At 44.5% G+C, this 72,089-nt stretch overlaps 1 protein-coding gene across 4 annotated transcripts; it reads right to left on the reverse strand.

Annotated features, from left to right (window-relative positions):
- Window positions 1-4,390: 4,390 nt before the first annotated feature.
- PARP11 (poly(ADP-ribose) polymerase family member 11) lies at window positions 4,391-37,837 on the reverse strand. Of its 4 annotated transcripts, XM_055568720.1 has the most exons (9): window positions 37,610-37,837; window positions 22,851-23,049; window positions 18,579-18,707; window positions 17,593-17,713; window positions 14,925-15,000; window positions 11,327-11,399; window positions 11,114-11,244; window positions 9,709-9,860; window positions 4,391-7,834 (listed from the first exon to the last, which is right to left on the reverse strand). In XM_055568720.1, exons 2-9 carry the CDS (start codon window positions 23,043-23,045, stop codon window positions 7,518-7,520), a joined length of 1,194 nt encoding a protein of 397 aa, XP_055424695.1. In that variant the 5' UTR covers window positions 23,046-23,049; window positions 37,610-37,837; the 3' UTR covers window positions 4,391-7,517. The 4 variants fall into 4 exon arrangements, with proteins under 4 accessions (XP_055424695.1, XP_055424705.1, XP_055424713.1 ...); XM_055568730.1 differs by lacking the exon at window positions 22,851-23,049; XM_055568738.1 differs by lacking the exon at window positions 37,610-37,837 and having other exon boundaries at window positions 22,572-22,993.
- Between the last annotated feature and the right edge of the window lie 34,252 nt (window positions 37,838-72,089).

Raw genomic sequence — 72,089 nt, forward strand, 5'->3', positions numbered from 1 at the left:
GGGAGAAAAAAATTAGTTCAAATAAATAATTAATGGGTCGAGAGAGAAAAAGAGAGCAGCCTCTGACATTTAGAAAGTGGCCATAAACTTGGAGTGGGGTCGCAACGAGTTGGACACGACTGAGCGACTGAACTGATCAACTTGCAGAATACCAACCTCAGGAGAAGTTATGAGGAGACCCTGGCTAGATGAGACAGAGCAAGGCCACTTCATAGCTCTAGGCATAGACAACGACAAGGTCAGTGAGCCCCCACTGTAGGGGCTGACCCCACTGGTAGGGGTGACCACTACCAAACACCCGCCCCACATCAGAAGGAGCGTCTGCTGCTCCGTGACCAAGTCCAGCTCATCCTCCGGCTCGTCTTCCTGTCCCACAGATAAGACTCATCGAAATGCCCAGTTGCAGACTTGCCTGCTTCTTGGCAGCCTCCAATCTTGGGCACAGCCCCACGTCCTTAGAGGCTCCCCCCAAATCCTCAATAAACTCTTCCTAAGCCCCGCTTGCTGGGACTCCCCATGGCTCCAAGTCTGGACTCTCGCTGGCTACAACCCTGATTGTTTAGCTCCAGGTTTAGCTCCATCTGGGGCTGCTTGGCCAAGTTGAAGTGCTAAGAAGAAAAGAATGCCCAGGACTCTGAGTTCTGTGTGGAACCTGTCGGGCTCCCAAGAGCTCTGGGTCTTAAACGTTAACACCCAATAACCCTTCCTGGGGCATTCTCCTAGGCACCCCACAGTCAGCTCATCACAGGAGGCAGGCACTGTTGTTTAGTCCTCCGTCATGTCCAACTCTCGATCCCCCTAGACTACAGCCCGCCTGGCTCCTCTGCCCATGGGAGTCTTTAGGCAAGAATACTGGAGTGAGAAGCCATTCCCTCCTCCAGGGGATCTTCCCAACCCAGGGATCAAACCCGTGTCTCCTGCACTGGCAAGCGGGTTCTTTACTGCTGAGCCACCAGGGAAGCCTAGGCGCCGTTACTATCCCCATTTACAGACACAGAGGTGCAGCAAGGAGAGGTTAAGTAACCTCTGCCTCTGCGAGGTCAAACAGCTGGCAGGAGATGGAACCAGGGTTCAGCTTGGTTATCTGATCCCAGAGCCCAAGCTGCAGATAGACGGGACTCTGAAGGACTCTGAAAGTAGAAGGAGGAATGTGCATGTGTTTCCGCTGGCAGCGAGAGCAGGGGAGGAAGGCATGAGCAAAGGCCCAGGAACAGGAATGAAAAACTCTGCATAATCAGTATCTGGATTCTAAGTCGAATAAAAATCTGCAACGTCCGCTGATGTCCCGGTCACCACACCCTGCCTCCCTTCCCCACCCCCACCCCCGGTACTGACCCAGCCCTCTGGAGGCCAGACCTCAGGACCAGGTGCAGGCACTGGGGTGACAGATTCTGGTTCTTGAAATGGCTGGGATCCTGCCATCTTCACTTGAATAATAAAGAATGTTCCATTGACCCACACCCACACCTGTTCTCATCTCCTGGAACCTGGAGGCATAGAAGGGTGTGGCCAGGCCCAGAGTCCCCCTAACTAGCACCCGCCCCTCTTTCTGATCTGTGTGTCCAGACGTCACTTCTCAAGGAAGCCTCCTCTGATCCCTTGGGATTGGTTACATCCTTGGTCACAGGCTGCCAAGCAGCCTTAACTTCCCCTTTACTAAACCCTGTGGCAGTGCAGAATGTCCTCTTGCTGGACCATGAGTCCCACGGGGCTGGGGCTATGCTGGACTGGGTTGCTGCCTGGCTCACCCCTGGAACTCAGAGATGTGAACTTGAGGGGGACAGACTGAGTAGCAGGAGATTCGGGGAAAACGAGGTCAATCCCTTTCCTTTCCAGTCCCAAACCCTTGCCTCTTGGCCCTCAGCCAAGTCAGGTGTTCCTAGAGAAATCCAGCCACAGGTTGTTCTTCTACCAAGAGCCCGGTCAGTCTCCAGTAAACTTCACCTTCTGAGAAGTGACGGTTCCCCTCTGGTGAGTTATCCAAGGTCACCCGGAGCCAGCAAATTCAGAAATAAGACTCAGATTAGTGCTCCCAAGATGGTCCTTTTCTTAAATGAATAAAGAGGAGGAACTGGGCCGGACATTGATTCTCTAAGAATTCTCTAAGAATGTTCATCAAACACAGACTGAGAAAATCTACTGATTCTGTATGGGACCTGTGGAGATACTCAAGTGTCATGAGCCCTTCAGGACAAGGTATTTCTTAAAAATGAACAGGAAAACACAAGAAGCACCATGTAGGTTCATGGTTAACACTGCAGAGATGAGCTGAATTCAACTCTGGATTGCGACTCTCCTGGGCGGGCTTAAACAGCAGGGTGGGAGCCGGGATCAGCTTGCTGTGTAGCCTCTCGGTGGAGGGCAAAGCACAGCGGAAAAAGCTGCAGAGAAGCGTCGTTGGCATATCCTGTATGTTCCCTTCTCACGAGGAGCCATTAAAAATAAATAAGACCAGTGCTAATTTCTTAGATCCACAGCCACACAGGGAGAAGGTTCAAATAAAAGCCAAGCTCTTAGCCTGCAGGGCTGAGGAACGAAAGCCAGGCAATTAGAGCTGAGAAAACGCTTTACATAATCTTGCAGCAGGAGGCCGAGCTGAGTCACATTCAGGAAGGAGCCCTCACTCAGGTGTTAGGAAGAAGCAAGATGCCTTCCCACCTGGGATGGGGGGAAACACAGGCCAGCAGGGGTTGGGGGAGAGGCAGGACACACCAAACCAACTCCCCAGCCAGCTCGCAGCCTAGAGTCTGGGAGTGATACTCGCTGAGGAATAGTGGGGGTTGGTGATGAGCTGTCAACATCTTTCCCAGACGTTTGGGACTCACCTCTCCCATGGACATCATTCTCGATGACCAGGCAGCCCCCAAGAGCCGTGTACCTCGTGTTTCTTTGAAACGTTCCTCTTTTCCATCAGCAGTGCCCAAGCATTATGATCCAGTGATCCACGGGAAGTGAAGCAAGGTGGCTTCTTTCGCCAAACCTTTCCCTGCATTTAGGGCAAAGGGGTAAAATGAAGCATAGTCATGTTGCTGAAGCTTCTGATCAAAAACAATTTTTGACAAGGCTTGTGTTTTTCTTTTCCTTGCTATCTTTTTATTACCATCCCTTTTTCACTTTGCAAGTACAGGGATGTATACTTTCATCTAGAAATGGACTATTTTATGCAGAATAGTCCATGTTTATTGAAAAATAAATAAAACATCCTCCCCCCAGGGGCCAGAAGGCAGTCTGGGATGGAAGGGTCACCAGAAACACCCACTGTAAGATGGTTTTTAGCACTGTTCTTGGCAATCTGTGTGTGTGTGTGTACATGTGCGTGTAGTCGATCAGTCGTGTCTGACTCTTTGTGACTCCATGGACTGTAGCCCACCAGGCTCCTCTGTCCATATATTGGAGTGGGTTGCCATGCCCTCCTCCAGGGGATGTTCCTGACCCAGGGATCAAACCCAGGTCTCTTGTGTCTCCTGCTGATCCACTGGGGCAACCTGGGAGGTGACATCAAATAGCTGGATGGCTTAGACACATTTCTGTAAAGATATCACCTTTCTACATCATCCATCAAAACTCAGCAGAATTTTCATCATAATGAGTCCCAATAAAAGTCCAATTTAGACAGACTGGGACCTAGCTTCAGCAAATGGAAAACTTGACTTGTTTCCATGGGTGGGTAGTCTTAGTCATTCTGTTTTGCCTTTCTACCACTCGACAATTAAGGGATATTTTAACACCTCCCTTTTTGACCAACAGAAGCCGAAAGATTAAGTGAAGTGTCTAACTCGCTTCAAAAAGACATACCCGGGAGGGGCTGGAGGCTGGTGGACTCAGGAAGCTCACTCTTTGGGTGAGGGCAGACAGCCTCCTGGATTCTCCTCTGGGCCAGGAGCCACCGAGAGTGAAGGTACCAGGCCCTGGTCTGTTTCGGAATTTTCAATTGCATGGAGTAAATGTTTTCCGCCACGGGTTATGTGTTTAGCTGTTGCTTGTGATGATTCAAACCGAGAACAAGAGATTTCCCACACCTGCAAGTGGGTTATGTAAGAGTTACAGGAAACAAAACAGCTCAAGAGTCCATTAACTCTGAGCTGAGAACTGAGGTTTAAATAATGCAAGGTGGAAATGAGACACAGACATCGCAGAAAGAAATATATAACATACGCAGCCCTCCATGACCCGCTACAGGGAGCACTGATTACTCCATGTAGAAAGAGTGTATTTGTGAGTCCAGAGCAGCTCCCAGGTCTTGACCATCCTCACAGGAACAGTCTAGAAATGAAAGCGACGCTGATACAAAACCTTCTTCTTCGTCACCACAAGATCTAGGAGATTGTTTATCAACACATATTTTTTTTTTTACCCTGAGGCTGATATTACCAAAGTGATAAAAGAACAGTTACTATCAGCTGTTTATTCAGGGCAAAATTTTAAAAATCATTTATTCATGAATCTGGAATGGATTCCCTCTCCCCCAACCCCCACACACATGATGACAGGAAAAGATGGCAAACAGTGGTCTCCAGTCTCATTACACAGTGATGATACGACTCTCAAATCAGTCTACTGATCACAGCAAAGAGGACACTAACACCAATGAACTCGACATGATCACATTTAACAAGTTCATCAAAATCGGGTCTTTCTTATGAAAGAGGATTTGGAGTACGACCTCAGACAAGAATAACAGCACAGTTCTCTCTTACAATGTCTATTTCACAGCACTCTGCCTACAGAGAGGAGCTAGCTAGTGAAGTTCAGAGTTCACCTGGGGGGTTGCCTTGCAAGTTTCAACCTCAGGCTCTTAGTCTCCTGGAGGTCAGATCAGCTAATGTCCAGAAGTTGTGTGTGTGTGTGTGTGTGTGTGTGTGTGTGTGTGTGTGTGCGTGTGCGTGTGCAGTCACTCAGTCCTGATTCTTTGTGACCCCATGGACTGCAGCCCACCAGGCTCCTTTGTCCATGGGATTTTCCAGGCAAGAATACTGGAGTGGGTTGCCATTTCCTTCTCCAGGGGATCTTTCCAACCCAAGGATCGAAACCATGTCTCTTGAGTCTCCTGCCAATGAAAGTGAAAGTCACTCAGTTGTGTCCAACTCTTTGCAACCCCATGGACTGTGTCCGTGGACTTCTCCAGGACAGAATACTGGAGTGGGTGGCCTTTCCTTTCTCCAGGGTATCTTCCCAACCCAGGAATCGAACACAGGTCTCCTGCTTTGCAGGCGCATTCTTTACCAGCTGAGCCACAAGGGAAGCCCAAGAATACTGGAGTGGGTAGCCTATCCCATCTCCCGCAGATCTTCATGACCCAGAAATCGAACCGGGGTCTCCTGCATTGCAGGCAGATTCTTTACCAACTGAGATAAAATCTACAATAGTTATTCCATTCAAGCATTGGGGAGGCCATCAAATTAAACTGGAAGAGATAGCTGTGTTGAATTGGGGACTGTCTGAACATCAGTTTGTATGTGAGTAACAAATAAGTAGAAGAAAAAGATTGTCAGCATCTGCCTTCCTGATGTCTCTGAGGCCGTTTTTGCGAGCAGGTCCGCAGCAGCCTGGTGACTTTCTCTCCTGTATTTCCATGGTGACTTCCACATGTTTATAAAATGTGTCCTTTCTAAAAACACGAACAGCACTTCATCAAAACCAGCTGTTCCTCTGCACATCAGAGTCACGAACTCTCGGCTGTCACTTGGCTTCAGTGTGCTGGACACAGCTTCCTGGGTGCCAGGCGTCAGTGTGTGACCTACTCTCGGCGCAGTCACATGCCCTCAGGGCTGCAGGGAGTCTGGGGGAGGTGGCAGCTGAAGAACTGCCTCACCTAACCTGCTCCCTACGCCTTATTTGTATGATGTCTTTGCAGTTCAAGGGATAGCGCTGAGCATCCCAGGTGTGCACACTTACTGGGTTTTTCTTGAGAAGTTAAATTCCCTTCACTACCTTTCAGCCCAAATTGGGGTGAAGGTAATGGAGATGGAATTTAGTTCCAAAGTGAGTTCGAAAAAGGACTTCCAGGAAAGATACCAGTATTCTGGGGATTTCTCTGGTGGTGCGGTGTTAAGACTCTGCTCTTCTAAGGCAGGGGGGTGTGGCTTCAATCCCTAGTCAGGGAACTAAGATTCCACATGCCCTCGAAGTGCAAACAGAAAATAAATAAATAAATCTAGGAGATGGCAAAACTTCAGCTATAACCACCGAAAATCAAGGCTGGAAAAAGTCTTTAACAATCATATGATCAAATCCACCACCCGACACCTGAACTCCTATGTAACATCTCTGCCAAGTTGCTGTCCTGTCTCTGCTAGAATAGCTTTAGGGGCAGGAAGTTCTTTCAACGTCACCTATTCCTCCTTAAAATAGAACAGCCAGGCATATGGAACAGGTAAACAAACTTCACTGAGCACGATTATGAATCGTACCTAATTTTTCAAGACAGTGAGCAGACTGTCTACTGCTACTCAAAAGAACAAATCAGATTGGTTGCAAGCATCTCAGGCTTTCTGCAATGATTCAAAATGGGGAATTTAGAAGTGTGGGTTTTATAAATCATAAGTGAATAGCTGTGCATTTGGTGGGGGGAGGATCGGATTAAAAATCTCTTAGAAATAATCATTGTAAGAACCCAAAACAAAGGGAAAGTATGTGCTTGGTGCTGGAGAAGACTCTTGAGAGTCCCCTGGACAGCAAGGAGATCAAGACAATCAATCCTAAAGGAAATCAACCCTGAATATTCATTAGAAGGACTGATGCTGAAGCTCTAATACTTTGGACACCTGATGTGAAGAGCCAATTCATTGGAAAAGACCCTGATGCTGAGAGAGATTGAGGGCAGAAGGGGGAAACAGAGAATGAGATGGTTGGATGGCATCATTGATTCAATGGACATGAGTTTGAGCAAATTCTGGGAGACAGTGAAGGACAGGGAAGCCTGGCGTCCTGCAGTTCTTGGGGTCGCAAAGAGTTGGACACATGACTGAACAAGAACATGGGTTGTAAAAAAAATTTCCTTTTGAAGATGCAGTAAGTACCTTGTGTCTGATTTCTCTCAAGTTACTCAGGCTGCTTCAAGGTTTTAAACTGCCTCCCATCCTCCCAAAGACTAACAAAGCAACACATAGATCAGTGGATGATCATTTCAGAATTTGTTTACAAAGGCTCTGTTCCTCTGAAGGGACACTTTTATGTCTACATTTTAATTTTTTGATCATATATAGGACTAAGTCTACTTGAACTGAAAACATTCACCCTAAAGACACACATGTAAACTTTAAGGATGGAGTGACTCAGACGATTCCATTTTGAGCGCCGCCCTTCAACAGCAGTGGTACTGCGCTTTAACAAACTTCAGCGACAAACGGAAACAGAACAACAGACCAACCGTAAAGTCAGTGTGTCTTTTTATAGAGAGGCCTCTTTCTGCTTCAGAGGGATCAGAGCATTAACACTGAGTGGCCAGATGATCGGTGCGCAGACCTCCCTGCAAAAAAGAATACAGCTCCCTCAACCGCGGAGACTTGGATGTTAAATCAGTGAAAGTCTATCAGGTACTCGGGGTAGATCTGGTTGGCGTCGAACACCACAAAGACCCTGGGATTCCAGGTGTCGTCCACGCAGCTGTCATACAAGTTTACATAGCTGCCGTCTTTGGAGGGAGGGCGCATATATTTGGAGTCTCCATTTATGTAGTCTCCAATCAGCACTCGAGCGAGAAACATGGATTTGTGTGTTCGGAACAGATGCCGCTGCGGCAGGCTGACCCCGTGGATCTGGAACGTGTTTCCATGCTTTACGTCATCTTTGCAGAAGCGGCTGGAGTAAGCAGCGTCTCGAGCAAAATAGGTTCCTTAGACAGAAAGGGCGCGGAAAGCCAAGGTTACTCCAAGGAATGTATGGAACACAAGCGAAACTACTGGGGCTAGGGGGACAGACACAGGGAATCGTATAGCCAAGACAGACGTGGAATTCCCTCAACTAAGAAAAGAACAGAAATCTGTCTGCTGTGGACAGCTGCGATGCAGGCGGCCACTGGGGTGTGTGTGTTAGTACAGACCAGTCCCCACCACCCACACCATCCCCATCCCCACCAAAATGCAGCTACTAGACTTGTGTAGTGGTATTCAAAAAGAATATTACACGGACTTCCCTGGCAGTCCAGTGGTTAACAGTCCAAGCATCCAAGGCAGGGGTCCCGGGTTTGATCCCTGGTTGGGGAACTAAAATTCCACATGCCATGTGGTATGGCCAAAAACAAATCTTATAAATAAATCCAATATGTAAGACAGACACAAGTGGCTTCTGTGATTACAAGTGGCAGGACCCACCTCGTAACTGCCGGGACCTCCCTCCCTCTTCTATTTCCTTCCACCCTTTCCCACCTGCTACCCACCCATCTAAGCACCCATCACTGGGGAGCACAGTGAAACCATGGGTCTGCACACATGATTTCAAACCCCAAGAAACCATGTTTCTATTTTACAAGGTGACAGTTCAATAATATTTTTGGAAATGATAGAACCCCACATCCAGGAAAAGATTTCTGGAGAGAATGCAATTCAGCTCACACCTGAACATTCCAGAAGAACAAGCTCACGGGTCCACTGGCTAAACAGGAATCTCCATGAAGCGTCTGACTCTTCCAAACTGGGAAGTCTAGGAGGCTGCCCTCCATAAGGGAATACTTACCCAAAACACTTTGGAAATGAATTGCAAAGTCCCCTATTACTCAAATCCAGTGGGATTTATGTAATACCTTTCTGATCCTCTTACACAGTTAAATAAAGGGGATGGCCTTTTCAGCCGTTATTTTTTAAATTAATGCAGCCCCTCTTGCTGGAGAGAAGGTGCAAAATAAGGACCCAGCATACAGGCAATGCAGCTCACGCACATGCTAAGTCGCTTCAGTCGTGTCCGACTCTTTGCGACCCAGTGGACTATAGCCCGCCAGGCTCCTCTGCCCGTGGGATTCTTCAGGCAAGAATACTGGAGTGGGTAGCCATGCACTCCTCCAGGGGATCTTTCTGACCAGGGATCAAGCCTACGTCTCCTGCAATGCAGGCGGATTCTTTACCACTGAGCCACCAGGGAAGCCCAAGTTAAGGTCCACCTCTTAATGTTAATGTTTATGTTTATGTTAATATTTCCCCTCCCCTCTCTCCTTAACGTGCTTGTCTAGTGAGCAAAGACTAAGGAACTCAGACTTCCACAACATTAGGAAAAAGGGGAGGATTTCCCCCATTATTCTTTAAAGCTCATCAACATTCCAACCTATCATTTTCTAAAAAAAACAAACAAAAAATAGACCTATGTAACCATGTACACATTAACTGATTTATTTTTTAGTGCTCTGTGTACTTGACATAAAACAGTTTGGTGTACAGACTTATCCATGGAAAGGACTCATATGTTGGAAACTAAATGTCATAATGCAAAAATGAGCAAATCTAGACATGATGTCCCATCTGAATGGCTGGGACTTGGGGGCGGCAGTGGGGGGGTGGTTATCTGACCTCGGAGAGATGTGAAAAGTCTTCCTTCCATCTTGCACAAGCAGGAAGTGGCTTTTTGGCAGCTTGGAAACTCTAAGGGTGTGCCAGGAGCCTAGCATTTAACTTTTGCCTCTAACATTTAACTTAAAGCCTCTCGAGCCCCCGAATCTCATTAATCCTCTCTCAAAGAGAAGACTGTCTCCTAGCGCTCCAACTAGGTCCGGATGATTACCTTTTCCAAAGAGGGCACCGTGGAGGCCGTTGATTCTCCAGTCAAAGTTGTGAATGCAAATCGCCTCCACGAACTCACTGCTGGTGCCATGGAACAGCATTTGTTCATTAATCTGAGGCACGCCTCTTTTTTTCTTGAGCTGAGCCTTTTTCCTAAAAACACAATGCACAGACACAAAACACACACAAGTCTACTGTAAGTGGCATCCCTGATTCTTCAAGGAGTGAAGCGCAATAGAAAGGGTGAAACAGAAAACGGTAATTTAACATCTACCGTAAGTGGACATATAATAGCTCTGGAAAAAAGATAATCTCAAATGCTCTTGGGACATCTAAATTCGTTCATCAAAAATTACTAGTTAACAGACAAGGGTAAAAATTATACCCCAAACTACACTATAAATCAACTATACTTCAATTAAATATTTTAATTTTAAAAATTAAAAAAAAAAAAAACCTCTAGATCTCCCAGATGATGCCCCATCACCGTAAAATGACTGATTGCTTAAACCAGTCAAGCTTTACCGATACCTAAAAATGACACTACAGACAATAAATAACTGTTCACAGAGTCTCTAAATAGTGAAATTCCTTGAGCAAGGACTATGCCTTGATCATTTTATCCCCAAAGTGCGACATGTTAGTTGAACTGCACTTTTGAATCTTCAGGCTGGAAGGGACATAAAACCATCCAGTTCAACCCTCTTGTAAGTGGACAAACCTCTTCCAAAACATACAAAGATATTCCACGTAGGACTTACTGTAAAAGCAAAAAAACAAACATACTAAAAATGGCCTAAAATCCTCTCAAGAGAAAAAACTGAACAAATAATTACATATTTAGATATGAAAATTAAAATAATGAAATAGGTATACGTGTATTAACACTGATAACTCTTTTACAGACAACATTATTTTTCAAAAGAATGATGCAGAAAGAGATGTATAACTCAAAATAATAATGTGTATTGTATACAAACGAAGGTAGTAAAAACTATCCAACTGTGGATAAGAACGGCTGTCCCCAGCCTTTCAGGCACCAGGGACCGGTTTGTGGAAGACGATCCTTCCACGGACCAGGGGTGGGAGGATGGTTTCGGGATGACTCAAGGGAACGACATGTATTGTGCACTTTATTTCCATTATTATTGTACCAGCTCCACCTCAGGGGGTCAGGCATTAGATCACAGAGGTTGGGGACCCCTGCTGTACAGGAAGTTGGCAGCTTACAGAGCAGCTCTCCCTGGGGATGAGGAAGAGGCTGGGAAACCAGGTCAAAACACGTGGAGAAGAGCACGGGGTGCCGCTGGCGGTGAACACCATTGAGCGTTTGTGCTTTGCCGTCTCTGAGGCTGCAGAAAGTCTCAGAGGCCAAGGAGCAGGGTTCCGAGTGGAAATGGTCTCACCTGCAGAAGAACTCCCACAAGTCTAGGTTTTGAATTCTCTGAATCCTTTTAATTCTGTTGCGGTCCATTGTTTTCCCAAAGAGACTAGCGACTTCATTGTATTCGTGTGTCTGATTGTGCAATGGAATAAGCTGGAAAGAGAAGTTGGCACTGTGTTACCCGGGTTCTTCCCCACCTCTCCCGCGGCAGGTGGTCGCTGGGTGCTGCCCTCACCTGGTAGGGCAGCTCGGTGTTCACGTTCTCCCAGTGTGGCGGCATGGGGATGGCCTCGTTCTCACAGATGTAACTTGGAGCAGAAAAGACAAAACAACGTTTTAGAAGCCAATTATAATCACGGTCAACGACTCAGACATTTTCTCCCAAGCTGAATTATCATGTGACAAAAGCAGTAAAGTGTCGTCCTTGGTTTCTTTATTTTAAAACATTTACTGAATATTGGCTTGTGTGCAACTTTTTTAGGGGCTGCGTTGAGAAATCTGATGGGAAACTTCAAGAACGATATTATTTCAATCTTGTTTTCCTGAATTTGCCAGAGTTTCTTTTAAATGTAGGAAGACTTTAGGTGAAGAAAAGTAATTTCCAAGAAGAAAATCAACTTCTTGATTAAAATAAAACTCTTTTAACAGATTTAGTGTCTATTAAATACCACCCAGAACCCTCAGCTACATGTTCAATGTCCTTCAAGATCTATTATTAACTCAAATCTAAACCTTTCTCTCTTTATTGTCCACTAGGCCCCTGCACGGTCCTAATTAATTCACCCGAAGCAGAAGCTGGCAAAGTCATCTACCATGTTTAAGCCACTGGATGTGAACACAGAAAAAGACAATGACCTTGGGGAGCTTGATGGCAGAAGGCTATAACTGATACATGAATCCCGTCTGGTGACTGGAAGTTGTAGAAGAAATGTATCAACTTCTAGCCTGTCTTTAATCTAGCCTGTCTTTAATTTATTTTTTATTTTTTTAACTCGTTTTACCTTTGGGGACATCACACAATCATGATTTAAAGATGGGGACAAGAGTTTGAGCAAACTCAGGGAGATAGTGAAGGACAGGAAAGCCTGGCGTGCTGCAGTCCATGGTGTCGCAAAGAATCGGACATGACTCAGCGACTGGACAACAAAGGTGTAAGAGAGTGAGTGGTGGATGGCTTCCCTCCCTCTCCAGTCCCCGGTCTAGTTCTCACCTCTTGCCTCCACGCCGAGTAATCACTGCTTTTAGTCTCTTGGGTATTCTAGAACTTTAGGTTAACACAAACCTATGGGGTTTTTTGTCTGTTTGTTTTGCACACAGGAATGGCAGCATATTCCTGTGTCTTTTGTAGCTGCTCTATTTTTTTCACTACGTTCTCAGAGACCCTTCTGTATCATGGAGAGAACTCCCTAGCACACAGCCTGGCACACGCAGACACTCTGGACACTGGAGGATGAAGGCGTGCATTCTACTGATGCAGGGTACCCCAGTGCATGGACACACCCCCTCCTATTGATCACAGGTTCCCTATGGATGACATTTGGCTGTTTTCAACTCTTGCTGCCATTAAGGATGCTAGAGAACAAGTCTGTCCACTTGTCATTGTACATGGCCACTTGTCAAATTTTAAGAAAACATTTTTGGAATGGCATTTCTGGGTCAAAGAATATATTTATTCCTGACTTTAACAGAAACTTCCCAGAGGCCCTCCTGGAAGGCTACAGTCATTGACATTCCCAGCAGAAATGTCGAGAATGCCTACTTGTCCACAACCTCTCCGAAGAGGCGTGTTATCAGACTCTGGAATTTCTGTCAATCTGATAGTAAGAAATAACCTGGTATAATTTGTATTTCTCTTTTTTATAAGTGAGGCTGCATGAACTGCACAAATTCTTTTCTTATTCTTCTAAGGGGCTATTGGTTTTCTACTTAGAGATTCTTCAAAGTACTTCATATACTCCAGAGATTGTGATACCATGTAACAATACCTTTCCCAGGTTTTCTTTGTTTTTTGTTTGTTTTTTTCACTTTGCCTGAAGTATCTTTTTTGCTTCCCAGGTGGCTCAGTGGTAAAGTATCTGCCTGCAATGCAGGAGGCCTGGTTCGATTCCTGGGTTGGGAAGATCCCCTGGAGAAGGAAAAGGCAGCCCACTGCAATATTCTTGCCTAGAGAATCCCATGGACAGAGGAGCCTGGCAGGCTACAGTCCATGGGACTGCAAACAGTCAGGCACAACTTGGCGACTAAGCAACGACAGAAGTATCCTTCAGCTATGTAAAACGTTTTTGTTTGCTTATTTGTTGAATATTTACAGCCTTGGTTAATTGCAAATTTCTTGCCAACAGGAAATGTGCTATTCACTTTGCATGTCATAAGCGCTCAGTGTATTCCTGCAATAAACAAGCATTTCTGTATCAACACCTCTTGGTCGTCATTGCTCGTCTGTATCCTGCCTAACCATTCTTCCTTTTATTATCCTGCGTCTTGGACTCCGTTCTGGTTATTTCCCCCCCTCTCCTGTCTTTGTGCTATGGCTTCTATGGTCTGTGAGCGAACAAAGTGCCTAGCATTACATGCCTCTACCCACAAAAGGACACCAGATATAGTGACATACAATTACTATAACATTTTTCATTATTATGTCTCATTTTTCTCTCGGATTACATACCCTCTGAAGATAAGCAATTCCTTTCTTAAATTCCTTGTACTTAAGAATGAGGATATGATGAAGCTGGTAAGGAAGTAAAGTTCTCTCCCTTCCTAGAGCATTCATTATACAAGTACTTGCATAACTTATAAATCATGATCCTAAAATATATGCCCAAAGTCCCAAGAAGAGAAACTTCAAAAACTTTTTTCTTTAATCCTTTCAAAACATCTCCTTGGAAGAAGCAAATGGGCATCTCCTACAATTCACATGCTATTAAACAGCATTTTTTGTTTGTTTCATTTTAAATTCTTTGAACAACAGGAATCTCAATACTCAATTGAGGAATCATTCCCAATAATAGGAGACACGCCCTAAAGTTTTTCCCTTCAACTTTACTCATGTGAATAACACCTATTTATTCTCTTGTTTCTCTTGTGACATTTATAGCAGGGCTTCCCTGGTGGCTCAGTGGTAAAGAATCTGCCTGCCAATGCAGGAGATGTGGGTTCGATCCCTGGGTCAGGAAGATCTCCTGAAGGAGGAAATGGCAACCCACTGCAGTATTCTTGCCTGGAGAATCCCCATGGACAGAAGAGCCTTGTGGGGCTACAACCCACGGGGTCTCAGAGTGGGACATGACTTGGTGACTAAACCACAAGGCATTTATAGCTTTTCAGGATAGGACAGCAGGCAGCTGGGCCACCGTCCCATGCGCTCCTGTCTTCCCAGGCCCCCTTAGTCACTGCAGATCTGAAATTACCTCCATGAGTTGCCCTGTGGGGTTCAGTGGAGGTGAGGACAAAGTGGGTAATTACTCAGGATTTACAACCCAAATAATTGGATGGTTCCAGGAGAGTCTTTCCAAGCTAATTTGAACTTACCTCGGTAGGTTATTTTAAGGATTTATAGTAGAGATCATTAGGCATTTTTAAACTACCGCTCAAACTGCTCTAAAGAATTGAAAAATACATCTATCTAAGGGAAATGAAAAGGACGACAGGAAAGGAAATGCCAGTCAAAAATGACAGTACGGCTCATGCATCAACAAATGTGAAATTCAGTAAAGATTAATATTAAGATCATTAAATAACCCACCAAAACATTCTCCGTCTACTTATTCCTCTGCCAAACGTTAAAGAAGAGGAGAGGGACAGCCCACTCTTTGCAGCCCATTCCCCCACAATACCTGAAAGCACTGATGGAAAAGGGGGCTCTTTTTATTAAGCGCTGCTTCCCCGTGGTGAGGTTCATCTGCTTCATTTCTGTGCACGGAGACAAAGAGGTGAGTCACGGGAACACGCTGGGCGACGCGACGTCACGAAGCTCTGCAGCCGCACAATCGACGGTCAAGGACCACGGGCTTCAGGAGCAGCTGCCAGCAGCAGCGTTACTAGGGATGCCTGACCGCACGCCTGGCTGCCAGCTTCCCCGCTGGGTCTAAGCTAACACAGGAGGAGGCCACCCTCACACACGGCTCAGTGTGTAGGGTCTATTCCTTTTCGTACCATGCTTGAGTTAAACATGTGAACAGAGAGGGGTTCTCAACTTTGGAAAATTAAAGGTACTAGGAAGAGAAAGAAAGTACTGACTTTTCTGACTGGCTTCTTTAATGTTTGATTGTTTCAAAAATTTTGGAAATAACAACAAAAACATAAAAGATACATTACCATGATAAAACTTGCACAACTCACAGTTTCAAAAATTTGTACATTCCTTGCGTTCTCTGTAAATTGTACACCTAAACCAAAAAAATAGAAAACCTAGCTAGACTCAGTACAGACTCACACGAGAGATGCTAGTGGTAAGAGGCTAATGAATGACTGACGTATCACTTTCTTCTCTCTTCTCTTGCTCAGCCATGGCGGTATTTGCCAGGTCCACCTCATCATCCCCACCGAGGTCGGTGCTAAGTCTTACCGAGGGGATTCTGGTCAGTTCACCACCTTGTCTAAGTGGATGTCATTCCACTCCAAGACGAGGTGGCCCACCCAGCCGGGCTGACGCTGTGAGAAGTGTGCTCACCCTCCTGGGCTGACGCTGTGAGAAGTGTGCTCACCCCCCTGGACGCCTAGGCTCTGCACACGCTGGCGCAGCCACCATGCGGCGAGAAAGCAGGTCGTCTCAGAAGCTGAGCTGGCTCGTGACAAAATGATGGGGGCTAATTTTGCCAATGTACATGTGAAATGCTAATACCTACACTTTCGAAACAGTGTCATTATATAGAGGGGTGGGAGCTGGTGTTTATGTGACTCTTGTTCTTTGATAGACTTTTCTTTTTTTTTTTAAACAAACTGCACTGTCCAAGAGAAATGCTCCCCCAGATACAGTTCACTAGAAAGTATTCTTTCAAAGACACATGGCTTGCTGGAGCACCGACCAAACGCTTTGACGAGTCCTGCCCTCCACGTGAAGCTTGAGGTCTGCACGTCATGACGTCCCAGTGAGGCTTCAACACTGACAGGTGTGCACCAGCCTCACATGTCCACCAGCACCTTCCGTCTAAGACAAGTGTCGGGCCCCTTAAAGGCAGCCAATTTGCCTAATGTTGTAAAAAATGCTATGTTTAGTCAGCACTGCTGCTGCTGCTGCTGCTGCTAAGTCGCTTCAGTCATGTCCGACTCTGTGCGACCCCACAGACGGCAGCGCACCAGGCTCCCCGGTCCCTGGGATTCTCCAGGCAAGAACACTGGAGTGGGTTGCCATTTCCTTCTCCAGTGCATGAAAGTGAAAAGTGAAAGTGAAGTTGCCCAGTCGTGTCCGACTCCTAGCAACCCCATGGGCTGCAGCCTACCAGGCTTCTCCATCCATGGGATTTGCCAGGCAAGAGTACTGGAGTGGGGTGCCATTGCCTTCTCAGTAGTCAGCACTAACTCTTGATTAAAAACAAACAAACAACTCTGGGGGCACAGCAGTCACTGGAGACTTGGCTGCATCAATGTCTTAGTGGAAAATTTAACCCCCTTCAGCATGTCTGGGCCTTGGCTCCTCTAGGGCAATCTCCTGGGTTTCACCAGCCCCCTACCCCCCACCACAGCCAGCGCTCACTGTTATAAGGACTCCACTCTCAGGAACCAGGAAAGAACACCTGACCTGGATGACAGAGCTGTGTGGCAGCACAAAGGCACTGTTGTTAAGAAAGCCGCCCTCCCTCCAGGTCCTGTTTGCCTCTGAGCAGTAAACAGTTGAGGCTGGCAACTGGAGAAGGCAGTGTGAGTGCAAGAGGTTTGTCAAAGGGTCTCTAAAAGCATGCCCTTGGATTTCATCACAGATGAATGTCCATCCGGGATTAATTTCATCACAGATGAAATCCAAGTGGGGCTGATTTCCAGACTAGCTGGCTGGAAATGAGAGATCCAGAAATCAGAAAGTGGCCAAAGGCAATGTCCACTGAAGAGTGGTTTTCTAGGCAAGACACCAAGAGATGGGTCATTTGGCTGAACTTTGGTCTTAAAACTAGAACCGGCCACCTAGGACTTTGTCACGTAACTGCTCTGGTTGATCCTGAAATCACCTGATGGCTCCTACCTATTTCAAGAGACTTAAAGGATGAGGAGCAACACAATGGCTTAGAGGCGTTTTGTGTTCCTTAGGTGAGAAGCATTATATGAAGTGAAGAGATACGAAACTCTCCATGTACATCACTATCTATAAGCATATGAACACACCTTTATAAAAGGCAAATCCAAAAGATTTTAAATGTTGAATTTTTGTAGAGGCATCTTTATGTGTTACAAAAAGGGTTTACTTTGCCATTTGCAAATATTAATATATCAACTAATCCTGATCTGCAGAACTGTAGATTACACCATATCAACACACTAAGAACACACAACTATTAGGGGAAAAAAACATACCTGCAAAGTCTATCTTGTAGCTGAATTTGGAAGTGGTAAAAGAAATGGAGCCACAAGGGTTTGCTTTGAAGCTTTTTTCGATATCTTCACTGCTAACTGAACACTGAATGTTGGTATCCGGCTTTAAGACAAACCAGAAAGTTCATTTACCAGCTGTTCACAGAAACGGCTTGGCCACAGAGGCAGGTACTGGGGGACAAGACAGAGAATGGAGGGACAGAGGAAACTTGCTGACCTGTCCTAGTTACCAACACATGGGGAGAATCGGCTAAGACAACATGTGGGCAAAAGGCTTAAGGATTTTCAGCACACACACACAAAAAACTTTAATGACTGGTTATAAGGCCTTTTTCCAAAGTATTGCAATATTCTCAGATTATTGCCAAAATGACACATCTTAAGTGGCTCAAATCAAATCTTTTAAGTAGCCTCGTAAGTGAAAAAAGAAAAAGGACCACAAACTTTTGAGTGTGGGCTCACGTCTCAGCTTAACTGTTAATTAACTGTGTGACTTGGGACCAGTTACATTAACTTTCCTGAGTTTCCCAGTCTTTGGCTGTAAGAGAGTGTTAGCATCTGCTTTCGGGCTGCTATGAGGCTGGAGAACACATATCTACACCCTCTGACTTGACACTGGGAGCACAGAGGCGCTTCATGCAGGCTTGGTCTCTTCCCTGACCATTTGTCCACCAAGCCAGGCCTGGCCTTGCGCACACATGCCCAGACCACACACCCCGCAGACACGCTCATCCCGCAGACACGCTCACCCTCTGGACACATAGAAAACATACGCCGTACCTTCTAAGAAAACACTGTGAAAACCTGGGGAAGGGGAGAGGAGCCAAAGAGTTTGACTTTTCTTTTAGTTCCGCTCTCTGACTTCCCTAAGGTTTGGTTTCTGGCGGGTGCAGCTTCTACTGATTTTTCACGCGAGCATGACGATGCTCCGCGTTTAACCCCCGCCGCCCCACCCAGAGGGGCGCTACCTGAAACATGTGCCACTTGCCGCACTCCGCCAAGTAAAACCAGCCCCACTGTGTGTCTGACGTGTCCATCTCATCCACCTCGCTGTCTGTCGTCTTGGATAAGAATTCTTCTGCTTTGTGAAACATCTCCTGAAGTGCCGGAAAGAGAGAGGAAGAGATCGTTTTCTTAGCAACCAGTGCGCTGTTTACACATCACTTTTTTTTTTTTTTTACTTATTTATTTAATGTATTTACTTGGCTGCAGGTCCAGGGGGCCGCTAGCGGTAAATAACCCACCTGCCAATGCATGAGACTTAAGAAACGCCAAGTTTGATCCCTGGGTCGGGAAGACTCCCTGGAGGAGGAAATGGCAATCCACTCCAGTATTCTTGCCTGGAGAACCCCATGGACAGAGGAGCCTAGCAGGCCATGGTCCATAGGGTCACCAAGGGTCGGACATGACTGAAGTGACTTAGCATCCACACCACATCTTGGTTGTGGCATGTGGGATCCCGTTCCCTAACCAAGGATTGAACATCGGCCCCCTGCATTGGGAACACTGAGTCTTAGCCACTGGACACCAGGAAGTTTCTACACATCATTTTTCTTCTCACAAAGACCTGTATGTCCACTGTGATGCTGACAAGCAGCATACTGTCTCGCATATTGGCTCTGAAGATAAACATTTAAAATGATGAATATCACATTTGCACATCGGACATGGAACATAAAGTTCCAGTTTTTAGCAGCAACTGCTGGAGAAACAGTTTGGAGGTTTGGGATTAACTGCTTATAAGAGAAGTTCCCAGAGTGGGCTGTTTAGGGAAAAAAAAAAGGAAAGCCTCAGTGTGTGTGCTCAGTCTCTAAGTCATGTCTGACTGTTTTGCGACCCTAGGACTGGAGCCCGCCAGGCTCCTCTGTTAGATTTCCCAGGAGTGGGTTGCTGTTTCCTTCTCCAGGGAATCTTCCCAAGGGGTCAAACCCAAATCTCTCATGTCTTCCACATTGGCAGGCAGGTTCTTTACCACTGCACCACCTGGGAAGCCTCGATTCAGTCTGGGATTGATTATGAAGTAAACCACAAATTTTAATTTTACACTTAAACTGTCCATGGTCTGTTTAAAAAATCTTGGTGTTTATTTAAAAAAAAAATATTGACTATCATTGCTTAACAAATAAGACAATCAATCAGACACTTGGGTGGATGCATCGATGTCCCTGCCACCACTTAAGCAAGCTGTATCAGCACTGAGAAGCACTCCAGCTTCTCAGTTCAGCGCCGAGAAATATGTCTTATCCTCTGTTCATGTATTTGGCTGAAGGATTCACGCTACCACTACTAGTTACGACCAAATACTGACACATTTGATTTTTGTTTTAAACATTTGTATTTTGGGAACTCGCTGGTGGTCCAGCGGCTGAGACTGAAGAGTTTTCACTGCCAGGGCCCGATTCAATCCCTGGCTAGGGAACTAAGATCCTGCAAGCTGTGTGGCATATCTTTAAAAAAAGCAGTTAATTTTCATATTTCATTTAATGGGATGGAAAGATGTTTGTAATATATAGTATTGAGAGTACAAAAAGGCTATAATAAATGGAAACAGTATGATCCAATTTTAATAAAAATATACATCTATCTTTACCCACATAAATGTGTATATGTCTATATATGCACATGTGTATATGCATACACACAGAAAAGTCCAAATGGATATACATTTAACACGGCTTTTTCTCTGAATGTTAGGATAATAATAGTAATAATAGTAACCCTTATATAACTCTTCAGTTCAGCTCACTTCAGTTCAGTCGCTCAGTCATGTCCGACTCTTTGTGACCCCATGGACTGCAGCACGCCAGGCCTCCCTCTTTAACACCAACTCCCAGAGTCCACCCAAACTCATGTCCATCGAGTCAATGATGCCATCCAACCATCTCATCCTCTGTCGTCCCCTTCTCCTCCTGCCCTCAATCTTTCCCAGCATCAGTCTGTTCAAATGAGTCAGCTCTTCACACCAGGTGGCCAGTGTTGGAGTTTCAGCTTCAGCATCAGTCCTTCCAGTGAACACCCAGGACTGATCTATAGGATGGGCTCTTCCTAGGTGCCAGATGCTGTCCCCAGTACTGCACGAGCAACACTCACTACAGCCCTGTAACATAGGTACTATTACTACCCCACATTTATAAATGAGAAGGTCACACCAGGGAAGCCAGGGTTCAAACCCAGGCAGTGCAGACCCAGGGTCTGTGCACTTCCACACAATGGAACACTGCCTTATATTTCCTTATCAATGATTTTACAATCTTGTCTATATCATGTACATGTTATTATTTTTGAAAGTTTTAAACACTTTTGGGTGGAGAATGTGATGAAGAGGAGGTCACCAGAAAAGAGGGAAAGAGGTGAGTCATGAAGATTCAACTTTACCTAGAACGCAGCTTCCTGTCCTCATTCTCTAAGGGTTTTTAAATTACTAAATTTGCACAGCTAATATATGAATATATTCTCCTTGCAAAAAAGCAGAACATTCAAGATAAAGCTAAAGACTTCTTTGACCATCATTTCCCTTCCTGGTGGCTCTCACCTGCTTTCTCCACGGTTAATCAACACTATTCACTTAACTGTGTATCATTCAGACTTTGTGTGTGTGTGTGTGTATGTGTGTGTGTTTCATCATACACACACACACACAAAGTTAAACGGTTACTGGTGATTTGTCATAACTTTAATTTCCTGTATCTCTGATTTTTCTTTTTTTTTTTTTTTTTGGCAAAGAATATGTACTACTTGGGCAATTTGGAAAATACTTGTTTTAAATTTCATTCTTTCAAGTATCCAGAAGTGGTGTCACCTGGGATAAGCTTCTATGCCCTTGTTGAGAAACCTTCTATGCCCGGTTTCTTCTCACAAACCTGAGATGAGAAGATCCTTCTTCCCTGGCTGCTGGGAGACATGACGCCCAGTCCTGCAGAGTACCACGCACAGTACCTGAGCACAGGGGATGGGGCTTGTTATTTTTTCATTCATTTTTGGAAACTCTCTCCAAGGAACGCTTTGTAATTATGTTCAGGAATTTCCCTTCATGTTTTAAAGTGGATTGGCTGCTAAGAAATGAAAACCAGAACACCCTCAGAGCAAGAGCTGTAGATTTAGGCTCTGCTGTGTGGCTCAGTAGGTAAAGAATCCGCCTGCCAACGCAGGAGACATGGCCTTGAACCCTGGGTTCGGAAGATCCCCTGGAAGAGGAAACGGCAACCCACTCCAGTGTTCTTGCCCGGAAAATCCCATGGACAGAGGTGCCTGGCAGGCTACAGTCCGCGAGGTCGCAGAGTCAGATGTGATTTAGCAGCTGAGCACACAGCACCCGCACTCCACCTTATATATTTTACCAGGAATAAAGGCAGTGATTTAAATTTTAAGACCAGTTGTGTAAGTTATTCACAGCGCCTACTCTTCCTTATTATTTACTCTTCACCTCATTTGCCCATTTTACTGTGAGAGACACAGAAAGCAAGAGTGACCTAAATTTAGTTTTTCTTCCGAAAATAACTTGAAAAATTGGGAAGGATGAATTTCAAGGAAGTAGTTCGGATAAATATTTGGCTTATGAGTTCCATCGAGGAGAAGAGGGATGGGAAGTAGAAAAGCCCCCCGGACACAGCAAACATGCCACCGGTGTGCTGCGGTGCGTCACACTAACCCAGGACCACACCGCGAGCCAGGTCACAAGGGGGCCTGTTCACCACAGTCCTTTCCAGGAGGCCCGTCAAAGGCAGCTGTGTGTGTGTCAACAGGCCAGAGGGGCGCCCAGGACAGACGTGTCTCATCATCCCTGTATAGAGAGGGCCATACCACAGGCCGGTACCACTGCCCTAAGGAGCTTCAGATTTTATAAAATTCCTCGTCAATTTACACTAATTTTTCCCTCCACAATCCAAGGCACAAGAGAAGTCATTATCCTCCAATTAATGTTGGGGGGGAGGGGGGGAACGAAATAGAGGAAAGATAATTACATTGTCTAGAATCACACAGCTGGCAGTTCAAAGAAGATTCTAGAAATATCCGAGGCCTCTGGAGCGTCCGTTCTTCCCTAAGATGCCAGCCCCCTGTCTCTTCTCTCCTCTGGGGCTAAAGGTGAATGTGACCGCTTTGCTTCACAGATGCTATGACTTTCTTTCTATAGACTCAGTTCATAAGACTAACTTGTATGGTTTTCAACAAGTTCACCCTCCAAAAGAATGGCTAGTGTATATAATTAGGCTCAAAGAGGTAAGTCAAGCTTCAGTGAATACCTTTAAAATACTGTAACCACGGAAGTAATGTATCGAGGTTATGATACATTTATAGGCAATGAAAGGAGTGTGTACAAGCTGTCCACCAGAGAGGAGGCAGTCAATAAATGTCAGTGAGATGGGTTCGATCAGCCAGGATTCCATACTCTGCTTGATCTTCTGGTTAACTGGCAGACAATGATACTTCCTGCACATCAGGCTGAGGAGAAAAAAAAAAAGTTAATGTAAAGTGGAAAAAAACGTTTTGTAAATTTTCAAGTGCAATGCGTATGCTGGAGGAGCCTGTCTACAATGCTGGCTTTTCCAAAGGGAATATTTATGGGGCCTGGGAGCAATCAGTTTGGATCATCAAATTGAAAGGCCAGGTGGAAGATAAGTTTAAAGTCAAAATCCTGGCCTGTGAGAGAAAAATGACATTCCAGATGGCTAAAACCCTCTGATAAGTTGATTAAAGTAAGTATCACTTGTTTGGTTAGTATAAACATAACACCTTGAGGAAATAATATTTGGTAATGAAAACCTCCTTGTTTCTTATATGTGTCAAAGCGTGAACTGTTAGTCGATCAGTTGCATCCGACTCTTTGCAACCCCATGGACTGCAGCCTCCTCTGTCCATGGGATTATCCAAGTAAGAATACTAGAGTGGGTTGCCATTTCCTGCTCCAAGAAATCTTCCCAACCCAACGATCAAACCTGGGTCTCCTGCACTGCAGGCAGATTCTTCACCATCTGAGCCACCAGGAAAGCCCCCCTTATTATAGGAAGAAGGTCCAAAACTAAGTATCAAAAGCTTAGAAACAGGGTGGAACTTTTGGAATGACAAAACTGCATTTTAACTGGTGGACATTATTTTAAAGAACAACAACATTTAGTCTCTGGAAACTATCCTAAGAGCATAAAGCAAAAGTATTTGCTCAAGAAAATCTACGAAGTCTCAGAGCAGGCAAGGGAGGGTCTGGCCTTTGAGCTGAGGTCTGCTCCATCAGCCCTGCTCCCCCTGCTCTGTGTTGCAGACAAGAAGACAGGGGTTTCCTCTCTGTCCAGCTGCTAGTCTGGGGCTACGACACCCTGGAAGGGGCCGACTGCCCCCACGTGCAGAAGGTCTATTTCGGGCAGACAACACCAAGGACTCGTCTCCTTTCCTCTACCCAGTCCCCACTCATTTGGTGGAAGCTCCTGTCCAGACCCAACATGCTGTGAATACGGGGCCCTGACTGCTTCCACCTAGTCTGCTCCCAGGGTAAAGTTTTCATGGCAGGAGGAGTAAGTCAAGACGACCGAGGGCTGTCATCTCCCCTCTCGCCCAGTGCCCACTCAGAGAAAGGTGGCACTCTAGGAAGAATGGGCTCCCATCTCCAGCTCCAGGTGCAGTGACACTGGGGTTCTATTTACTGGAGCAAAGGTACACCCCTGCTTAGGGTGTAGAGATCCATGTATCTGCCTGAGGGGGCTGGCTTTACGTGAACAGAGAGTAGAGAACCTCATGCCTAAGAACATTATTGGAAAAAAAAAAAGCAATCTTTTCATGAAATTAAGGAGAAGCTCTGATATAAGCAGAATGGCAGACTAGTCAAAAAGTAACATAGAGAACCAGGGAAAGCCAACAAGAGCCCACATGGAATCAAGAGTGGCAGTGGGAAGGCTGTGCACAAGCTCTAGGCTGTACCAACCCAGGAGTGGTCAGAGCAGGTCCTGGGGCCTATGTGACATCTCCAAGGCTGCACACCAATCCATCAGCATGCGGGGAACCTCAGTGGCACAGGGGCTTAAACATTTCTTCTAACAAAACACCAAGTGAACCGCCCTTTTCCGCCGAGTCTTTTATTAAAAAATCAGTTGTCCACGTTTGTGGGCCTACTTATAGACCTTCTATTCTAATAAACATTTTTTCTATTTTGAATACATGGTTTTGAGTGGAGTTTCATGTCATGTTGCTTGCTCAGTCGTGTCCAACTCTCTGACCTGTAGCCCGCCAGGCTCCTTTATCCATGGAATTTTCCAGGCAAGAATACTGGAGTGGGTTGCAATTTCCTCCTCCAGGGGATCTTCCCGATCCAGGGATTGAACCCACGTCTCTGGCATCTCCTGCATTAGCAGGTGGATTCTTTACCACTAGTGCCACTTAGGAAGTCCACAGTTTCATACTGAATCTTTTAATCAGGTAGCATTCAGTTCAGTTCAGTTGCTCAGCTGTGTCCAACTCTTTGCAACCCCATGAACCGCAACACACCAAGCCTCCCTGTCCATCATCAACTCCTGGAGTCCACCCAAACCCATGTCCATTGTGTCGGTTATGCCATCCAACCATCTCATCCTCTGTCATCCCCTTCTCCTCCTGCCCTCAATCTTTCCCAGCATCAGGGTCTTTTCAAATGAGTCAACTCTTTGCATGAGGTTGCCAAAATATTGGAGTTTCAGCTTCAGCATCAGTCCTTCCAATGAACACTCAGGACTGATTTCCTTTAGGATGGACTGGTTGGATCTCCTTGCTGTCCAAGGGACTCTCAAGAGTCTTCTCCAACACCACAGTTCAAAAGCATCAATTCTTCACTGCTCAGCTTTCTTCACAGTCCAACTCTCACATCCATACATGACCACTGGAAAAACCATAGCCTTGACTAGACGGACCTTTGTTGGCAAAGTAATCTCTCTGCTTTTGAATATGCTATCTAGGTTGGTCATAACTTTCCTTCCAAGGAGTAAGTGTCTTTTAATTTCATGGCTGCAATCACCATCTGCAGTGATTTTGGAGCCCCCCCAAAATAAAGTCTGACACTGTTTCCACTGTTTCCCCATCTATTTCCCATGAAGTGATGGGACCAGATGCCATGATCTTAGTTCTCTGAATATTGAGCTTTAAGCCAACTTTTTCACTCTCCTCTTTCACTTTCATCAAGAGGCTCTTATAGTTCTTCTTCACTTTCTGCCACAAGGGTGGTGTCATCTGCATATCTGAAGTTACTGATTTCTCCCGGCAATCTTGATTCCAGCTTGTGCTTCTTCCAGCCCAGCGTTTCTCATGATGTACTCTGCATAGAAGTTAAACAAGCAGGGTGACAATATACAGCCTTGATGTACTCCTTTTCCTATTTGGAACCAGTCTGTTGTTCCACGTCCAGTTCTAATTGTTGCTTCCTGACCTGTATACAGGTTTCTCAAGAGGAGGTCAGGTGGTCTGGTTCGCACTCCAAATTTGTTCTTCTTTCTCAGAACTGCTTTGGCAAGTCTAGGTCCATTCATATTTGACTGGGATTGAATAGTGAGTGAGCTACCTGGAACTGGCATCTCAACAATATTTAGTATTCCAACCCATGAATGAGGTATGTCTCTTGACTTATTTACATCTTCTTTAACTGTTTTCAATGTTTTATAGTTTTCAATGTACAGATCCCACACATCATTTCTGCAAGATTCATACCTAGGTATGTCATATTTTTGATACTACTGTAAATGGAACTGCATTTGAAATTTCAATTTCTGATTGAATGTTGCTAGTATGTAGATATATGTTGATTTGGGGATATGGTTTCTGTATTTGGCAACCTTAGTAAACTCATTTATTAATTCTAGAAAACTTCTGGACATTTCATCACATTTCTATATAGGCGTCATACAGACAGAAGCTTTCCTTCTTTCTTCTAGCATACAGATGTCTGTTTTTTGTTTTCTGTGCTTTTTCTTGTCTTACTGCACTGGTTATAATTTCCAGGATAAAGGTACATAAACAACAGGCATCACTTCCTCATTCCTGATCTTAGTGGGGAAGCATTCAGTCTTTGACTACTAAGTTTAATATTAGATACAGGTATTTCATAGATGTCCCATATGTCAGGGGTCCCCAAGGTCAACCTGAGGCTCATGAGAGAAGAATTCACAGGACTGAGTTGGTCGATTCATAGCTATAGTTTATTACAGTAAAAGTACACAGAGTGAAATAAACACCACAGGGAAATTGGATGGGGTAAAGTCCAGAGGAACCATGTTCAAGCTTTCAAGTGTCCCTTCCCACTGGAGTCACACAGGACACTTAATTCTCCCAGAAACTATGTGGGCAACAGAGTGCTGCCCACCAAGGACATTCACCTGAGCCTAGGTGTCCAGGGGTTCTACTGGGTATTGGTCATGCAAGCATATAGCACCTGTGTGGGTGACCCACCTCAGCTGCCAAAGTTCCAGACCTCCAGAAGGTTAGAACTCACCATGAATCACACTGCTAGTATAAACTATCTGGACACTAATACAGCATGGCTGAAGATCGCGACCATGCAATTACACTCATTAGATAACCAATTCCAAGAGTTCAGTTCTTGGAGTTCAGCAAAGGACAGTCATGAAAACAGGTATTGGTCATTGCACATTCTTGAGAATGTGCAGAGTTTAAGCAGCCCAGGCCTGTTCAGTTAACCTTCTCTGTACACCCCTTCTCAGGCTGAGCATCTTTTCTTCTGGTCCTAGGCAGCTCAGAACTTGTATCAGGAATAGATACTGGATTTTGTCAAATGCAATTTCTGCATGCATTGAAATAATCATATGGTTTTTCATTTTAGTGTATTTGCAGATGAGTTATACTGATTGCTGGGCTTCCCTAATGGCTCAGATGGTAAAGAATCTGCCTGCAATGCAGGAGACCTGGGTCTGATCCCAGGTCAGGAAGATCCCCTGAAGAGAATGGCTACCCACTCCAATATTCTGCCTGAAGAATCCCAGGCACAGAAGGGCATGGTGGGCCACAGTCCATGGGGTCACAAAGAGTCAGACATGACTGAGTGATTAACACATAGTGATTGCTATTCAAATATTAAACAAACCTTGAATTTGGGGGATAAACACCGTTTGGTAATGATGCGTTGACCTTAGGTATTCTTAGGTCTGATTTGTTAAAATTTTCTTTAGAATGTTCGTGTCTACATTCATTAGGGATGTTGATCTGTAGTTGTCTTATAGCGTCTTTGGTTTTGGTATTGGCATGGTGACAGTTTCATAGAATGAGTGGTGAAGTATTACCTTAACTTCAATTTTCTGAAAGTCTGTGCAAAATTGGTATTATTTCTTCCTTAAATGTTTATAAAAATCACTGGCAAGCAACTGTGCTTGCAGTTTTCTTTGTGGGTAAGTTTTTTCTACAAATTTAAATTCTTTAGTAAATACTGGGCTATTTGTGTGATTTATTTCTTGAGGGTGCTTTGGTAATTTGTGTCTTAGAGAGAACATGTCAATTTTATCTCAGTCATCACACTAACTGACATTCAGTTGTTCATAACAATCCCCTTACTATCCTTTCACATTTGTAGAATATGTAGTGATACCATCTCTCTCATTCTCAATATTGGTCATTTGTATTCCCTTTTTCTATTTTTTCTTCTGGTTTCATTTTCTCTGTTGTTTCATTTTTGTGATTTTCACTCTAAACTTTATCTTTGTTCCTGCTTTAGTTTAATTTGCTCTTCTTTTTCTCATTTCTTGAGGAGGAAGCTGTGGTCATTGATTTGTGACTTTTTTTTTTATATATATAAGCATCTATAACTATAAATTTCCCTCCGAGTACTGCTTAGCAGCATACCACAAATTTGATAGGTTTTCATGTTCTATTTTCCCTTATTTCTTTAATCAATGAGTTTTGTAAGGTTACTATTTACTTACCAATACTTGAGGATTTTTACAGATCTTTTGTTTACTGAATTCTAATTTAATTCCATTTCACTCAGACAGCATACCTATGACCCCAATTCTTTTAAATGTATTTAGACTCCTTTCATGGCCCAGATATATGATCTATATTGCTAAATATTCTCTGTGTAGTTAAAAAAGAAACGTGTATTCAGCAGTTGTTGGATATAATTAATGGTCTATAAATATTGATCAGCTGAAGCTGATGTTGATAATGTTGTTCAAGTCTTCTATACCCTTGCTCATTCCTAACTACTTATCCCATCAATTATTGAGACAGGAGTATTAAAATCTCCAACTAAAATGGGATTTGTCTATTTCTCCTTAACAGTTTTATTAGTTTTGTTTCATGTATCTTGATACTCTGTTATTGGGTGTATAAATGTTTAAAGTTGTTTCTGATGAACTGACTTCTTTATCATTAGGATATGGCATTCTTTATAACTAATAATACCGTTATCACTGAAACCTACTATAATATTAATACCACTCTTTCTCTCAACTAGAGTTAGCACTGTGTATCTCTTTCCATTTAGTTTTATCCTACTTGTCTTCATTTTCCATGTGTGTTTCCTGTAGACAATTTACAGCTGGGTTTTGCTTTTTAATCCAATCTGGCAATCTGCCTTCTAACTGGGATGTCTGGAGTATTACTTATTATTATTGATTGGTTAGGTTTATCATCTTGCTATTTGCTTTTTACTTGTCCCCTGTTCTTTGTTCCCTTTTCATCTTTTTTTTTTCAATCTTCTTTTCGGTTGAGTGCTCTGGGGATTCCGCCTCATCTCCTGTGGAGGCTTACTAATTGTAACTGTGTGTCTACACACTGTGCTTATTGGTTCCCTTTCCAGGCACGCGAACACCTACTCTAACTCGGGTTTTCCAGCTTCTGGCCCAGTATCTCCTACCACTGTCACAGACGGACACACGCACGCACAAAGGCACTTGCCAGGACCTCCAATGAGCTGTCCTCAGTCCTGTGCACTTCTATCAGACCTTATCTTATTTAACGTCTCAGTAACATTTTACCCATTAATCTAAATTACTTTTTTCTCAGTTTTCATTAAATCACACTCTCCAAATCATCTCAGATTTCTGGCCATGATCCTCAACCGTTTGCATCTTTACATCTATTCATGCTATCACTTCACAGGTTCCTGGTGCTCGGTCCTAGTCCCTTTTTGTCTTCCTTAGCATCTTTAAAACATGGTCCTTAAGAATTAGGAAGTAGTTCAAAGGCATTTTCAGAAAAACAAGTAAAGGAAGACATTTGTTCATATGCAGTTTGCAAAGTTGAAATATAAGCTTAATAGTGATTTTCACAAAAAATCTTTATTTTCTTACCATAACGCCTATGTTCGGTCTGTGTTAATCAGTTCATATAAGCTGGTGTTCAGCAAATATAATGGTGTAAAAACAAATAAACTTCCACACAATTTTCAAACAGAGCCCAAATCAATCTCCTTTGTTGATAAGGATACAGAGGAACCTACGCTAAACAGGCATTACCCAGCTAAAATGGGCAAAAGTCTTGCTATTGCTGAGAACCTGTCAATCCAAATTTAATGCCCAATTTAACTGCTGTAACCAAAAAAAAACAAGCTCCTGACAAAATTTCTTTATTAAATTACTCTGTTGGAAGTCACATCTTATCAATGGCACATGATACAGCAGAGCGATTGTTATCACTTGAGTGTTTCAACATGTATTTAGTTTTAAAATTGAACAGACTACTAGAGAGAAAATACAAATCCATTCTTGTAGCACATGCAGTATGTAACAGGGTAGGAGAACTCAACAGCCTTCTGTTCTGTTTACTGATGGGAACTCATGGTACAAGGGAAGTTGGCTTTCATTCAGGCAATGATACTTTTGTGGGCTGTGACGTGGGCTGGAAAAGGTGCGATCCATTCACAACTAAAAGAGCTCAAGCTATACAAACAGCAAGGAAATGTGCTGCTGGGTTCCTAAATGATGCTTAAACATCTGGGACACTCAGAAGGCAGCGATGCGCCTCCCAATTGTAACTGGGTGTGGAAGGAAACAGTGAAAACCAAGTACCAGCAAATCCTGCCACCTCAGAGCACGTGCTTTCAGATGCTGAAGGAAGAAATGGCAGTGTCTGTAAGATTCCTCTTCCCACCTGATTTACCGGCTGCCAAGGACAAAAGTGCTGACAAGAGTTGCTGAAGGGAGGGATGAGATTAAAAACATTTCTTCATGATACGGATTAAGCCTATGGTCATGCTTGATTTCCAGAGGCCTACGGAAGTGATGCTCAAACACAGTCAGCATCGTGAATAACGGCAACCTACTAGTACAAGGCCAAAACATTCCTAATCCTTTTTTACCCCAAATTTTAATGCTGAGAATACAATACCAGATTTCACAAAGTCACCAAACTATGCTGGAAATGGCTCAATTGCTAGGCTCTGATTTTTTCCAAGAATCTGATGGTTTTCCTGACTCATTGGAGAGGAAGACTGACCTTAGTATCGTGATTATATAAAGAACACAACCGGTGTTACAAGAGAACAGGAACAGATACTTTCCAGAAACTGAAGCAGTCCAAGAATCCACTTGCTCCCATCTTCCAAACATCCTGGCTGGTTGAATCCTACAGTTATCTGATATTATAAGTGTATCAATTTGGTGACTGGGTTGACCTGGGTTGTCCCACCCTGCTCTCCTCAACCCTGGACCACACACTACAGCTCCCTAAGTGCCTCCCCACGGTCCTTCAGATGTCCATCTGTGCAAGTTCTAGTCGCTGCCAGAACAAACCACCACCAGCTCAGTGGCTTAAAAGAACACACTTTCTCATCTCACAGGTCTGTTGCGGTCTGATGGGGGACTCACAGGCTAAAATTAAGGTGGGCTTGGTTCCCACCTGGAGGCTGCTGGGGGGCTCAATTTCCTCGGCTTTTCCAGCTTCTAAAAGCCGATCGCACTGCTTGCTTTACGGCTCCCTTAAGTCCATCTCCAGTCAGCAATGATGCACATCTGTGATTCTTCCTCCAGCCTCACGCTCCCTCTGACTCACTCTTATCTCCATCTTCTGCTCTTAAGGACCCCAGTGATGACGACACTGGGTACACCTGTACAGTTCAAGATACACTCCCCATTATTAGTCAGCTGACCGGCAATCTTAACTCCCTTTTCTCTGTGACCTGACAAGAGTCACACTTTCTGGTGACCAGGATGTGGAGACCTTTGGCAGCCCATCACTCTGCCTCGCATACTCTCTAACACAGAACTCATTTTCCCCACAGCAGCCAGAATGATCTTTGTAAAACCCCTCCTCCGAGGGTAAAGATCAAATCCTAAACAGGTGCCACAAATCCACACGTGGCCTGTTCCTAACTACCTACCGGCCCGACTCCTGGTTCCTGGCGTTCCAGCCACAGATGGCTTCTCTCTCAAGCTCCTTCCTGCCTCGGGGCCTTTGCTCGGGGCATTTCTGCTGTCTGAACAGCCCTCCTCCCCTTCCATGATGACTGTACCTGGCTAACCCTTGCTCAGTCCCTCAAATCTCTGCAGAAGGAGCTCTCACTGGATGGCCTGACCGGATGGATCTCCAAGTCCAGCACTAGCTCCTCCTGTTACACATTCCACTGTGCTTTTTCTTTCAGAGCTCCTACTATGGTTGGAGTTGAACGCTACGGTGCAGTTATCGGTGTAATGTCTGCCTCACTGCACAGACCGCAAACCCACAAGGGCCAGGCCTGCTGGGTTGCTCACCACCATGAACTCTGGGCCTGAGAACTCACTGGCTTATAGTAAGTGCTAAATAAATGAGTGAGCGACCTCAGACCTTATTTCCAAAGCAAGTCTCCTCTGGGAGGGGAAGCTGCACGTGCCAAAGGCCTCAACACCCTGCATGAGCACCAGGCCGGGGGGGGCTCCCTCGGTGAACCACCCCACGCCATCCCTTCAGGCCTCAACCATGAACATGAACCCCCAGCTTTGTCCCCGCCTGTTCTGCCCTGACACCAGACTCACCCCTAAGCCCTGTGCAGTGCCCACCATGCCAATTCCAGGAGGGCTGCATTGTCTTTCCTGCTAGTGGGCGGCATCACTAGAAAGGTCCTGAATCCCCAGAGATGTCATCACAAAGATTTTCTGCAGTTCAGGAGCCCTTCCTTTACCTCTGGTTCCCTGCAGCCCTACCCACAGGGTCTTTTCTACTCACTCTGAATCCTACATTCCAAATTGGAATGGGAAAAGCACTTGTTCTGGGGCCAGAAAGCTCTGTGTTGAAAACTGGGCTGTCCTTATTCAGAAAATGCACCCAAGGTTGAGCCTTTGTCTCATCATTAAGCAAAAGGACAGTAATTTACACCCCCCGCCCCACCTCACAGAAGTACTGGAGGACCCCGTAAACTAGTCAGTGTTGCCCCCAGCCACCAAACACCGCACACATCACACGCCTCTCTAAGCTCAGCTAAACCCATTGCCAGAACAATTATAGAGAATGCCAAGACAATGCCAAAGTTCTCAGTGACCTCCCAGCAAGTCAGGTGCTGGGGCAGAGGAGGGGCTGGGGGAGCTGAAGTTTGAGTAAGAAAGACAAAAAGATTAAGACCATTCTCTCAAGATGCTGGACAGAGAAAGGAGAGAAGTCTGGAAGCACCTGTCAGTTACCAAACCCCGAGTGGATGCTATCTTGAGAACATGTCTGCATAGACACTACACTGTTTAAACTTTCCCTGCGAGGAACCCACCCTACCTCCATCCCCTCTCCAGCCCAAGGGTACTATGCAAAGTACCCTCTATGAAAGACACCGCCTACTCCACACACACACAGCCACAGATGTCAGCTGCCGCCCCCTACAGCCCTCCACACTCATTCTCTCGCGATGTCCTCACCTAGACTTGACCCACCAGCCATGCTCTTCTTCCATGTCACTCCTCCATTGAAGCTGTACGGGTCATTCTCTCTTGCTTTCGAGGGCTTCAGCTATTTTGCTTCCTCTGTCCTTTCCATGACACCACATCTTGTGACTCGGACACATAGCTCAAGCTGTAAGTTACTTCACTAAACCTACCCAGTCCCCCAAACACCCTCTGGCAACACTGGCCCCATTCCAACTATACCTCCAGCCCTTGAGGACAGGCTCTGACCCAGTCTAGGTTTGCCGCTGGTCCCTTCCTAGTGTCTGGAGTAAGCAGGTGTTTATCTTGTGTTTGTTGATGGGGTGAAATCATGACTTGACAGCTCAGGGAGCTGGGTTTAGACATACTACCTGTGAACTCTTGGACAGACAACTGGTAGCTCTGTCCATCACCCAGTTCAGAGAGGGGGTCAGGACTAATGGCATACATTGGGCAGGCATGGCCATCAGAGTGATACCTGAAGCCTGGGAGTTCAGAAAGATGCACCGAGACAAGAACAAGGGGAAGGTGGAACGTTTCAGGACAGAAGAAGGCCGTGCAGCTAAGCCAAGATCAGGATTCAAGGACAAATCACAGGAAGGAAAAGAATTCCAAAGAAGTACAGTCCCAGAAAATTCCAAAAAAAGAGAGAGGAGGTTGTGAGAAATACTTCCAGTGGCATTAATGCTGCAGAAAGACAGAAGAGGGCCAGGTGTGCAGGTGGCCGTTGTACATGGTGATTCGTAAGTTCTTGGTGACCTCCCAGCAAGCCAGGTGCTGGGGCAGAGGCAGGGCTGGCGGAGCTGAGGTTTGAGTAAGAATGACAAAAAGTGTAAGACTATTCTCTCAAGATGCTGGACAGAGAAAGGAGAGAAGTCTGGAAGCAGCTGTGATGATAAAACAACAGAGGAAAAGGAGGCTTGGCAGGTGGAGCGCTGCACTGACTTACAAACATCATCACGGCTCCCGCCAAGCGGCAGGATGGAGGCAGCGAGGACATGGGTGCTAAGAGTTCCGTGGCTTCCCCACCTGCTTGATCTTGGCAAAGTCATTTCCTCCCCCCTCTGCTATGTCACTAGACTGTTCTCACCGTCTGAGCTAACAAGGGAAAAGGAATTTCACAAGAGTTTATCACTCTTTATGAACTAAGACCCTGTTACTGCAAGAGATGACTTGTTATCTTAAGAGACGTTTGTCACGTTTCACTTTCTGTCATTAGAGAGAAGCTGGAACTCCCTCCCATGTCATGTTGACACTTAATCTATTTTCAGCAAAGAGGGGTAAGACAATGGCAGAGAGAGCAAAAGGCAGGGCAAGGTCAGGGTATGCAGAGTCAGGCAGTGATGGCACTCCTTCCAAGTCCTTTCTGCAGATCTTGCCATTTTCCTAAAGTGGGGGACACTGGCCAAGGGCTGCCTCCCCCAGTGGGTGGAGAACTGCCAGGAACCCCCACTGGAACTGAGAGCCTGCCGCCTGTCAACCGGGTCTGCCTCGGTTGGTGCCTGGCTGGTAAAAGACTTGAACGGAATCACCACCAACCTCATGACTGTCTTGAAAAAGGAAAATAAAACTGTGTGCTGAGATAAAGTTTATTTATAGCTCCTTGGTTTTCTTGTGTGGAGTTTCCCCCCACCCAAGGAAATGCCGCAAGTTCATGGTGATTTTCCACACTCCAAACATGTCTGGGGGACTTTCCAGGTGGAAGGGGGTGGCTGCTTCTAGTATCACCACAGCCAGGGTCAGTGCAGTTCTCTCCCCAAAACTTGCAAGTAGAATACAGTATCACACAGGAGGTGTATTTGCCCGAGGAGATATATTTGCAGATTACAGGTGGCATATCCGAGTCATGGATACTACCAAAACAATACAGGGAGAAATTAGCAGACATCTTCAATTAAAGCAGTTCACTATGCCTTCCTCCACAAAGCAGAATTTATTATACCGTTCAATGGAAAGAAATGGTAAACAGTAATTTACACTGGTGGGTAACACAGAGTCATCTGTATTTATCTTTAGGATGCTTTTTTTTTTTTTCATCTTCCCAATTGTGTTTGGTTTAGAGAAACATTAAAATTAATTTTTACTCCAGGAGCACAGCTGGACAGACAATCCAGATGCTTCTTCTATTAAAAGAAACTAACAAATTGCCAGAGGAAACCCAAATGCAGGATGCTGACTGTATTTACACAGAATAGACCTGGGTTCAATCCCTGGGTTGGGCAGATCTCCTGGAGAAGGGAAAAGCTACCCAACTCCAGTATTCTGGCCTGGAGAATTCCATGGACTATGTAGTCCATGGGGTCGCAAAGAGTTGGACATGACTGAGCAACTTTCACTTCACAAACTGTCCTTCTTGATAGTATTCATATGCTCAGAGGAAGAAAAAACAGTAGCAGTAAGAAAACACAGGACCATTAAGACATATTAGAGTGGCAAGACAAGGGTCAGAGAAGAATGTGGGTTTGTAGATGCAAAGTTCATCACAATTAACAAAAGTCAGTCTGCTCTACTGAAATCAAGCAAAATCGCTATGGTGATTTCAGAGAAAACCAAGCATTCCTTCCAAAGAAGTAAGATAATGCCATAACAAACTAAATACAGGAGATATTCACTAGCGCCTCTATAACCCTCACAAACATACCAGTGACCCAATAGTGAATTCTGATATGTACGTGATGGAGAAGGAGAAAAAAAAAATGGAGCAAAGGAGTCTTCCCAGTGTTGATACAATGGCCTTTGTGAATTCAACGGGCATATATGCCAGGCTCTCTTTCCCTAGTCTTTGGATGCCACAGGAAACAAAACAGACAAAAATCTCTGCCCCTGTGGAGCTTACAACATAATGAAGGATTTAAGACATGTGACTTTGAGCAAGACATGTACTTAGATGAGTCAAGATGTGTTATGGAGAAACCAGGAAGAGAACAGCCAATAAAAACTGAATATACACACACACGTAATAATAATATATGAAACTGACTGATGACAGCGAAAGTGAATATATAAGCAGAATACATTCTCACAATCTGCAATTATTTTTGCTAAAATCAAAACCCAGCAACTACTTTCCTCTGACGTGGCCTTACATTAGAGGATTCTATGTCTGAGCCAAAAAAAAAAAAAAAAGGTCTTAAATGATGACCATCATTACATGAAGGTCTGGGATGGAACCACAACATGCAGCGAAAAAATCCAGACCAACAGACTAGTCTCTACTGGGGAAAAACAGATGGGAATTTACTGGTAACTCTCTTATTTACCTGGAAATATATTCCAGGGACGGGGAAGATGTAGAACTGATGACAGAAAAGGAGTTACTGCAAATATGTAAATGGGGTTATTAAAGTAGATTTCAGGAATTTCTCTCAGTAGACGGGGCAGCTGCACATACTTTGGCCAACAATTCGCTGATACATGATTCTGCCATTTTCCAGTTAACTCAAAGGTGTAAACAGCGTCTAATTGTGTTACCAGGCGACTTCGCCTCTTAACAGGAGACTATAGAAATACTCCTGGCAAACGGACTCCTCTCTTTTAAAGCTGCATATTAAATGAAGGTACAAAAACAAAATAAAAATATATGTAGACACAATGCGAATACCGGAGGGAGAAAGACTTGCAGCGGAAACGCTCCAGGTCACCACTTCTGTCCACCCGGGGGAGATAAAAAAAAAAATCTAAGAACACACGTTCGCCCCTCCACCCCGCCCATCCCAGTTTTCGCAGGCTGTCCATCAAAAAGGGGAAAGGCGCCCCGGCGGTTCCCCTTAGGCCCATTCATGGGAGAGTCCGGGGGGGAAAGCCCCTTCGCTTTGGATAGGGGTGAGGTGGAGGGCTGGCAAGTACATCTGAGCCTAATGAAGACTCACAAGTTCGAGGCCCAGGAAACGCCAGCCAGACAGCAAAACGCAGTCTAAAACGACAGTGTGGAGGGATGTGGGGCAGAGAAACCACAGCGAGTCCAAATCAATCACTGGGACGGGACAGACAGCCTGCCCGGCGCTGGAGACCCACCAAGCCTTCTCCACTGTTCGCAAGGCGCTGCCGCAGCCGCCGAACCCGGGGCCTCAGCGTTCTCGTGACTCAACAGCCGGCCGGAGGGGCCCGGAGGGGCCCGGAGGGGTGCGGGGTGTGGGGGGCGCAGTTCCCGGGAACTCCGCCCGCCCTCTCCCGTCAACCCCGCCCATCGGTCCGCCCCATCCCACCCGGCTACTCACCGGATTCGCTTCCCACATAGCGGTGGCGAAATCGAACGGAGAGAGCCTAGGGGAAGGGGCCGGCCGCAGGGTCGGGGCACTGGATTTTTCCGAGGGTCCCCGGGAGCCAAGGGACGGAGAGGCAAGCTTCTCGCAGGCCTCCTTCTCCCCTGTCACAGGCCGGCGTCTTAGGACCCCAAACCTCCCGACTTCCGGCTGCAGCCGGCCAACCAACGCCGGCTCCGCCCCGTCCCCGGAAGCCCGCCCCGCCCCTGACGCTCCCTTCCGGTCTCGGCGCGGGGTGGGCGGAGCCTGCCAGGGTCTGAGTGGTCCTGGGCTTTTTAAAGGGTTTTCAGTCCAAGCACAGCTCCAGGCCTGCAGTTGCAGTGTAACGTCCACTCTGAAAGAACCTCGCTGGCTATTCTTCCTCTTATATTTATTGATCACCGCGTAGTGACCAAGAGGTAGACAGGCCTGAGAATTAATAGCCCGCAGGACAAGCTTTCCGGAGAAGGCACTGGCACCCCACTCCAGTACTCTTGCCTGGAAAATCCCATGGGTGGAGGAGCCTGGAAGGCTGCAGTCCATGGGGTCGCTGAGCGTCGGACATGACTGAGCGACTTCACTTTCACTTTTCACTTTCCTGCATTGGAGAAGGAAATGGCAACCCACTCCAGTGTTCTTGCCTGGAGAATCCCAGGGACGGGGGAGTCTGGTGGGCTGCCGTCTATGGAGTCGCACAGAGTCGGACACGACTGAAGCGACTCATGGGAAATAGATGGGGAAACAGTGGAAACAGTGTCAGACTTTATTTTCCTGGGCTCCAAAATCACTACAGATGGTGATTGCAGCCATGAAATTAAAAGACGCTTACTCCTTGGAAGGAAAGTTATGACCAACCTAGATAGCATATTCAAAAGCAGAGACATTACTTTGCCAACAAAGGTCCATCTAGTCAAGGCTATGATTTTTCCTGTGGTCATGTATGGATGTGAGAGTTGGACTGTGAAGAAGGCTGAGTGCCGAAGAATTGATGCTTTTTGAACTGTGGTGTTGGAGAAGACTCTTGAGAGTCCCTTGGACTGAAAGAAGATCCAACCAGTCCACTCTGAAGGAGATCAGCCCTGGGATTTCTTTGGAGGGAATGATGCTAAAGCTAAAACTCCAGTACTTTGGCCACCTCATGCGAAGAGCTAACTCATTGGAAAAGACTCTGATGCTGGGAGGGATTGGGGGCAGGAGGAGAAGGGGACGACAGAGGATGAGATGGCTGGATGGCATCACTGACTTGATGGACATGAGTCTGAGTGAACTCTGGGAGTTGGTGATGGACAGGGAGGCCTGGCATGCTGCAATTCGTGGGGTCGCAAAGAGTCGGACACGACTGAGCGACTGAACTGAACTGAACTGAACTGAAGTGCTCAGTTAATGACGGTTATTTGCCAGGCACTGTGCCAGGCTCCAAAATGAATAAGACTGACCCGTGTGCAGCCCTCATAGAGCTTGGGGTCCAGAGAAACAATAAGGTGTAATTTAGATAAGTAAGAACATGCAGGATGGTTTGTAGGTAGTATGGCAAGTACAGGATTCTTTGAAAAAATGCTTACCTAGGACAGGGTGTTTGCCTACCCCCTGTGTCGAACCCCCCTACCCCACACCCACCAAGAAATTTAAGCTAAGACTTAAATAGGATGCCCTCCTATTGAAGTTACCTAGGTAAAATGAGCTACAAGAGGGGAAGGATTTTCTAGGCAAAGAAGTACTATCTGCCCATAGGAAACAAAAAGGAAACAATTTAAGGTCCTTCTGAGGGACTTCCTTGGCAGTCAAGTGGTTAAGGGTTCACCTTCCAATGCTTAGCCTTTGTCAGGGAGCTAAGATCCTACAAATCCCTCCTCCAAAAAACTAAAATGTAAACAGCGGAAGCACTATTGTAACAATTCAGCAAAGACTTTAAAAATGGTCCACATAAAAAAAAAAAAAAAACCTTAAAAAAATATACTTCTGAGCTTTTATATAACTCCACAGATTGAGCTTTTATATAACTTCACAGATTGCAAATTTTATTTGTAAGAATAAAGAATTTATTTTTATTTCCAAGAATACCTACAGATTTAGAATCTGATTTTTTTCACTTACTATGAAATATAGGATATACAGATATCCTTCAATCCAATATGTATAGTAAATCTATTACAAAGTGGTGAGGAAAGAATGGATTATTTAGTAAGTAATACTGGGGCAACTGGTTAGCCATTTGACAAAAAATAAAGTGAGGGAAAAAAAAGGTTAAGTAAAGATCCCTGCCCCATAGTTTGGCAATATGAAATTTCCATAATATTTTATTGAACAATTCCATTTCCAGGAGCTAATTTCAAGGAGGTAAATGAATAAATGTACAGAAATGGTCTGTACAAGAATGTTTATTGCTACATTTTTTGGAATAGTAAGAACTTGAAAATGACTTAAATATCAATCACAATGGATATTTCAAATGTAAATGTGTGTAATGTACATACAAGCTATGGAATGCTGTATGTATTTATCTTATGTACTACCCCACTGAAAATGTCTTATTGTTTTAATAGCTTATCAACTGATGTCTCTGAAATTTCTATTTTAACAATCATATCACCTATAAATAATGCAGTTTTCACTCTTGCTCTTGCATTGGCCAAAATATCAACACAGGACAAGAAAAAGGGCACTCAGTCTTTAACTCAGGATGACAAACATTTGCTCCTAGTTGGTGCTGCTGCTGCTGCTGCTAAGTCGCTTCAGTCATGTCCGACTTTGTGTGACCCCATAGACGGCAGCCCACTAGGCTCCTCTGTCCCTGGGATTCTCCAGGCAAGAATACTGGAGTGGGTTGCCATTTCCTTCTCCAATGCATGAAAGTGAAAAGTGAAAGTGAAGCCGCTCAGTTGTGTCCGACTCTTAGCGACCCCATAGACAGCAGCCAACCAGGCTCCCCCATCCCTGGGATTCCCCAGACAAGAACGCTGGAGTGAGTTGCCATTTCCTAGAACACTATAATCTTTAAGGACTTCCCCGATGGCTTAGGGGTAAAGAATCTCCCTGCTAATGCAGAAGACACAAAAGATGTGGGTTTGATCCCTGGGTGGGAAAGATCCCCTGGGGAGAAAATGGCAACCCATTCCAGTAGTCTTGCCTGAAAAATCCCACGGACAGAGAGGCGGACCGGCTATAGTCCAGAGAGTCATAAAGAGTCAGACATGACTGAGCACACACACATCATTTTTCTGTTCCTTATTTACTATAAGCATTTAATTGGGAAAGATATTAAATTTATCAACTGTCTATTGAGCTCTATCACTGTGCTCCTTTTTTATTCTGACTCATGAATATAATGAACTACACTAGGAGAAATGGAATATGTCCTGCCACATCAGTTAACAAAGGATGTCGCAGTCACCAACAATTGCAGTCATCGTGGATGGCGAGCTGATGAGCCCTGAGGGAACTCAGGATGTGAAAATACAGGATACTGGCCCCAGAAAGCTGAGGTACAGATCAAAGGAATGATTTCAGTGCGTCCAGACTCTTGCATCTTCCCATACAAAGAAAAGTGCTAAATTCCTTAACTTGCCATATCTGGTTTCTTTCATTAACAGTAATCTTTTGGTGTTCCCAAATGATTACCTGCCCTTTGTTGCAAAACTCCTATATATCCCTATTCCTCCTCTTGCCTCCTTGAGGCAGTTTCTCAGAGCCATCCAAAAAGAATGTCTCCTGGGCTGCAGTCCTCATTTTGCCCCAGATGAAACTTAATTCACAATTCCCACAGTTTTCAAATTTTTTTCAACACAGGTATGAATGTGCTTAGTCACTCAGTCCTGTCTGACTCTTTGCGACCCCATGGGCTGTAGCCTCCAGGCTTCTCTGTCCTGGGACTTTTCCTGGCAAGAATACTGGAGAGGGTTGCCATTTCCTTCTCCAGGGGCTCTTCTCAACCCAGGGATCAAATCTGGATCTCCTGCATTGTAGGCACAGACTCTTTGCTGTCTGAGCTACCAGGGAAGTCGTAACACAAGAATCAACAGATTTTCTAATGTTCAACCCATCCTTACCTTCTTGAAATAAACTTTGCTTAGTCTTTTATTCATTATTCTTTGAATAAACTGCTGGGTTCAATTTTTTCATCTTCTATTTAGGAATAAAATTTATCTATAATTATGAAATTGTTACTGGTGGTTTCTGGTGATTGTCTTTAACAAGTTTTGCAAAGTGAACAGTAGTAAATAATTTAGGAACTAGCACTTCCTTGAAGATAGAATGGATTTTCACAATGAAAGTTTAACTGGAACGGTTAGGGCCTTTTGTGGGGTTTCATTTCTATGAAACCTTGGGGTTGCCTGGCCTGGCGGCTGGAGAGTCAGATGCATAGAGCTCAGGTCCAGTTCAGTTTAGTCGCTCAGTTGTGTCCGACTCTTTGCGACCCCATGGACTGCAGTACGCCGGGTCTCCCTGTCCATCACCAACTCCTGGAGCTCGCTCAAACTCATGTCCAGCGAGTCAGTGATGCCGTCCAACCTCAGATGGATATGTTTTTAAAATATACAGCTGTGTCCCAAATGTGAAGAGAACACATTTCATAAACGGGAAAGAACAGTGCAAAGTTTCTCAATCATCTTTTTTCTTATTATTCTGGATTTATAACCACCATTAGAGAGCAAGCGTGGGAAATGACCCGAGATCATTAGTCATAGGGTCTCAAACTGAGAGCTAAGAAGCTTTAGCACACAAAGTATTTTAAAAGTTTTGATAAGTGGCCACCGTTTTAAAACTTGGGAAATTTCGCATTAAATAATAGGTCTCTCACGCTCCCCTTACATAGCATCTTCCTGTGCCAACAACTGGCAATACCCATCACTTTGGACTAGGAACGGACTCTCAGTTTTACCTGAGTCACCAAACCAGTATCTCTTTTCCTCATTCAAATTACCTGCCCGAGCCCCTTGGGTATTTGGGCTCCTAACTAATAATAACACTCCTCTTATGTTTCTGAGGAAATGGAATGGATCTGGGACTTTCTAGAATGTTCTCACAGGAAACATCGTCATGCACTTTTCTGTAACTGTCTCCAGGGATGGTCCAGACATGTGTTCAGCCTCTCATAGTCTTCCAAGAGTTTACTCTCTGTGACACAGTCTGGGGCTGGAACGGCTTCCCACTGCATCATTGTCTGGGGCTAAATGCCACAGCCATAGAAACTATGCATCCTGACCATGGACAGTCACTAGCTTTCTCAGGAAAACCAGACAAAGAGAAGATGTTTTCGTTTATCTTTCTTGTGTTCTTGGTGGAGATGTCTTACTGCTGCTGCTGCTGCTGCTAAGTCTCTTCAGTCGTGTCCGACTCTGTGCGACCCCATAGACGGAAGCCCACCAGGCTCCCCCGTCCCTGGGATTCTCCAGGCAAGAACACTGGAGTGGATTGCCATTTCCTTCTCCAATGCATGAAAGTGAAAAGTCAAAGTGAAGTCACTCAGTCATGTCTGACCCTTAGCAACCCCATGGACTGCAGCCCAAGAGATATCTTAAACCACCCTAAACCCAGCCCAGGGATCCTGAGGGACAGAATCCTCCCTCCCACCTGGTTGAGTGGATTCAGCTCAGTTCAGTCACTCAGTTGTGTCCGACTCTTTGTGACTCCATGGACTGCAGCACACCAGGCTCCCCTGTCCATTACCAACTCCCTGAGCTTGCTCAAATTCATATCCATCCCATCGGTGATGCCATCCAACCATCTCATCCTGTGCCATCCCCTTCTCTTCCTGCCTTCAATCTTTCCCAGCATCAGACTCTTGCTCCAATGAGTCAGCTCTTCAAATCAGGTGGTCAAACTTGGAGCTTCAGCTTCAGCATCAGTCCTTCTAATGAATATTCAGGACTGATTTCCTTAGGATTGACTGGTTTGGTCTCCTTATCATCCAAGGGACTCTCAAGAACCTTCTCTGACACCACAGTTCAAAAGCATCCATTCTTCAGCACTTAGGCTTTCTTTATGGTCCAATTCTCACATCCATACATGACTACTGGAAAAACCACAGCTTTGACTAGACAGACCTTTGTTGGCAAAGTGATGTCTCTGCTTTTTAACATGCTGTCTAGGTTTGTCATAGCTTTTCTGGGTGAATGGATTAGATCTCAGAATGCCTAGAGAGCAAAGGAAAGGCCCAAGGGGCAAGGAGAGGTGGGGGTAGGGAGGAGCAGAGGCCATCAATCTTATATCTAAAAAAAAAGAAAATAATCAGATGGAGAAAACATGCGGAGGAAGGAAAAGAGTGGCAAGGTCAGTTCATGGTGGAAAAAAAAATCAATGTCCCCTAAGACAACAGAAAGAGAATAGAGAACCAAGTGATTGGTGAGATGAAGGATTTAGTCTTAGCTATTTTAATGGTATTTTTATAACTGATTCTTTATACATTTTTTGAAAATTTATTTATGTGGACTATTTTTAAAAAGTCTTCCTTGACTTTGTTACACTATCACTTCTGTTTTACATTTTGGGTTTTTTTGGCTGCAAGGCATGTGGGATCTTAGTTCCCCAACCAGGGATTGAACCTGCAACCCCTCCACTGGAACCAAAGTCTTAAGCACTGGACCACCAGGGAAGTCCTTGATTTTATATTTAAGGGCCACGTGGACAGCTAAAAACGGGGGCCAGCATACTAGGAATGTATAATATATGGGAGACAGCGGGATCAGACAGAAAGGGTAAGCAGGAGACAGAGAGAGGCATAGAGAGAGGATGAGGGGCCACGAGAGGGTCCAGGAGTGAGGGGAGAAAGAGCTGTATTTGTGCCCATCGGCCCTGAATATAAAGACCCAGCCTCCATCTGAAAAAGAGCCAACAATGAGGCAGTCGCAGAATCAGCGCTGTTGTCGGAGTCTGACAGTTAACAACTCCAGCAGGAATTAAGAGGTGAAATAAGCCGATGAAACGTTTGTCAAAACTGGGATAAGTATCCCTGGGAAGGATTTTTTTGATTTGTTTTTTTTTTCCAAAAAATCAGAACGAATCCCATAAATCTTCCTAATTAGGAAACAGGACAAGGAATTAAATTCAACCGAAAAAAAAAAAAAAATGCAGCATGAAGTAATTCACTCACACTAAATGGAAAGGCTGTCTCGAAAATCCCACTGATGATTACCCTTGGCTGCTGGGGGAAATGATGCAGGCACAGCAATGGACATCAGCATGCAACTCACAGCCTCGGCCCAAAGCGGCAGCTGAGATGAGCGACCATCCTAATTAGAGGATGGAGAACTCTGAAAAAAGCCTCTGAGGCTGTGACATTCCTGGCCGAGGTTCTTCTTCCAGGAACGCCACTCCAGGGTTTGGGTCATCACTCTGTCAAAAAGGACTTAATGGGGGTGATTCAGAAAGAGACCACAGACATGACTCAGTGTGAGAAGCTTTGCGTTTAAAAGCAGAAAGCACGTCTATAAGAAATCCTTTTTAAAATTAGGAGGGAAGCAAGGACAAGCCTTGAGTGGCGGAAAGGACAGCTGGAGGGTGTCCTGCCTGCACTCAGCTCACCGCAGACACGGGGGACCTTGACACAGGAACTTACGCCAGTTCTTAAGAATCATGTTCAGGGAGGTCAGGAAACCACGGCGGATTATCTAATATGAGTTGCTCTTCAGTTCTTCATTCAACAAATATTTAGCAAGCTCGCTCCATATTTCACGGAGAAGGCAATGGCACCCCACTCCAGTACTCCTGCCTGGAAAATCCCATGGACGGAGGAGCCTGGTGGGCTGCAGTCCATGGGGTCGCTAAGAGTCGGACACGACTGAGCAACTTCACTTTCACTTTTCACTTTCATGCATTGGAGAAGGAAATGGCAACCCACTCCAGTGTTCTTGCCTGGAGAATCCCAGGGTTGGGGGAGCCTGGTGGGCTGCCGTCTATGGGGTCGCACAGAATTGGATACGACTGAAGCGACTTAGCAGCAGCAGCAGCTCCATATTTCAGGCACAGGCTCTAGCCTCTTAGGATGTACCAGGGAACAAAACAGGGAAATTCCTACCTTTGTGAAATTTACACGCTGGGGAAGTTTGGGGGCCCGGCTTGAGGCTGGGAAGGGATGGTGAGAGGTGGCCACAGATCCTGTAAAGTAATAAGTAAACACATTGTGTGGTGGGCTGTAAAGTGACAACAGCTAAAGAAACATAGTTAAGAGTAAAGGATATTGAGAGCATTCAGGATGGTCCTCATTAGGAAAGTAACATTTGAGGAGGTCAGGGAGCAAGCTGAACGGTATCCGGGCAAAGAGGGTTCCATGTAGAAGGAACAGCCAGTCAGAATTCCTAAGAAGTGTGTGTGTGTGTGTGTGTGTGTGTGTGTGTGTGTAGAAGGGGTGCAGATGGAACAGGGCCTGGTGTAACAGCAAGAACGGGCCTGACACTGTTTAAAGCTGTTTACAATATGCAATTGACAAATAGAATTCACACAGCAACACAGTTCAGTAGGCGCTGCCTTTACCCCCTTTTATGTGAAAGGAAATTAAGGCACAGAGATATCATTTGACCTGCCCAAGAATAAGGATCCAAGCCTCGGTGCCTGACTTCAGGATCGAGCTCCTGACCACAGCTCTGTTTGGTTTCCAGTCCTCCACCACTGCCACCTGCTTTGGTCATCCAGTCACAATTGGCATTCAAGTACTGCCCTAGGATAAATTTGTGTTCTTGTTTCTTTTTCTTTTTAAAAAGCAGTGTTTCTCCCTGCTTTATCACCTACCACCCTCTCCCTGTCCCTTTGCTCCCTTTCCCATCAACTCAAGAACTCTTCTTTCCTGCAAGTTCATCACCGAGACCATTATTTCTGCCCAGCAAATCAAGTGACTATGGATAGAGCTTCTGTTCAGTTTGGGAGGAGCAGTTGGGGAACAGTGAAGGGGTGCTTCTATGGATTAATAATGCCCTACAGATCACGCCTGCTCCTTGGAAGGAGAGCTATGACAAACCTGTGCTGTGCTCTACTTAGCGCCTCAGTCATGTCTGACTCTTCACGACCCCACAGACTGCAGCCCACCAGGCACCTCTGTCCGTAGAAATTCTCTAGGCAAGAATATTGGAGTGGGTTGCCATGCCCTCTTCTAGGGGATCTTCCCAACCCAGAGATCGAACCCAGGTCTCCCTCATTGCAGGCAGATTCTTTACCAACTGAGCCATGAGGGAAGCCCAAGAATACTGAAGCGGGTAGCCTATCCCTTCTCCAGGATGACAAACCTAGACAGCCTATTAAAAAACAGAGACATCTCTTGCCGACAAAGGTCTGTCTAGTCAAAGCTATGGTTTTTCCCACAGTAATGTAGGGAAGTGAGAGTTGGACCTTAAAGAAGGCTGAGCACTGAAGAATTGATGCTTTTGAACTGTGGTGCTGGACAAGACTCTTGAGAGTCCCTTGGACAACAAGGAGATCAAACCAGTCAATCCTAAAGGAAATCAACCCTGAATATTCATTGGAAGGACTGATACTGAAGCTGAAGCTTCACTATTTTGGCCACCTGATGGGAAGAGCTGACTCAGTGGAAAAGACCCTGATGCTGGGAAAGACTGAGGGCAGGAGGAGAAGGAAGCAACAGAGGATGAGATGGTTGGATGGCATCACCGACTCAATGGACATAAATTTGAGCAAACTCTAGGAGATAGATAGTGAAGGACAGGGGAGCCCGGGGTACTGCAGTCCATGGGGTCGCAAAAAGTTGGACACAACTTAGAAACTAAACAACAATTACAGATCACGAGGGGCAGGATGGAGCATAAATGGAATTTAAAAATAAAAACCACACATTGCTTTTCCTTCTACTCTAACAGGTGCTGTGTAGGGATGTGTCTTTGCAGCTGTTCACTCAAGACAAAGCACCTTTATCCCCAAAGCCATTCAATTATGCAATTTAAATGAAGGGCTTATATGGTATGTGAATTACATCTCTATAAGGCTGTTAAAACAATTAATTTTTTCAAAAGATAGAATCTTGGCTTTCCCCTCCCTGGTTTACCCTCCTTCTGACCTCTATCCTCAGGAACCCAGAACCACACTCAGGAAGATGTTCAGGGTTCCTCAATCCCAAGCACAAAAGTCACAACTTTGTTTTGACTCTGAGGCTTGTAACATGATGCCAAGGAAGAAAAACAACTCTTTCTCATTGTACTTTCAGCACCAAGTTTCCTCATGAGAAAAAAAAAAGATATTCTAACATTTTCATGCTAAAACAAACACGTACAAATTATAGAGTAGAAGGCAATATTTGTATCCATGAGGGTTTGGGAAGTTTCTTGCTGGTGGCTTGCTGCTGTCAGTTGGGGGTGGAGAGGCACCCTGCCTTCCTTCCACTATTGAAGCTGCCATGTTAATGTCCAGAACAGTCAGGAGATGCAGAGGCTGATCCCAGTTCTGGTTCCAATGAGCTGAGTGACAGACTTGAAGCAAGTCACATTCCTCTTGAGCTGAGAAGAGATGAGTGGACCCGGTAATCTTCAAGGTGGCTGCCAGCTCTCACAGTCCATGATTTGATGCCCCAGGGAGATAAATCAGATACTGAGCTCAGGTTTGTCAGCCAAGAGATATAGGAAGCAAAAGATACATCCCGTGCCTTTGAGGAACTTTTCACTTACCAGAGGAGACTAAAAAGAGAGCCACGTGTAAGATGTGATAAGAGACAGAAAGTAAAGAGACAAACCATCCGAAGAATGCGAGGGACAGGAAGTAGCTGAGAGTCAGGAGTGATCAGTTTTCTGGTCCAGATCACCTTGCCTTCACTCACCTGTGCGTCTAAAATCAACAAGGAAGCTCTTACCCTTCCAGTTCTCAGGTTCCCCGGGCCGGGTCCCTGGTTGCTGTTTAGTCGCTAAGTCGCCTCCAACTCTGCGACCCCGTGGACTGCAGCACACCAGGCTACCCTGTCCTTTACTGTCTCCGGAAGTTTGTCCAAACTCATGTCCATTGTGTCGACGATGCCATTCAAAACCACCTCATCCTCTGTCGCCCCCTTCTCCTCCTGCCTTCCACCTTTTCCAGCATCAAGATACTTTCCAATGAGTCAGCTCTTTGCATCAAGTGGCCAAAGTATTGCAGCTTCAGCTTTAGCATCAGTCTTTCCAACGAATATTCAGGGTTGATTTCCTTTTGGATTGACTGGTTTGATTTTGCAATCCAAGGGACTCTTTCTTTGATAGAATACCCTTAACATTATCCTCAATCCTGAATAATCCTGAAACTAGAACAAGAATGCACATGATATCCTTCTCTTGAAAGCACAGTGGATTAAATATGAAATGACTTAAGACAAGTCTCATCACTGGCACAGAGCTGAGCAAGATCTGCCCAGCAACCACTTCTCCAAAGTCAAAATCCTGAAAAGAATTAAGTTCTTACCCCACTTTGTAGGGTATTTGTGTATTTTTCCATCTGGTCCGATCCCCCTTGCTGAGGCTCTGTGAACCTCTGCAAGTCTCAGGTCACAAGTCTTTGCATCAAGTCTTAATCTGTCCTGATTTCTTAAAAAAAAAAAAAAAGTGAAATGCAAAGGAAACAGACAGGAAAAAAATCACTATGATCTCTCTTTTTCAATTTGTTTGTTTTCCTTTTTCCTGGGCGCTCTGGTCTTCAGGATTAATGTTCACTCTGGGGACTAGGTTTATGTAGTCATGGCAAAGTGGTTAAGGAAATGAGCTAGAAATTTACTGGGGTCTCCCTGAGCAGGTTCGAATCCTGTTGACTATGCATTCCTTTTAGGGTTTCCCGGTGGCTCAGACAGTAAAGAATCTGGCTGGGGACTAGACTAAAATTGGTATCTCTGGCTAGGATCTTGGGGAAGGCCCACCTAGATATACAGGGATATTAAATATTGACCCCTAGAGGTTTCTTCCACCCCAAATATTCTGAGGTCCAGAAAGGAATGATGATCCCACATAGATCTTTCCAAACTGGGATTTTTACTCCTGGGCTGGGAAAAATGTACTCAGAGCCCCACTAGGTGGCGCTGGCAGACAGGCAAGAAATGGCTCTGATTTTAAAATGTGAGCACAAACTTCCTATAAGCCAGAGAATTCCTTTGTTTCTGGATGACCAAGATCAGCTTTTGTCAAGCACATGTTAGAATAACTTTCTGGAGTAACGATAATCTAACTGTACAGTTTACCCTAAATCAGCCAAATAGTCAAGACTGAATGAAAGCAGAAGGAAATACGCGTAGGGGTAAAAGTATGCTATAAATACTTTAAATTTAAGAACTATAAATCTCTCAAACTATGTAGTGTCCAAAACAAAGATGAGTGGTCAGGAGACTTAATGATGATCAAAGGTGATAAATTTTAGATTCTTATCCTGATGTGGACATGTCTTTACCAATGAGATGATGCTGATACGAATTTAGTCGCTCAGTTGTGTCCGACTCTTTGTGAACCCATGGCCTGTAGCCTACCAGGCTCCTCTGTCCATGGGATTTTTCAGGCAAGAATACTGGAGTGGGTTGCCATTTCTTTCTCCAGGGAATCGTCTCGACCCAGGGATCAAACCCAGGTCTCTTGCATTGCAGGCCTATTCGTTACCATCTGAGCCACCAGGGAATTCAGGAATCCCCAGATTAAATTAGGAATTAGAGTAGGACCTCTCCTTCTTCCCAAGAAACCATATTGTTTTAACAAATCTAGATCTGTGCAAAGATTTGTCTGGTGGGTTGTCTGATGAATATTTCACTAGAGCTGGACAGGACTTAGCAACTCAACAAAAACAACAAGTAGGGTCTGATTTTGGATTTGGAGGGGCACAGGCACGGCCTCTGTCTCCCTCTTGGCTCCCACCATAACCTCTTCCACTTTAACAAGGGCTTGTCCAGTCTTTAAACTGTCATGTGAACAGCAAATTGACCTCTGTCTTCTATTTCCAGACAGTTCCAATAGTTAGAAAATTCGTTCTCAGATTAAGCCAAACCCTGGCCCTTTTTAACTCCCACACATGCATCCCCGTTCTGCCTTTTAGAGCAATGCAGAATGAACTAACCTTTTTTTTTTTAATGGCTTCTCCTTAAATATGGGATGGTTTAGGCCTTCTCAGCCTCCAACGGTATCAGTTTTTTTCAACCATATTTCCTATAACAGAGCCTCTGCATCTCTTAGTTACCTTTCTCCACAGTGGGACCATTAGCTGTCTTGACTTAAATACTGTGTATCAATAAATGCAGCCAAATTTGGTTAACTCTCTTCACTGTTTTTCCTTTGGAGCCTGGGGGCAACTAAAACCCCCCAGGTCATTTCTGTGGGTATGGTAGGTCCTATCAACCCAATCCTTGCATACGCCACTGATCTTTAGAATTAAAATGCGGATGTTGGGCTCTGTAATACCGAGTGGATTTAAGCTCAAAGCTGCGGTCTGTCGAAATGACACACGATCATTTCATCCCAACTCTGGTACCAGACATCCCTGGATTCAAAGTTTTGTTCCTGCCCTCCTGAGCTGTGTCATCTTAAGCACATGACTCATCTCAGATCATCAATTTTCTCATCTCAGAGGCAGATCACATTCCCATCTGCTTCCCAGGGGTGGTTCGATGGAAATGTGATCATTTTGTGGGAAAAGTATATGCAACACAATTCACAGAACACAGCAAGGGTCCTTTGTATTAGCTATTCCCCCTTGTCCATGTCATATGAAGATCGGATAAACATCTCCTTTAAGACACAGACAAAAATACTGAATATTACTCTCAGGGAGGAATAAAGAGAGACCTCTGTGGCTCAGCACCATAGCGTCCCTTCAAGCTGATGTACACACTAATCAGCAGTCTTTAGGTACAATCCTAACCCCAGCCATGGCTGTTCCCACTGGCTGTGAGCCAGTTCATGTCTCACCCACAAAGATTATGATGGATCTTGTCAAGCGCCATGCTGAAAGCAAGCATGGTTTTGACGCCACTGCTTTCTACCAGTCTAACATCCCTATCAAAAAAGAAATAAATGAAGACGTGTTTTGTTTCCTGAGATTTCGGGTTGGCTCTGAGTGATCTCTCCTTTTCTAAAGACTTACAAAGAGTCTACTTAATACTCTGTTCAGTTGATGGGTTAAAGTGGTCAAATTGTGGGTTATTTCCCCCTTCGTTTCTATCATTATAATAATGTTTGTGGAGTAAATAGCTTTTTAAAATTCTGTTCTAGAATTCTGCCAGGGATAATTGTCAAGCTGACTAGCTTATCGTTTTTATAATGTGCCCCTTCCCTCCCCCCTGGTTTTTTTTTTTTTTTTGAGAATCGGGACAACTTTGTTCTTCTCTTGTCTCTTAACAGTTCTGCTATTCTCCATGCTTTTTCAAAGATTATTGACAAGGGTTCTGCGAGTTCTTTGAGCAACGTGGGATGTGATTTGTCTACGTCTGGAGATTTGAATTTATTAAGGGTGGGGAGGTGGTGAAAAAACACCACACTGGTTTCTAGCTTTGGCTTTTCCCTTTATCTGCTGAGTGCGCGTGGGCAGGTTTTGGTTTTATTTCAGCTGAAATTTCCCCATCTGGGAAATCAGGCATTTGGATCAGATGAAGTTGAAGGCCCCTTCAAGGTCTGATGGTCTCTGTTTTATGTTTCAAGCAATCAAACATTTTCTAACGAGTTGCTCTAATTTGCCTTGTCTTTCAGTGTCCTCTCAATAAAATTTGCTCTACTCTTTTTAAAATTGAAGAATAGTTGATTTATTTTCTTAACGTTTTATCTTATATTGGAGCATAGCTGATTAACAATGTTATGTTAGCTTCAGATTTACAGCAAAGTGGTTCAGTTATACACATACATGTATCTGTTCTTTTTCAAATACGTTTCCCATTTCGGCTGTTACATGATATTGAGCCGTTTTCCCTGTGCTGTACAGTAGGTCGTTGTTGGTTATCCTTGTTAAATCTAGCAGCATGTGCAAGTCCATCCCAAAGTCCCAATCTATCCCTCCCCACCACCCTTCCCCCCAGTAACCATGCATTCATTCTCTAAGTCTGTGAGTCTAATTCACAATGTTGTGTTAGTTTCAGGTGTAAGATATAGATAGATAGATAGATGGAGAGGCAGGGTTCCCTGGTGACTCAGACAGTAAAGAATCTGCCTGCAATACTGGTTAGATCCCTGGGTCAGGAAGATCCCCTGGAGGAGGGCATGGCAACCTACTCCAGTATTCTTGCCTGAAGAATCCCATGGACAGAGGAGCCTGTCGAGCTACAGTCTGTGGGGTAGCAAAGAGTCAGACACAACTGAGCAACTAACACTCCACTCCATAGATAGATAACTTTTTCAGATTATTTTCCCTTTTAGGTTATTGCAAAATATTGAATATAGTTCCCTGTGCTATAAGTCCAGTTCAGTTCAGTCGCTCAGTCATGTCTGACTCTTTGTGACCCCATGGACTGCAGCACACCAGGCTTCCCTGTCCATCACCAAGTCTATAAGTTAGGTCCTCTTTTTTCTTGTCATTGTGGTTTTGAGGATACGATCTGGTTTAGAATCCAAACACCTTAGTGTGGCACTTAGAACTGACATACCTGGCCCGATGTCTCATCCTGCCTGTGTCTCCTACTCCTCCTCCCCTGGGTACCAGTTTTCTCTCCATTCAGATGGGCATGACCACTCAGTCACACGTGTGCACCCCCCCCGCCCCGCCCACCCAACCTTTTCCTAAGGTCTCTTCCCCAAGGTGGACTGGTATTTCCAGCCACCCCACTCAGATCCTACACTTCCTTTAAGACCCAGCTCAGTGCCCACTTCCTTCGGGAAGTGTTCCCTCCCCACTCTCAGCCCCAGACTGTCCTTCCTCTAAATTTATGCTGTTTTCAGTACAGATCATCTGGCTCTTCGTCCTGACAATCCTTGTGACATCTGGGTGTGGGTATGTTGCTGAAGTGTACGGTTATTGCTTTCCCCTTGTTGAGCACTGCCCAGAGAACTCAATAAACCAATGTGGATGTTGCATCAATTCCAGGCCCTTATCAGTTTTCCCTAATCAGAACATTGAGGTAATTACCTACCATGGTGGAAGCACCTTTTTCACCTTAGGAGTCATGGAAAGGTGAGCTCGAGTAGTTAAACACTTGGTGTCTTCTTACATTTTAAGACAAGAAGAGGACTCTAGTGCACAACTGATAACAAAGACAGAACTGGTTCACTTTCCTCCCGAAGCCAGTACAGATTAGGGATTGAAGAAAAGTTGCTGAGTGTACAAAATGACTCAGGATGGAGTCTGACTCATCAGTGCCTGAGCTAACCCAACCTTCCCTGTACTGACCAACACAATCTAAAGCTTTGGGTCAGAGGCCAGGTTTATACTTTATCTGAAAAATAGTGCAGTTGCATTTTTTAGGAAGGGAGAAACTACTTTTGAGTGTCCTACATTAGTACCAATATATATCCCAGCAGACATGGATTATGCAAAAATGCTCACACGTGGAAAGGCTCCCCCTCCCATCTGTGAAATTCTTGTCCATCGTAAGTTGTAAACTGTAATGGGTAATCCTAACAGAACACTTCAGAATCACACCACTGTCCTAAAAGTACCAGAGTTGTGAGAGAAGACTTGGGATGAGATGGAACAGAGGAAAAATAAAATCTTCCCCCAAACGAGTTACTCATAAGCTCACAAAGCATGTCAGAGACACACGCATTGGGCATCCACCATGAACCAAGGGCTGCTGAGGACGTGGTGTTGGGGATGTAGAAACAGAGAAAAGATACACAGACTTTGCTTGCAAGGCATTCATGGTGCTGAGGGAAAGGCTGTTGAATAAAGAGAGAATACCTGTGATACAAAAAGAGCTGTCACAGGGACCTGTGAGCCTACGGCCCAGAACTTAGGGGGACGTGAACATCTTTGTTCTTGTGGGCATGTCCTGGACCTTACTCGCAAGCACCCTTCTCCATGCTCCTGAGACCGCCCCCCCCCCAACAACAGGTAGGAAAAAAGGCTCTCTCACTTCACTGGGGGTCACTACCTCTGCCTTAAGGGAAGTCGTCCATATTCAGGAGGAAGCCAGGGACTGGGAGGTCCTGGCGCTTACTGCTAAAATGAAAGCTGCAAACCAACAAGTCACTCCCTGCTTGTAAAGCAGTGTTTGCACAGCACCTTCATTGCCCTGCTTGTGGGTGATAAGCACAAATTTCCCAGGCAAAGAGAAGTAAAAGCCGGTGCTTAGGAAGCTCGTAATAAATGGGAGTGTTTATAACTGTTAAACAGAATGATAACACTGGAACTCCTTCCAGGAAAGCAAAAGTAAAAGTGTGTGAAGGAACAGCCTGGCCATATGGGCTGCTGGATGGATCGTCGGGCGTGGGAACATAGACTTCTGCGCCTGGGAGCCCTTTCATGCAGCAATCATCCAGAAAATACAGCACCTAAGCTGCAGCTCCTCTAGTTCCCAAACACCACTGCTCACCTTGTCACTTGGAGCGGAGGAAGTGCTTTCCCTGGGAAATCCTATGCCTGGGAAGCCAACCTTATCCCTCCCATGCCTGAACCCCTGATCCTCACCCCACCCCACCCCCAGCCCTCCAGGCTGCAAATTCCAGGGAGCCCCTCGCCTGAATCCTGGCTACTACACGGTTCCTCCCCTTCTCCTCCGGCTTGGTCTCCAATGCCTGGGAAGGAAAGCTCCTTTCTGCCCACTCCCCGGCTGGACCTTTCCAGGGAGGTGGGTGAGATCACAGTCTCCTTCCTCCTGAGCAACCAAAGGCTAACCTCATACTTCCAGGGACCCCAGGATGGACTAGGCTGCCTTGTGAGCTCCTGAGCATCTGCACAGCTGGCCTCCCACCAGCAGGCGGCTCTGTTCCTGCCTCCTTCCAGCCCCAGAGGTTCTCCAGAGGCTGAGGCCTGCAAGTGGTCCAGGGCCTCCCGGAACTAGGGCATCACTGGTGCAGGAGGAGAAGGAATGATGCAGGATTTATGCCCTTCTCATCACCACGGAGAAGGCAATGGCACCCCACTCCAGTACTTTTGCCTAGAAAATCCCATGGACGGAGGAGCCTGGAAGGCTGCAGTCCATGGGGTCACTAGAGTCAGACACGACTTCACTTTCACTTTTCACTTGCATGCATTGGAGAAGGAAATGGCAACCCACTCCAGTGTTCTTGCCTGGAGAATCCGAGGGACGGGGGAGCCTGGTGGGCTGCCGTCTGTGGGGTCGCACAGAGTTGGACATGACTGAAGTGACTTAGCAGCAGCAGCAGCATCACCATGGTGGCCAGAAGAAAAAAATTGCTCATTAAACACCATCAAGGGTTATCAAGATTTAGAAACAAGCATTCAGGAGAGTAGCTGGGGCTTGGGACCCTGGCTCTCCCCTTTACCAGCTCTTGGTCTTGAGCCCATGAATGTCTCTGAACTTCCTTCTGTGCATTTATCAAACAGGGACAGTAAATACCTACCTCATCTGTTTGTTCTGAAGATTAAATCTGATCATGCATGTCAAGCCCAGGACTGGCATATTTCACTTACTATCAGCAATATCTGGACTTTTTTTTTTTTTTCAGAATTTTTTACGCAGATCATTTTTTAAAGTCTTTATTGAGTTTGTTGCAATATTGCTTCTGTTTTATGTTTTGGTTTTTGGCCATGAGGTATATGGGATTTTAGTTCCCCAACCAGTGATCAAACCTGCAGCCTCTGCATTGGAAAATGAAAATGTTAGTCACTCAGTCATGTTCAACTCTTTGCTATCCCAAGGACTGTAGCCCACCAGGCTTCTCTGTTCATGGAATTCTCCAGACAAGAATACTGGAGTGGGTAACCATTCCCTTCTCTAGGGGATCTTCCTGACCCAGGGAAACCTGGCTCTCCTGCATTGAAGGCAGATTCTCTACCATTGGAGCCACCAGGGAAGCCCCCTGCATTGGAAGGCTAAGTCTTAACCACTGACCATCAGGGATATTCCAGCAATATCTAGTTTATTGCATGAAAATGGCTGTTACATTAAGTGGTTTTTTTTTACTTTATTTTCTCCACTTTAATGAATTGATGAATAAATTAATCAATGCATAAATTAAGGCTTCCCTGGTGGCTCAGATGGTAAGGTGTCTGCCTACAATGTGGGAGACGCAGGTTCAATCCCTGGGTCAGGAAGAAACCCTGGAGAAGGAAATGGCAACCCACTCTAGTACTCTTCCCTGGAAAATCCCATGGACAGAGGAGCCTAGTAGGCTATAGTCCATGGGGTCACAAAGAGTCAGACATGACTGAGCGACTTCACTTTCTTTATTTTCTTTCTTTCTTTTCCTGGTGGCTCAGGCGTAAAGAATATGCCTGCCAATGCAGGAGATGCGGGTCTGATCCCTGGGTCAGGAAGGAAGAAGATCCTGGAGAAGGGCATGGCAACCCACTCCAGTATTCTTGACTGGTAAATCCAGGGACAGAGGAAGGGGTCAAAAAGAGATGGACACAATGTAGCAACTGAACAACAACATGAATAAATAAATAAACAAATACAAGCATCTTTAAAATGTAAGAAAAACAGAAATCCTTTCCCAGCGCATTCACTGGCACTTGAGCTCCAATCAATGGAAACTTCCCTAAGAACATCAGAGACATGCCTGGAAGGAGGGGGCGTGAAGCAGTTCCGTCTACTGTGGCTAAAGGTCTTGACTCTGTGCATCCATGAAGGCCTTTGTGAGGTGCTTCTAAGAAGATGTTTTAGGACCCAAAGCACAATGTGTTATTATTCCCCTAATGTTGCAAGGTCTAGCCTCGAAGGCGGCATCCCCAGGAGGTAATTGTCAGACTTCTCACACTGAATAGAGCCCTGTTAGAACACCCCCCCAGAGACACACGTTTGCATCCAGATTTAGAAGTATGTGGGAAAACAATGGAATATTACTCAGCCATTAAAAGGAATGAAATTGGGTCATTTGTAGAGATGTGGATGGTCCTAGAATCTGTCATACAGAGTGCAGTAAGTCAGAAAGAGAAAAGCAAAATATTGTATATTAACACACATACGTGGAATCTAGAAAGATGGTACAGATGAACCTATTTTCAAGGCAGGAACAGAGACTCAGATGTAGGAAACGGACTTGTGGACACAGGAGTGGGGAGAAGAGGGGCATGGAATATAAATGTTGGCAATATACTCAAAAAAAAGTAAATACCAGTTATCCAAACACACACATGCATGCACACACACACACACACACACACACACACACATCTCTGGTCTGAATTTTCCTGCGAGCTGCTTACTTACCTAGCAGCTGTTATGTAGGAAAAAGCATGAGCTTTAGCATCATACTGATTGGGTTCAACCCTTGACTCTGCCTACTGGATCACAGACAAAGTTATTTCAAGTAACTTAAGTTTCATTTTTTCCATCTATAAAATTGGGACAGTGCTTCCAGGATTGATATGAAGAGTAAATGAAACCAGGAGGTTGGTACCCGATACTAATTTCCCCTCTTTCTCCATCTCTGCCCTTTCCCCTCTTTCTCGATGCCCAATAAATAGGAAGGAATAGCTCCTCCACATTGTTATCTGAAGCAAGTTAAGCATCACTTTTCATCATTCATCATATGTTTTTCTAGGAAAATGGACCATGAGGAGCCTAAGTGCCCAATCCTAGTGGTTCCACAGACGTCGTGTGCATCTGTGAAGAGAAGCAAACCTCAAGAGCAGCTTCTAATTTGCTGTTGTTCCTGTGTCTTGCTTTATTATGCCAGTGTTTCATTGTTTAAAGGGTAAAAGAACAGAAGAGGTATTAAAGAAACATTCTTCCAGCAATTTAAATGTCCATAGACAGAGGAATGGATAAAGGAGATATGATAATATATATACATATATGATGAACTATTAATCATAAAAAGGAATGAAGTAATGCTATTTGCAGCAACGTGGATGAAGCTAGAGGTTTTCATCATAAGTGATGTACGTCAGTCAATATCATATGATGTCACTTGCTTGAATATTATATGAAGTAAGTCAATGTCATATGATATCACTTATATGTGGAATCTAAAATAATGATACAAATGATCCTATAAAAAATGATACAAGTGTTTCTGTTATTTATAAAACAGAAACAGACTTACAGACGTAGAAAACAAATTTATGGCTACCAAAGGGGAAGGGGCATGGGGAGGGAGGAATTAGGAATTTGGGATTAGCAGGTATACACTATATAAAATAGATACACAACAAGGTCCTACTGTATACTATAGGAAATTATATTTAATATCTTATAATAAACTATAATGAAAAAGAATCTGAAAAGACTATATACATATACATATATATTACAACTGAATTACTTTGCTGTGCACCTGAAACTAACACAGCATTATAAATCTACTATCAGTTCAGTTTAGTCACTCAGTCGTGTCTGACTCTTTGTGACCCCATGGACTGCAGCACACCAGGCTTCCCTGTTCATCACCAACTCCTGGAGCTTGCTCAAACTCATGTTCATCAAGTCGGTGATGACATTCAACCATCTCATCCTCTGTCGTCCCCTTCTCCTCCTGCCCTCGGTCTTTCCCAGCATCAGGGTCTTTCCCAATAAGTCAGTTCTTTGAATCAGGTGGCCAAAGTATTGGAGTATTGGATTAGAGCTTCACCTTCAGCATCAGTCCTTTCAATGAATATTTAGGACTTATTTCTTTTAGGATTATCTGGTTTGATCTGCTTGCTGTCCAAATTCTTCAACTTAAAAAAAAAAATTCTTCCCGAAATTAAATTCTGACAGTACAACCACCTGTGATCTCGATGATAAAGCAGAGGGAAGACCCAGAGTTAGCAAAGGAAGCCCTTCAGAAGCATTAGGTTCTGAAAGAAACTTTCCAAAAGTTCAAGGGAGAAGCACAGAGCCAGAGAAGAACAGCAAAGACTATCATGGGTGTCCAACCATGGTGTTAGCAAGGCTGGGACTCAGAATCTAGCTGGGACTTGCAAAAAGTGCTCTGAAACAGTGAGAAGAACTTTGTGTGAGTGTACTTTGAGCAGGGAGAACAGGGAAGGGCCAAGTCCAGTGCTTGGGGCAGGTTGGGTAAGCAGATGACAGATAAAAGCAGAGCAGTTCCCCTCCTACCGAGCTGCCATCTCCACTGTCTCCAAGATCTTCAACCTGGTTAAGAGGAAACTGCAGCCCTAGGCTTGAAGCCCTCCGGGCAAGAAATACCCAGTCTCTTTAAATGAGCTCAGATCTCCAGGCCCTGACACATTTCATCCCCAAGGAAGAAAGAACCTGAAGATTTCGTCACAGAATCATTGTCAGTAATCTCTCAGGAATCTCAGGAGTGGTGCCAAGGGATTTGCGATGAGGGGCAGTCCGAGTTGTCAACAGGGGGAACCTATAGGTTCTGGGAAGTCTTCACTGTTGAGTTTAACTTTGAGCCCCAGCAAACCTTAACCTGGGTTTTCAAGAGTTAGCTTGTAATTGCTTCAAAAATGTTAGTCACTCAGTCGTGTCCAACTCTTTGCCACTCCATGGATTACAGCACGTCAGGCTTCCCTGTCCTTCACTATCTCCTGGAGTTTGCTCAAACTCATGTCCATCGAGTCAGTGATGCCGTGCAACCAACTCACCCTCTGTTGTCCCCTTCTCTTCTTGCCTTCAATCTTTCCCAGCATCAGGGTCTTTCCCAGTGAGTCAGCTCTTCACATCAGATGACCAAAGTATCAGATCTTCAGTTTCAGCACCAATCTTTCCAATGAATCTTCAGGGTTGATTGCCTTTAGGATTGACTGGTTGGATCTCCTTGCTGTTCAAGGGACTCTCAAGCACCACAGTTCGAAAGCATCAGTTCTTTGGTGCTCAGCCTTCTTTATGGTCCAATGACAACTTGAACATCATTTCACAGTTTTTTCTTTTTTGAAAGCTTACCAAAACCCACCAGGTTTTCCCAGAGGTACTGAGTCTTTCAGCAGGGGTTTGGGCAACGTTTCTTATGGTAAGATGAATAGGTAAGGATTAGAGATGATCTCCAGTTGGGGAAAGGCACAGCTAGGCAAACCAGGGTATAGAGAAAGCATTGAAGGATTGAGCCGAATCATCCAAAGAAAGCAGGTACAGGGCCAGAAGCCTCCGATCCTTGTGTGGGGACTGGTTCTGCTAAATACCTTTCAGTGATGTGTCAGATACGCCAACAGATAAATGAGAGTTGACATAAGACGGAGACACACAAGTAATACTCAGCAGGATACATTTTGCTGAGCAAGGAGCCAAAACAAACACGTGGAATTTAATGGGGGAAAATGAAAGATTTTCATTTTGATTTTCAAAAAACAATGACTCGATTACTCAAACTATTGACAAAGAGTTGATGTGAAAAAAAAAATTTTTTTTGATGATTTTAGTTAATAAAAAGCTCAGTGTGAGCCCAAAATTCTGATATGGCTGCAAAAATACTGATGTTTGTCACAGCCACACCAAGATGGTGAGCGTGCCACAGGCCACCTGCATCAGAGCATCTGAGTGTGTTCCAAGCGCCATGTTTCTCCTCCACATTCAGCTTTGTGGGCCTCTGTAATTTTTTTAAATTGCGAAAGAAAAGTACAGTTGTGGTAGAAAACCTAGAAATGTAGGAAGTTGAAAAGGAGAAAACAAAAATGATCTAATTGTCACCATTTCAGGATAATTACTAGTTTTCGTGTGTCCTTCAAGTCTTTTTTGTGTGTGAGACGGAGGCATATGGAAGGAAGAATTTACAATGTAGCTTAGGTAGAGTTTATATTCTCTTTTTTTAAATTAACATCATAACCTGAATCCCTCCCCCAACTCATTATATGTTCTTTGAAAACACAGTTTTCATAGATAATCCATTGTCTTAGGACTATGCCTTAATTTGTTTAAATTGATTCATTCTTGTTTCCATTCGGAGGTGGGGGCAGGGAGGTGACACAAGATTTGAGAAGAATATTGACAAAGGAGTGGGCACCCCAGGAAGGTCAGCCTGTTTAGGGAAGGGTCTTAGAGGGACAGTTAAAAAGCTGAGAATGTTTATGCCAGGGAAAGGCCCTGGTGACCAAGGGAATAAATGTGTTTTGTGTTGTTCTTGAAGTAAGGCAAGTGGGAAAAGGCTGGAGTGAGTCTGCTTTAAGCTCCATCTATATCGATGCCTGCCGCCTGCCCATGGACCAACAGGGTTTGAGAGGGAGTAACCCTTCCATCATGGAAAGTGTTCAAGCCGAGACAGGATGGCCACCTGGGGCTGGAATTTGTAGGTAGGACTCCTCCTCAGAGTGGGAGACTGGAATAATAACCTCTGGGACTCCTTCCAAGTGGACGATTTCATGCTTCTTTCCTGCCCTCCCTTGACCCTGCTCACATGAAGATTTACGGCAGGTAAGGAGCAAAGAAGTCAATGTTATTAATTTCACTGCTGGAGGAAGTACTGTAGCTCAGAGATGCAATGTACATCTTTGTCTTCTGTACTGACTCGCACCCTGACAGTATTTTACAGTCAACAAAGCATTTTTCGTGTAGACCTTATAATGTGATTCTTTTAACAGCTTTGTGAAGTGGGTGTTGACATAAGTGTTCTCACCTTTAGTTATTATGGCTTTACAAGGTGTTTTGATTTACAAGGTGGTAGGACAAGTGCCCTAATTTTTTTTTCCTTCCAAAATTGTCTGAGCTATTCTTGGTCCTTTTTTTCCCCTTCCCGCATTGATTTTTGTATGACCTTTTCAACTGCCTCGGAACAAACTCATTTCCCTTTTGATTGCAGTTGTCCTGAATTCATAGATTTAAATTTGGGGAGCTTTAATACTATTGGGTCTCCCCATCCATTTATTGTGACCTCTTCATTAGTAACCTACCCCACTGCACCCCCTTTTTCAAAGATTTTTTTTTTAATGTGGACCATTTTTAAAAGTCTTTAATGAATTTGTTACAATGTTATTTCTGTTTTATGTTTTGGTTTTTTGGCCATGAGGCATGTGGGATCTTGGCTCCCTGACCAGGGATCAAACCCAAAGCCCCCACGTTGGAACGTGAAGTCTTAACCTCTGGACAACCAGGAAAGTCCCCCCACTCACTTTCTTATTGGCAGAGCACACTTCCCCCGATAGAGACTGAAAATATGAGATGCCTTCCCAGCATCCCTTGCTGGTAGCATGATCGCACAGCTTAATCTCGTGGGTGTGACATTCTGCGAGAACAGTTTGATATACATGGATGTGTGAAGAGATGCTTCCTTTACTTCCTTCAGAACGAGGCTGTATGAAGGAGACTTCACAGGAGGACCAATCTGAAGGCAGAAGCTGTGCAGCAGAAAGATGGAAGGATACCCAGCGTCTGATGACAGGTTTGTGTTGCACTTGCCGATCCTGGAGTTGTTGTTACAAAGAATAACAAACATTCATAGAGTTAAGGCATTTCTTGTTGCCATGTGTTACTTGCATGTGAAAGAATCCTAATTAATATGCCGTGTGTTTTTATCATCTCTTTCGATAACAGTCCATCATCTCCACAAGCATCTTCTTCATTTTTGTGAATAAGACATTTTTTTAAAAAAAAATTACATTCTTAATTGTCTAATACTGGTGATTAGGTAGGCTACCAATGTGTTTGTTGATCTTACATCCAGCTTAGCAACCGTTCATTTATTACAAAAGTTTATAAGATATCTTATGGGCTATTATGCTATGCTGTGTTAAATCATGTCCAGCTCTTTGCGACCCCATGAACTGTAGCCCTCAGGCTCCTCTGTCCATTGGGATTCTCCAAGCAAGAATACTGGAGTGGGTTGCCGTTTCCTTCTCCAGGGGATCTTTTCCAACCCAGGGATCGAACCCAGGTCTCCCACATTGCAGGCAGATTCTTTACTGTCTGAGCCACCAGGGAAGCCTAAGAATACTGGAGTGGGTAGCCTATCCCTTCTCCAGGGGAACTTCCCAACCCAGGAATCAAAGCGGGGTCTCCTGCATTGCAGGCAGATTCTTTACCAGCTGAGTTTCCAGGGAAGCCCCACGGACAATCATATTATCTGCTAATAAAAACCATTTTCCTTTGGTTTTTAAGTTCTTGATCTGATTATATTAGCTAAGACTTTGGGTACAGGATGGAAGAGAAACCATTAGAGTATAGTCCTGCTGCCTCCTGACTAATTGTATTTCTCCTCTCAAGGCCCCCCAGAGCACAGCTCCAGGGTGGTCTCACTCAGATTATTATGTGTGATTTTTGTAATATATTTTAATAAATAATCTTCACTAAGTTAATGTGTTCCCTTTTTGTATCAGTTAGAATTAGGCTTAGCTGAGATGAACCCAAAAAGACTAAATGATAGAGGATTAAATAAGGTAGAAATTTACTTCTCATGCTCAAGAAATCCAGTCCGTTTGCGACATCTCAGAGATTCAGGTTCTTATAGTCATGTTGCACCATCATCAGAATGCAAAGGGGGGTGGAAATATATGCTTTTCACAAGAGGTAAAGAAACAGCATTCAATAACGTTTATCATTGACTTGTGATCTTTTTTAAAAAAAAAAAACTTAATAAACTAGGCCAAGAAAGTGTGGCCTTTATTCTTCCTTTACTCCATTAGAAAAAGAAACTTGATTCTTTCTTCTGACTTTTCAAACTTATATGCATAGATGTATCATTTTCTCTTATGATCTGTTTACTCTCCATTCTGAGACAAAGTGGATCTGGTCCCCTTTTGGTTCTCTGAATTATGGTTTGGTGCCTTTTTCTTTACTATCCTTATGAGACATTTTTCTTTTATTCAAAAAATCAAATTTTAATTTTATTGATCTTTTGTATTGTTAGTTTTCTCATTCACCCTTATTTTTTCCTTCCTTCCCTTTTTAGGCTCTTTCTGGTTTTTACCCCACCTCTTGCTTCTTGAATTGACTATAAACTCATTTACTTTTTACCTTTCTTTCTTTTTATAAATGTAGGCCTTAACTGAACCTTACAAGTCTAATGGCATCATATGTATTTATGTTTAACTTTTATTTAGATGATTTTGGACTTTTCATTATGATTTCTTCTGAACCCAGAAGTTATTTAGGAGAGCATTTTTTAAGCTAACAACCTTTTTTTTCTCCACTTACTAAAAATAAATAAATAAATACACAAACAATGAAACCACCTCTTTGAAAACCGTTAAAATCTTCTTTGTGACATCCCTGGAGAAGGGAATGACAACCCACTCCAACATTCTTGCCTGCAAAGTCCCATGGACAGACGAACCTGATGGGCTACAGTCCAGGGGGTCGCAAAGAGTCAGACACCGAGTGACTCACACTTACTTTTCACAGGAGGCTTTCTGTTCTGTGTGTTTGCTCTCTCTTGCACCCGACCAAAAATCTTTGTGGATGCTCCCCCCCAGCTCCCTGCAGCCTCTGCCCATAGCCAGGTTTATAATAGTTTTCTGGGGTCTCCTGCCCCATGGCGATGAACATTTCAGAGTCACTCAAGAAACCTGGGTCAGTTCCCTGTTGGAAGGCTGGGTCTCAGCTCCCTCGTCCCACAGCTTCTGGGAGAGTCAGACCTTGTCTTTGGACAATGAGCCAGTTTCCACCAACCTTTTCATAGACACTTAGCCTCTGTCACCCCAGAGGAGCCAGGCTCCTTTCTGCTGCTGCCTGCCAGTCTCATGACTTCATCTCTCCTCACTGGTGGGATTGATCCACAAAGACATTTTTTTCTTTTTCTTTTTTTTAATCTGGCTACATCTTATTAGGGTTTTTTTCTTTTTCTTTTTATACTTTTTTCATCGTTTTGTCCTTAGAGCACAGGGAATATGGAGAAATAGGAAACAAACGGGTGTCAACTTGAAAGTCTGTTTCGTGTCATCTTTTTCCTAAAAATTAAAATATAAACCCCTTAGGCTGGAGTTCGAGGTCTTTTGTAACCAAGTGCAGTCCACTTCACTGCGAGCATCCTGTATCCCACTGATTTGAACTTCCCTGCTGCTCCCTCCCTGATCACAGAACCTGTCTCATTCTGTGTATTTATATATGCTGTTCCTTATGTTGGGATGGCCATTCTGCCGTATCTGTAATCTCCAAGACCTTGACCAAAAGCCTCTTTACCTGGGAAGTTGGCTTCAGTTCCTACAGGCTAAGTTATTTATTTCTTCTCTATAAAAGGCATTCGATACATGTGACTGAGTGAATGAGTGGATGAATGAATGAATGAACCAATCAATCATAAGGTGAGAAAGACTGAGTAGTCACAGCACATGCGGTTTACTGCCATAGTGTTATCTCCGTGGTTCACTGTTTATCTAAGGACCTGCTCTGAGCAACTGTAAAGTGTTATATTGATCCAGTGCATTTAGAAATAAAGGGAAAACAGTGGAGACAGTTTTTCCACAAAGACTGTCTTACATCATGGCCATCACACTAACTCTGCATGAAGCTAGTTAAGACAGCCCATATTCCTTTTGTAAAAATGTGGCTTTTACAACTTTTAAGGCAAAATCACTAGCAACCAGGACTTCCCTGGAGATCCAGTGGTTAAGACCTGAGCTTCCACTGCAAGGGGGCACAGATTCAATCCCTGGTTGGGGAACCCACATGCCTTGAGGCCAAAAAAGAAAATGATTAGGGACCAACTGTCTCACTTCCTTCCTCAATATCAGGGTATTCTCTTAAAGAAGTCAGTTAGCCTGAGCTCTATTTTTTTTATTTTTAGAAAAGTTAAAAATATGATGGAAAAAGCTTAGTGACTTCAAGTTCCAGTATGCTTAAATGTTGTATCAATAACGCTGTACAAACCCAGTTGTGTCTTTCTATTCATTATGAATCCATCTCAGGATAAAGGTTACCTTTTTTTTTTACTCCCTTTTTGACAGGGGAAAGATAATTTGTCAGGGAAAGTGGTACCAAATGGCATGTTTATTGAGCAAAAATATTTACCTAATTGTCTAGCTTTTCGGGAATCCTTGAGGATATGGTTTCTTCCTTGGGAACAGAATGGAGACTCTGTGACACAGAAGAAGCAAAAAGGGCTTCAGTCTGGCGGGAGTTGCTTATGTTGTCTTTTCCTCCAGCTCAGTTGCACAGCTCCGGCAAAAACAGCAAATTCAACTGAGTAGCATTTTTGTTTTAAAAACATCTAAAATTCATCTCAAATCTGTATCTCTTCTGGGGAGAGAAATGCAATCCATTCTAACAAGTAATTAAACAAAAAAATGCCTAAAACCACAGTCTCCTCTGGTGGCTGTCTACATCCCCTTCCAGCAGGGAACCCCTCTCCCAAAGCCCAGCCCATGGGATCTCCTCTCTCCCACAGGCCCACCCCCCACCCCCGGTCCAGCATCCTCACGGCAGGGCTCTTGCGTCTGAGTCTGACACAGGGCACGTGTTGGGTATAAGCTACATATGGAAAACCTGGGGGAGAGAATTCAGAAGCAAAGAAGGAGTTATCATCCCATTTAATTCCTAGAAATTTGTCCCCTGGTGCCAGGAGTCATCACAGATTTATGAAAACCCAAAATTTAATTTATGTGAGATTTCTTCTTCTTAGTGATTCAGAAAGAAAAAAAAAAAAAACACTAAAATTTTCTGCAAACTGCTATTTCCTCCACATTCCTAATCTGAACTCAAAGCTTTATTCATTTAACTTCATTTAACAGAAGATCGTGAAATACTCTGCTCTCTGCTCTGTTTTCTCATAGACAGACTTTGAACCAGGTAAGAGCTTCATAGGGAAGGGTTTGGAGGATTTGAAAACATTTTTTTATTTATCTGGCAGCTCAAGGTCTTAATTGCAGCATGAGGGATCTAGTTCCCTGAGCAGGGATCAAACTGGGGCCCCCTGCCTTGGAGCGCAGAGTCTTAGCCACCAGGTTCCTAGGGATTTGGAGTTTTGACAACTCATAGATAGTCTTGAATCAATTTCAGTGTCTATAGAAACGGCCCAAAGTTGGTAAATTTTCGTTTCTCCTCGTGATATCAGCCATCTCACTGAACCTAAGCGATTGTGGTAGCTCCTAGAGAAGGGAATGAGGGAGGGGAGCAAAGGGGATTTTTTATTTAAAGAAAAAAATACCTGGAACTATCTTTTGGCTTATCGGCTTGATCTTTTGTGCTAAGCAACTATGAATTTTTGAAGAGGAGAACAAAATTCACAATATATGTACATCAAACCATTATGTTGTACACCTTCAACTGACATACAGTGGTGTATGTCAACTGAATCTCAACAAAGCTTTGGGGAAAAAAGAGGACAGCAAACAGTAGCCATGAAGATGTAGCAGTACGATCTAAAGAGACAGATCAGTCAGCTCTGAGACATGTAGTTGTGGTACATTCTGTTTTGTTTCATTTCAAATCACATTTACAAGCACCTTTAGTTAAGTGCCAGGCACTGAGTTCCAGACCAGTGTCATCCAATAGAAATATGATGCAAACCACGAATTCGATTTGAAAGTTTCTAGTAGCCACATTAAAATGATGAAAAGGAAATCAGTTTTGCAAATTTTCAAATATTAGAAAAATATAAAAATAACATTTTAAACTTTGGAAAACAATTCTTTTAAAAAAGAAACAGGTGACTGTGGTCTGGCCCCGCTGACCTTCTGTTCCACCCCACTGCTCCCACCCTCTTCCCTGAACTTCAGGTCCCGGGTGGCTTCCAGTTCCTCCCACAATGAGTCTTTTCCCCGGGGGCATCCCACAGCTCAGGTCTCTGGCCGGTGTCCCCTTCCTCTCCCTGTCACTACTTGTCATTTGGTAAAGAGAATGCAGTGGTTGATGGCCAAAAGGTGCTGGACAGGTGTTCAGTATCCAGGCATGCTGGCACTTGATTAAGTGGAGGATGATGTTCTCATCTGAGCACATAGATTGGACCCCAAAGGTGGAGTTTTGGGCTCCATAGTGGCATCTACGACTGTGTAGCTTGTTTTTGACGTAGAACTTGAACCTGAGGGGATGAGTGAGGTCATAAACCCATCTGCTCTCTGTTCACCAAGCCATGCCCCCCGGCACAGAGGGGTGTCCCCCTGAGGAAGGAGACTTTTCTCATTTTCACAAAGCCACTGAACTGGAACTAGCCAACGGCAGCTTTGAGTCAAAAGGGGGGCTTTAGGGTTTGGGGAGAGGCCTTGCCAGCCCCTCTTAAGATGCATCTTACAAGTGTCCCCCAACATCGTCATTGTATGAGTTCTGTAGAGTTGAGAATATACGTATTTGGGTATTTGTGATCATTCTTAGGTCTTGATCTTGAGATTCCCACAGGGAGAGACAGAAAAAGAACAGAAATATCAATCATTTCAATAAATCTTATTTTGGGCTCAACATGAATCATCTCTCCTCAAAACTCTCCTGGAATTCGAATGAGGTTCCCATGACAACAGGAGGCATGGGCTTCTGTCTCAGACTCTCTCAGAAGGGAGTCTTACTAAGAATTAGGGGAGGACAAAGTCCCATCCGGATAAAGGCGGCCTTCTGAACAAAGGTCCGATGGACATAGCCATTGGACATCACTGTTCTGGTGGCATAAAACCTCTCCTACAACATCACACCCACTCTACAAACTTAAGTGTGTGAGTGCTCAGTCAATCAGTCATGTCTGACTCTTTGGGACCCCATGAACTGAAGACCTCCAGACTCCTCTGTCCATGGGATTTGCCACTTCGTTCTCCAGGGGATCTTTGAGACCCAGGGATCAAACCTGCGCCTCTTGGATCTCCTGCGTTGGCAGAAGGATTCTTTACTACTGGGCCATCTGGGAAGCTCCCTATAAACTCACACTATTCATTAAAAAAATCCTACCCATTTAAGCAACATTAGACAATTTCTCAGTGTGTCTGCCCTCTCTGATGCCCTCTCGCAACACCTACCATCTTACTTGGGTTTCTCTTACCTTGGACGTGGGGTATCTCTTCACAGCTGATCCAGCAAAGTGCAGCCACCGCTCCTTACCTTGGATGAGGTCCCCTCTCCTAACCTTGAATGTGGAGTAGCTGTGGAAAATTCTGAAAGAGATGGGAATACCAGACCACCTGACCTGCCTCTTGAGAAATTTGTATGCAGGTCAGGAAACGTCAGAACTGGACATGGAACAACGGACTGGTTCCAAATAGGAAAAGGAGTATGTCAAGGCTGTATATTGTCATCCTGCTTATTTAACTTATATACAGAGTACATCATGAGAAACGCTGGGCTGGAAGAAGCACAAGCTGGACTCAAGATTGCCGGGAGAAATATCAATAACCTCAGATATACAGATGACACCACCCTTATAGAAGAAAGTGAAGAGGAACTAAAAAGCCTCTTGATGAAAGTGAAAGAGGAGAGTGAAAAAGTTGGCTTAAAGCTCAACATTTGGCAGATTCATTTTGATATTTGGCAAAACTAATACAATTTTGTAAAGTTTAAAAATAAAATAAAATTAAAAAAAAAAAAAAGCTCAACATTCAGAAAACCAAGATCATGGCATCTGGTCCCATCACTTCCTGGGAAATAGGGAAACAGTGGAAACAGTGTCAGACTTTATTTTGGGGGGCTCCAAAATACTGCAGATGGTGACTGCAGCCATGAAATTAAAAGAGGCTTACTCCTTAGAAGGAAAGTTATGACCAACCTAGATAGCATGTTAAAAAGCAGAGACATTACTTTGCCAAAAAAAGGTCCTTCTAGTCAAGGCTATGGTTTTTCCTGTGGTCATGTATGGATGTGAGAGTTGGACTGTGAAGAAGGCTGAGCACTGATGAATTGATGCTTTTGAACTGTGGTGTTGGAGAAGATTCTTGAGAGTCCCTTGGACTGCAAGGAAATCCAACCAGTCATCCTAAAGGAGATCAGTCCTGGGTGTTCCTTGGAAGGACTGATGCTGAAGCTGAAACTCCAATACTTTGGCCACCTCATGAGAAAAGTTGACTCATTGGAAAAGACCCTGATGCTGGGAGGGATTAGGGGCAGGAGGAGAAGGGGACGACAGAGGATGAGATGGCTGGATGGCATCACCGACTCGATGCACATGAGTTTGGGTGAACTCCGGGAGTTGGTGATGGACAAGGAGGCCTGGCGTGCTGCGATTCATGGGATCGCAAAGAGTCAGACATGACTGAGTGACTGAACTGAACTGAGACAATTTCTAAAACATCCTCTTCCCTTCTTCTTCCTTCCCATAGGCCAATAGTCAATCATTTAAAAATATTAATGAACGATATGTGCCAGCAGCAACAAAGAATGACCATCACTCTCTGGTCTCACAGATTTTAACATAAGTTTCCAAGCTGGTTTCTCCTAACAGAAGATTTTAAGCCTGAGATGGTCTCTGGGAATTTGGTGCTCAGATTTCCAGAATCCTCGGGTGTCCCTTAATGTTCTATAATGTGTTGCCAAATGCTGAACAAACTTAGATGCAAGTCACGAATTACATATCGAAGAGAACAAGGTGCCCAGGGCTTCCCCCAAAGATGAAACTGCTCCTTCACTGTGCTTATTCACCACTTGGGAAGTGTATTCAGATTTCCCAAACTCCAAGTCAGTGCCACTGACCTCCAGGACAGGACTTTATCAAACTTCCTGTCTATGCCTTGGTTGGTAAGCACACCATTTAGGTTTTCTCCACTCATTCTCCTTCATCAAAACTTTTATACCATCTGTAGCCTCACACTTATTGGTTTATCATCAGATATTGGTTGAGCATCTGTATTAATTTTGCATTAATTTTGGATAAACAACAAAAATGATAAAACATTATCCCTACCACTTTTGAACTCATGGGCCAGGTGGGGAGGAAGAAAGTATGTAAAGCATTTTCATTCAGGGTCATAAGGGCCATAGCAAATCCTACAGAAAGATAGAAAATGTAGCTATTAACCTTAGCTGAGAAACTGGGGAGGCTTCATGGAAGAGTCATTTTTTGAGCTGAAACTTTTTTCTTTGATATATTCTCTGTTTCTTCCAGTCCAAGCTAGTGGTGTTTCTGCTTGTACAATTTTCTTAAACCTTTGGAAAATTCCTATGAATCTTATTGTGTTTCGTGACATTAAAAAAAAAAAAAGTCACATCCACAAACCTTCTTGAGAACAAATCTTTCTCTACCTTGGGCTTCTGCCAAAGCTACCAAGGATTCTTGAAAGTCCTGGATTTTGTTTGCTTGTTTTCATTTTTATTTTCAAATGCACAGTTCTCTAAGGCATTCCTTTAAATCTTTCCAAGGTCTTAACAGAGGACTTTACAAGTGTGCTCTCGCTTTTATCTTTACACCGTGCTTTTCTGAATTTTACTTTTGTCCAGAAGCTGTTCTTGATTTAACACTGCTTTCCATCTGGAGAGGCAGGAGACTTTCCAAACTCTGTAGCTTCTGCCACCCTTACACTTACTTAACTTTTGTGTTTTCTTGAGCTTATCTCTTTCCCCTCAAATTTTAATATAAGCAGCAAGAAGAATCAGGGTGGGGGACCTCCCTGGCAGTCCAGTGGTTAAGACTTCGCCTTCCGATGCAGGGGCTGCGGGTTCAACCCCTGGTTGGGGAGCTAAGATCCAACATGCCTCACGGCCAAAAACCAAGACATAACAACAACAAAAAAAACAGTGGCAATATTGTAACAAATT

This window comes from Bubalus kerabau, chromosome 1 (assembly GCF_029407905.1).
Source record: "Bubalus kerabau isolate K-KA32 ecotype Philippines breed swamp buffalo chromosome 1, PCC_UOA_SB_1v2, whole genome shotgun sequence".
Lineage (NCBI taxonomy): Eukaryota > Metazoa > Chordata > Mammalia > Artiodactyla > Bovidae > Bubalus > Bubalus kerabau.

What these genes read in the sequence shown, in the direction of transcription:
- PARP11 (XM_055568720.1), bottom strand. Translation starts at nt 23,045, where the DNA reads ATGTGCAGGAAGTATCATTGTCTGCCAGTTAACCAGAAGATCAAGCAG. An exon ending in ACACCGAGCTGCCCTACCAG is followed by an intron (nt 11,245 to 11,326) that starts GTGAGGGCAGCA and finishes TTCTCTTTCCAG; the next exon opens with CTTATTCCATTGCACAATCA. An exon ending in CGGTGCCCTCTTTGGAAAAG is followed by an intron (nt 7,835 to 9,708) that starts GTAATCATCCGG and finishes TTTCTGTCTAAG; the next exon opens with GAACCTATTTTGCTCGAGAC.